Source organism: Lepus europaeus, chromosome 11 (assembly GCF_033115175.1).
Source record: "Lepus europaeus isolate LE1 chromosome 11, mLepTim1.pri, whole genome shotgun sequence".
Taxonomy (NCBI): domain Eukaryota; kingdom Metazoa; phylum Chordata; class Mammalia; order Lagomorpha; family Leporidae; genus Lepus; species Lepus europaeus.
In genome coordinates, this window is record NC_084837.1 from 117,218,103 (window position 1) to 117,285,412 (window position 67,310).

The window sequence follows — 67,310 nt, forward strand, 5'->3', positions numbered from 1 at the left end:
CCCATGTGGGTGCAGGGGCTTAAGGACTTGGGCCATCTTCTACTGCTTTCCCAGGCCATAGCAGAGAACTGAGTTGGAAGTGGAGCAGCCAGGACTCAAACTGGTGCCTATATGGGATGCCGGCACTGCACATTCCGGCTTTACCTGCTATGCCACAGTGCCGGCCCCTCAAATCATATTTTAGTAAATTTATTTTACAAAAATACATGTTGGCGAGGGGTAAAGATCCTGCATAGAGATTAAATCATGTTGCAGTGTTTTCAGAGATTTGTGATTGGGAGGTGAAATCCTGACACAATTTCAGAGAGGGGAAGATGTACAGCATGAGAGAGTATAATGAATACATCGGCACTTTGTAGTCCCGCGTTTGGGCCAGACCTCTACTATTTGAGATCAGCCACAATGGAGCCTAACAGCAACCCTTGATTGTATCTGTATGATTCTGAGACATTATGTGACAGATGAATCCCTAAATATCTAGTGCAGCTACTGTCAAGGATTGGAGACACTAACTATGGCATTTTTATTTGGGAAAGAATTTCATGTCTTTGGTTTGAGTTATAGAAAGATACTTCAAAGAGTCTATATAAAGTGAAGTGAAATGATAAGTTTATTTTAGTGTGAAAGATTTTGATATCCATGCCTATAAGGGATCTTCAAAAAGTTTATGCTAAATGCCTGTTATAAAAAAATCTGTGCATGGATTTTAAAATGTTGTGGCCCTACAATGAGATTACCTTTTACTGATATTCCCCATGAACTTTAATGAAGCGCCTTGTACTTCCTTTTAGGCCTCTAATACTTAAGTATTAGCGATACATTATAAGCAGAGATGAGACATCATAAAGGATATCTTGAGTTGTTAGATATTGTCATGACAGAGATAAGTAACAAAGGAAGAAATTGAATCAACTGAATTTAATACATGAGCGTTCCAAGACACTGTAGAGTAAAAGGAGAGAGGGGCTGGGGTTGTATCTTGGGCTTTCCCAATAATAATGACTGAGGGGACTTTTTGAAAAACCACTGGGAAGGCATAACTATATCAGTTTAATGTCAAGATTCTGAAATGTCAAAGTTGCCTTGGAAAGTAATACTCCCAAAAGGTGTTCATGGTTCAATTTTTCAACTTGTTTCAAGTAAAATAAATAGAAACAACCAATAGATTTAATTGTGAGGTCATAAATGATCTTACTAAATTTTATCATTCTGAAGATCAGCCATTTTATTAGAAAATCCAAACACATGGGGTATGTGTGGAAATTCTAACTGTTCTTTCAGTTTTGTTTTGAATGGAAAGAATGAAATCATACAGCAGCTTTAGAAGTTGTGGAGCTTTCATTTCAAGATACAAGATCCTTAATTAGTATACATGATATAAGTATGACAGGAGAAGTGATGGAGTGGTTATTGATAATGGAGATTTAATTTGTAATTGGTAATACAAATTTTGAGAAAGTTAAAGAGAAATATAAATTGTAAAAGAATCAAGAGGGGGGCCAGCACTTTGGCATAATAGGCTAAGCCTCCCTCTGCAGCATCGGCATCCCAAATGGGCACCTGTTTATATCCTGGCTGCTCCTCTTCCAATCTAACTCTCTGACATGGCCTGGGAAAGTAGTAGAAGATGGCCCAGGTGCTTGGGCCCCTGCTTCCACATGGGAGACCCAGAAGAAGCTCCTGGTTCTGGCTTTGGCTCGGCATAACTCTGGCTGTTGCAGTTGTTTGGGGAGTGAACCAATGGATGGAAGACCTCTCCCTCTGTCTCTGTCTCTGTCTCTGTCTCTCTCTAACTCTCAAATAAGTAAAAAAAAATTGTTAAAGAAGAATCAAAAAAGAAGTTATCTAGATAGATATAATCTTTCATATATAATAATGAGGAAGATTAACACATGAAAATCAATACATGGGGGTCTGTGCTGTGGCATAGTGGGTTAAAGCCCCAGTCTGCAGTGCCAGCATCACATATGTATGCCAACTCGAGTCCCGGCTGCTCCTCTTCTGATCCAGCTCTCTGCTATGGCCTGGGAAAGCAGTAGAAAATGGCCCAAGTCCTGGGGCCCCTGTACCTGCATGGGAGATCTGGAAGAAACTCCTGGCTTGTGATCTGCACAGCTCTGGCTGTTGTGGTCATTTGGGGAGTGAACCGATGGAATGGAAGACCTCTCTCTGGCTCTACCTCTCTCTGTAACTATGTCTTTCAAATGAATAAAATAAATCTTTAAAAAAAAAAAAAAGAGCAATTTCCCCGGCCCCCACTCTGTTGGGACCGGGGAACCTCGCCTGGGAGCGGAACCCCAATAAAAGCCTGTGAATTAATTGATTCGTCTGCCTGGGAAGATCTGTTACGCGCCGGACACCTTGCAGAGGGCATCGAAACCCGGAAGCTGAGGTTGGCGCCTCCCCTTTCTGGGTTCAAGGCCCCCTCGCTCCTTGAACCTGTCTGGTGCCCCAGGCTGACTACGGACCACACTCGACCAACTGTAAATAACTCCTCCCTTGCTCTCCCTCCCTCCTCTGGGTTGGCCCAGTCTCTGTGATCTCCAGCTAGCTCTCCGTCCGGACTGAGACCTCCAAATCGTGTGCACGTGGGCCCTGTTCTCCGCTGTGTAGCCTCCCAGCGGCTGTTGGAGAAGTCCGGCCACTGGCTTGGCCCAGTAGAGGACTGACCTCTAATCCATCTGCTGAAGTCCGGGACAGGGGATGCCTTGACCGAATTTCATTAGATCCGGGCTACCGGGGAGACCATGGGATCTGGCCAATCCTGAGGGTGGGATTCAAAATGCCCCCTGACCTGCCTGCTAAGGAACTTGAAGAAACTGGGACTGGCGCAGGACCAATGGAGTAAACGCCTAATCTTCTACTCCACCCAGGCATGGCCTAATTACCTTGAGAATTTCTGCCACAGGGAAAGAAAATGGTCCCATATATCCAGGCTTTCTGTGACCTCCGCTCCCGCCCTACTCCCTTCTCCCCTACTTTCCTCTCTGCCTGCTCCATGGCCCAGGTCTTGCTGGCCAAGATCGGGCCCCCAACTCCTAAGGGTGCCTCTTCTGTGTTACTGCCAAACTCTCCACCCTCTACCTTTTCGGACCCTCCTGAGTTCCTGGGGACCTCACAGCTAGCCAGGAACCTCCTGTCCCCATATGCTCATTCTTCTGCCCTGCCCCACCCCATGTCCTGCCTCTCCCCACTGCCATTGCTGGAAGCCAGATAGCCACATGGCCCAACCACCAGTGTCAAGCTCCCCACCCCCATCCTAATGGGATTCGCTGCTCCTGCTTCCCTGGCCACCCTCTGGCAAAGTTTTAAAAGGACCTGTTCCTTTGAAAATATTGCTTTGTAACTTGCTGAACTTATTTTGCAATTTATTTTAACAGGTTTCCTGGTAATCAGTACTCAATGAAACAACAATGAGTAATTAGTACTTGTTTTAGATGAATGCAATTTTAATTAAATTCAGATAACGATATTTAATGTCAGCATCTTAGGTCATTTAGGTGTAACTGCTAATTTAAATTGTGTAACATTCTATAAAAAATTTTTTGGGTTAGTTTATAAACTGTCTATGAAAAGAGTTCAATATTGCTTGGAGTAACTCAGGATGAAATTTGATGTGTTACCTTACTTAAAAATGTTTTACTTTTGAGATTTTTAACAGGTTATTTCAAAGCATAAATCAAGAAAATTGGCAGATGGAAAACATCACAATTACAGAAATGTGCATTTGGTAAGGAAGGTTAAAAGGAAAGAGTTATTTTGAATAAAGAAAGGACAAAGTTTGTAAGATTGACTTCATCCTGATGGCTAGTTTACTCTAGACGGGAATGGAAATGATGTTTCAAGTAAGTTGAAGAGGATGTGTGGAAGTCACAGAAGGTTATGAAAGAAACCTTGGATCTTAATGAGAAAGCCACAGAGCCAAAGAGTTAAATGTTCTGTAAAATCCTACAGATGCTTTCAAAAATGCTATGTGAAGTAAGCAAGTGCCTCTTGTTGAGTTTATAATAAGTTTATAATTTTAAACGTGGCAACTGAAAGTCTTTTGTCATCCACAGTTTTATATATCAGATTTGCTGCTCATAAAACTAAAGCATTGTTGGTTCTGTGTTTAGCTGTCCTCTTACAGGTTCTGATGGATTTTTTCCAGCCATTTCTATTGTATTCAGTACTTTGGGATGGTGCTGTAAACAGATGAAGCCAATAATGTATTATAGGTAACAACTGAGAGAAAGTATGGTTAGCTGAGGTTACTAAGAGCAGAAAGTAATTCAAATCAATTGGTAAATTAAAAAACAGTTGAAGAGTTTAAAAAGCTAGTATTGAAACTGCTATATTTGTTATCTAATGATTGAAACTGCTTTCTAAATTTTCATTTGATATTGCTATTGTCAGTAAGTGATCTGGGACTTGAGCACCCCCTTGACTTGCATCCTCTGGTCTGCTTTAACAAAAATCAGGAGGAAGAGAAAGCCAGGCATCAGCAATGTAAAGACGGGTGGCAGGCCTATTAAAGACTGCTCTGTTCAGTGATCTGCCATCAGGGAGACCCAACAGGCCAGTCCACTGCAGTGGCTTTCAGTGTGGTAAGCCTGGGCTTCAGCAGAAGTCAGCTTATGAAGAGCCCTGGCAGCTCTGCCAGCCAAGAGTTGGATCACTGAAAGTGGAACTGCTGTGGAGTTGAAGGACTTCAAGTCAGAGCCACGGATCTTATTGGCTCTAAACTGAAAAGCCCTTCACTCAGCCCAGCTTCCAAAGTGACCACCGCAGCTGAGGAGACGGCCAAGTAGGGTCAGCAACATTGCAGGCAGAACTGTGACTTTCCTGTTAGAGATGCCACCTGCCTTTACCTGGCCAGCTCTCCTCCCAGGCCAGCTAGGTAATGGAAGTCAACAGGGTGCCTTCCCCAAGGAGGTTTCACACCTCCCTTAAAATGTACCCCATGCGAAGAGATAGGTCTGGGCCTCTAAACTTACAAGGCCTAAAGCCCACCGGATTATTATCAAGTCCCTTCTGTCAGGTTTTATTTGTCTCTCAATCAGAAAACTTAGTTGACTCTACCCCCAACCTGTGTGTATTGATAGTCCTCTCCTCCACCTAATTTGTATAATTGTTCAGAATTTCTCTACATACAAACCCCTCTACCTGCAAGAGTTGAGTGGCCTTTCTCCTGGTCTTGGCTGGGATCAGATTTAAACCACGTCCATCAAACAATCCTCACAAGGGTCCAGAGACCCCCCTCATTTCCTCTCCTCTATGAAATCCTTTCATTACCTGATTAATGCCACTCTTAGGATCATTTGTTGCTATTCTCACCCTGACTTGTATACTACAGTGTATGTTTAAGTTTTTACAGCAGGTTATAATGGAATGAACCCCGGCCTTCAGCAACCAGGCAGTCAACCAGATGCTTCTCCATCCATACATGCCTGTCCCTGCGGAGCCCCAAAATACCCCCAGCAGGCCCCTGTAGACGACGTCCCCAGTCAGCAGGAAGTAGCCAGAGAGACTCATCATCACTCCCTTTCCTATCATCAAAAGGTGGGGATGGTAGCTTTGGGACCCGCAAGGAGGGAAGGCCTACACTTCCGGGAATGGAGAGGCTTACTTCTGGGGAAGAACGTCCTTATCAAGGTCCCTGCAGGTGCCTAAAGGTCAACCAATGAGGATCAGACCCACCTCAACCTTTAACTCCCATGCCCTGAATCTATAAAAGGAGCTCTCCCAATCTCTGACGCGCGACTTCCCCGGCCCCCGCTCTGTTGCTCTGTTGGGACCACGGAACCTCGCCCGGGAGCGGAACCCCAATAAAAGCCTGTGAATTAATAAAAAATAAATAAATAAATAAATAAAAGAGAGAATCAATACATGAACACTTGGAAATACTGTGATTCAAGCAGTGGTAATTTGTCAAATTAACTCTTTCACCTGTGTAGCAAAGTTGACTGGCAACATGAAAATTTATGAAATTATAAATGCAAGAATATTTGAAATATTAATGGAATATAGAAAAATAGTATAATTTTCTAGGTATAGTAATACTTTCATATATCTAGATACTTATTTAGGTATTTTATTTTATTTATTTTTTAAAGATTTATTTATTTTGCTTGAAAGTCAGAGCTACACAGAGAGAGGAGAGGCTGAGAGAGAGAGAGGTCTTCCATCCAATGGTTCACTCCCCATTTGGCTGCAATGGCTGGAACTGCGCCGATCGTAAGCCAGGAGCCAGGAGCCAGGAGCTTCTTCTGGGTCTCCCATGCAGGTGCAGGGGCACAAGCACTTGGGCCATCTTCTACTGCTGTCCCAGGCAATAGCAGAGAGCTGGATGGTAAATGGAGGCAGCCGAGACTTGAACCGGCGCCCATATGGGATGCTGGCGCTTCAGGCCAGGGCTTTAACCTACTGCGCCACAGTGCCGGCTCCTATTTAGGTATTTTAAATAATGATGTATTTAATTATACCATGAACCATGTATTATGACAGATGAAGCCACAATATAGGCAGATAACATGAGGTTCAGGTTCTTAATCAGCACATAATGGTGGATGAGATTGTGCAGGAATGGTTTAAGTGAATAAGTGTTTTGAAGTTGGCAGTCAAAATGAGAAGAGGTTGGGACTCATGAAATTTGATTCCATCCAGGAGGAGTGCCCTTGTGGTACTGCAGATGAGCCATATGGAAGAATAATATGAATAAGCTGCAAGATAACATTTCAGATAATACAGAGGTCTTCTGTGTGCCCTTGAAGAACAATGTGTTTAGGAATCCAAGCTTTGGAAAGAGGCACTTAGATTTAAATTCTAGTCATGTCATACTTTAGCCATGTAGTTTGTTTATATTATTAAAGCTTTTTAATCTGCATATTTCTCATTTAGAATTGGGGAACAAGTCCATAAATAGCCAATTTAGTTTCAGGATTAAATAAGCAAATATATGTAAACCACATGAACATACATGTTCTCAATCAAGTTTTCTTTTAGATTTATTTATTTGAAAGGCAGAGTTACAAAGAGGCAGAGAGAGAGAGAGCGAGCGAGCGAGCGAGCTTCCATCAGCTGGTTCACTCCCCAGATGGCTGCAATGGCCAGAGCTGTGCTGATCTGAAGCTAGGAGGCAGCAGGTTCCTCCAGGTCTCATGTACGTGCAGGTACCCAAAGACTTGGGCCATCTTCTACTGCTCTCCTAGGCCATAGCAGAGAGCTGGATCAGAAGCAGCCAGGACTCAAACTGGTGCCCATATGGGATGCTGGCACTGCAGGCAGTGGTTTTTACCCACCTGGCCACAGCTCCAGCCCCCTCAATTCAGTCTTTATTTTTTTCCTTTTAGGCAACTCAAGATCAAAAGTTGAATTGAAATTATACCTTGTGGTATGTAGTCATTATTCACCCAGGCAGTATATTTAGCTATTGCAGCTTATTTAGAAACATGGTTCTTTAATGCCTCACATAAACTAATTTAATTCAGGATGTTACTGTTCACAGTGATTATCAATGTAAGACATGATTTCACTTACTACTTCACTAGAGTATCAGATGTAGTGATTAAATTTGCCCTGATTCCTTCAGTCTATATTATATAATCATTGCTACCATTCAGGGGTCATGGAACATTTTAGTATTGTGACCCAAGTACACTTGATATTTTGTTGCAAAATATATTTTAATTAATTTGTTAGTTAATATTTTTTTGACACACAGAGTTAGACAGTGAGAGAAAGAGACAGAGAGAAAGGTCTTCCTTCCGTTGGTTTGCCTCCCAAATGGCCGCCATAGCCGGCGCTGCGTCGATCTGAAGCCAGGAGCCAGATGCTTCCTCCTGGTCTCCCATGTGAGTGCAGGGCCCAAGCACTTAGGCCATCCTCCACTGCCTTCCCGGGCCACAGAGAGCTGGACTGGAAGAGGAGCAACCGGGACAGAATCCAGCGCCCCAACCGGGACTAGAACCCGGGATGCTGGCACCGCAGGCGGAGGGTTAGCCTAGTGAGCCACGGCGCTGGCTGTTAGTTAATATTTTTGAAAGTCAGTGTTGGGGTGACATAGAGATCTTCCTCCATTGGTCCACTCTCTAAATACCTGTAAGTCACACCTGGCCCACACCAAATCCTGTAGGTTTGAGAGAAATTGATAAAATTCATTGTGTGGTATCTAGTTTCTTGGCTTTCCAATGAGCTAATTCGCTTTTAAAACAGGAAAACAAAAGTTTAGTGTTTGATGAATGTGTAAAAACTTGGTAAGGTCATGGTTATGCAGAGGTTAGCTACTGGAGGTTCTGGATGGAGGGGTTTTGGGAACAGGTGCTGAGCATTGTTGCAGCAATTGCTGCACACAAAGGAGAGCTATTTCTCTTCAAATCATGCAAGGAGCGTGTGCCATCTGAGTTACCGTACAGCTGAGCACACAAAGAGCCACTAACTCGTCTTTCCACAGTAACACATGCCTTAATGACAAACATACGAAGAAAACATATATAGCTTACTTTTTACCAGAGTAGCTAAGGAGTAATGCACAATGGGGTGGTAAGAGGAGAGACCCAGGGAAAGTAATAGACGCTGAGAATCACCTAGTGGAGTGTGTGTGTGTGTGTGTGTGAGAGAGAGAGAGAGAGAGAATTGAGGAGGGTACAGTTTAAGGCTTCAGGATGTTTGAGGTCAGGGGTCACATTGCTAGAACCCCAACTACCATCTCAAGTGGTCTTGGATGACAAATCATGGAGGGTGATGGAACTGTGGGATCTCTAGGCATACTGCAATCCTTCCCTGTGCACTGGATCTAAGTGTGTTTATGTGGATCCTCCTCCAAATTCTCAAAACTGCCTCTGTGCTCTTGCTACCCTCTGCCTCCTGCTATATCTGTCCCTCCCTATCATGCACCCCCACTCCCCTCCTCTTCCCTGAAGAAGTGGTGGCCTACTGAGAAACTGGTACTTTATCTTTGTACCCTCACCTCCTGAAATGTGGCTGGAGCAATTAGGCCAGTCAGAGAAAACTTTGGCCAGATGACTGCTGGACTAGAAGAGAGTTTTAGCACCAAAGCTGAGCCTTTTACAGTGGGGTAATAGGCACAACACTGCCCCCAGGTGTCTCTGGGTGTTTACATGTGGTCAGGGGAAGGAGTGGATAGGAGAGAAGCAGCAGCAGCTCTGGAGCAAATGGGATTCCTGCCACTGGAGCTTGTTGCAGAAATTGAAATGAATGCATGTTGTAAGCGAAATAGTTGAGGTGGTACCAGAAAATGGGGAATGAACATTTTACAGCTCACCAACATTTGACATGCCATTAAGAGAAGAGTTCAAAAACTTGGCTCCTTTGTGTCAACTTTGACCAGAATTAAGGGCTGTTCATTTGCCTCTCATCAGGCATTTAGGTGTCCAGTGGACTATAAGGGTGACAGTGCTGGGAAGAACTGGACTCTTTCTCCTTGGCACCCATGAGCTCAGATCTGTCCTGGACAGGGGCAGAACATGACTTTGCACAGGCAGTCTCTTCTTAAATCCTGGTCCTTTTGCTCCAGCATGTGTTAGCTGTGATGGCTTGGCTAGATTCATTGAAAATACGTGGATCTTTGCTGTACCACAACTGACATGAGTCCATAGTCCAGAGTGCTCCAGAAATAAACGCTGCCCCCAAGTGATAAAAACTGATCCATTGGCTTCTGCCTTGCATTTCAGTCTCTCTGTGTACTCTCCATCCTGCACACTGGCCTCATGGCCATGGGATCCCGGCTTGTTATTTTTCTTGCATTTGCCCCATACCCACCTTTTTCTAGCCCTATTCATGCAATAATCAGAACCACAAAACCAGGTGAATTGATCTAGTAGGAGGCATGGCCAAATGGGGTACCTGGTGGTCTTGGTGGGCATCAGAACCAGGGTGAGCAAGGCTCTCCATTGTACTCCAGGTCCCTGTAAAAAGGGCAGCTGGATGCCTCTCCAGGAGGAGCAGAGGCATCTGTGCAGTATGAAGCACTAGTGGCTGCTTGGAACTCAGAAGGGTTGTCTTGTGGGAGATGGGATGTCAGGTGAGCTCCGTGGAGGAGCAGAATCCTGAACTGGGGTTGGAAATTCCTCAGGTGGAAGAGTGCAAGGCACCAAGATGGAGAGAGCCATGAAGGATGACACACCTGGGCAAGGGACTTCAGGGCCTAAGGTACACAGCCACATTTATTAAGCAAAAGCCTATGGCACACATGGGGCTAAGTGAGCTGATTTTCTCACCAGAGAGGTTCTTTTTTTTTTTTTTTTTTAAGATTTATTTATTTATTTATTTGAGAGGTAGAGTTACAGACAGTGAGAGGGAGAGATAAAGGTCTTCTGTTGGTTCACTCCCCAAATGGCTGCAATGGCCAGAGCTGTGCAGATCCAAAGTCAGGATCCAGGAGCTTCTTCTGGGTCTCCCATGCGGATGCAGGGGCCCAAGGACTTGGGCCATCTTATACTGCTTTCCCAGGCCATAGTAGAGATCTGGATTGGAAGAGGAGCAGCCAGAACTAGAACTGGGATCCATATGGGATGCTGGCACTGCAGGTGGAAGATTAACCTACTATGTCACAGCACCGGCCCTCAGAGAGGGTCTTGACCCCCCTCTACCAGGAGGAAATGGGTTTGGGTGTTGGGTACTTGCTGGGCTCCTGAATGGAGAATAGGGGGAAGGAATTGGCCTCAGTAACTAGGGAAACTTGGGATACCCACATCCCATGGCGGAGTGCCAGCTCCCCTGCTTTAGATCCAGCTTTCTGCTAATGGGCATCATGGGAGACAGCAGGTAGTGTCTCATGTACTCATGGAGCTCCCGACTCCTGAATTTTGCCTGGCCCAGCCTCTGGCTATTATGGGAAGATGGAGAGTGAACCAGTAGATGCAATAAACCTTTCTCTTTGTGTTTTCCTTTTCCTTTCTCTTTCTCTCTGCCCTTCAAATACCATGAAAATAAAGAAAAAGAATAGAGATCAGGGGTTGAGCACCCTAGGTGGGAGGACACAACCCTAGGGCTCTAACAAAGGACAATGTGGGGGAGCTGGTGGCACCATCGGACCTCGCACAGGAGTGATTGAGCTGGGGAGAGTCTGGATTCATGACCACAGTTTCCAGGAGCATCCAGGGTGGCCTCCCCAACAGGGCAGCCATGGGTTCTGCCCTGAAGACATACTGGGGGGGATATGTGGGCACCACTACTGTATGTGTATGTGTATGTGTATGTGTATGTGTATGTGTATGTGTATGTGTGTATGTGTATGTGTGTGTATGTGTGAGAGAAAGAGAGAGAGAGAATTGAGGAAGGGGCAGCCACCATGCCCAGTAGCACTGAATGATTCAGAACATGGAGTGGGCTACGATAGTGGGCTCTCCAGTGATACCCCAGTCCTTCCCACGCACTGGATCTGTGCTAACTGAATCACAGTCACCATCCTTGGCCAAGAAGTGTATCGTGAGACTTCCCCCAAACTCTCAAAGCTGCCTCTGCACTCTTGTTACCCTCTGTCTTTCACTGTACCTTCCCCACCATAACCCACACTCCCCTGCCTCTTCACTCAGAAGGCAGTGGTTCCCTGGAAACTTGGGGCTTTACTTTTGTGCTCCCACATCACAAGGCAATAAGATCTCCCACTTCCAAGCAACTGCAGAGAGGTCAGAGGCTTAAGGGTGCCAGGATGGGGAGAAGGGGATACCTGTGTCTAGTGGCTTTTACCTTTAGAAGCAAGATTTTCTCATAAAGACAACGAGGCATGAAAGCCCTTCAGTGACTGAATGCTTGCTTCTCTCATCCCAGCCCGCTATGCTGGGGCCACCCTGCTTTTCCAAAGGCTGGGATGTCTCCAGGCTGACTGCTAGACACTGTGAGGGCCCCATACCCAGGGAGCAGGAAGCTCTCATGCTGACCTCTCTGTTCAGCACCTCTGCCATCTGCTACACTTTGTCTTTTCTGGCCAAACCCATGTGCTTCAAGACTAGCTGGGGATTCAGGTCCACATGGGCTGTCCAGGGCCCCTCCAGGCCATAGCCTCAGGCTACTGTCCAAGTCTCCCCCTGGAACACCACACCAGGAAGCCAGAGCAGCACATTCTTCAGTACTCTATTTACCATCAATCTGTTATTTCATGGACCAGGAGGAATGTTATTCCTGACCCTCTTGCCTCCCTTCCTCTGGGAGCATAGATTGGGTTTGCCCTCCTGATTCCTTTGTGAGAAGGAGCTGGTAGGTTAGGAAGTTATCAGCCTGGACTTTGGCAGGGAGGAAGGGTTGGAGGAACAGGGCAAGTGGAAAAGAAAGCCAGAATTTGATTAAATACATTTCCATCCCACAGCAAAGCCAGCTGTGTTTTTTCAACATCACCAATGATTGCTATTTAGCCTACCATGTCCAAGTGAGCTGTGAGGGGCTGCATGCGGAAGAGAAGAAATGTCTGCATTCAGAGCTTGGGACCCTCTGATTTGGCAAGCAATCGATTTAGCTTTATACTGGTGGACTCAAACAGTGGCCAGCTCTTCAAGCTAAACAAGGTCAAAGTCAGGGGCTCCAAGAATGACATTTGCATGCGTCATCTAGACTCCTTTTTTTTTTTTTTTTTTTTTGACAGGCAGAGTGGATAGTGAGAGAGACAGAGAGAAAGGTCTTCCTTTTTGCCGTTGGTTCACCCTCCAATGGCTGCTGCGGCCGGCTCATCGCGCTGATCCGAAGCCAGGAGCCAGGTGCTTCTCCTGGTTTCCCATGCGGATGCAGGGCCCAAGCACTTGGGTCATCCTCCACTGCCTTCCTGGGCCATAGCAGAGAGCTGGCCTGGAAGAGGGGCAATGGGGATAGAATCTGGCGCCCCAACCGGGACTAGAACCCGGTGTGCCGGCGCTGCAAGGTGGAGGATTAGCCTGTTAAGCCACGGCGCCGGCCGTGAAGGTGAAAGTGTATGAAAATCTCTGCTTACTTCACAGACCTGAGATGAATTCTGTGTTGTGGGTCTCATTCGATCACTTGGACACCTATATTTTGCTGTGTCTCTGTGCTCCCAGAATTGCCGGATATCAGTAGTCACCAGGCAGGAAGAGATAGGCCTGCCATCCTCTACAGTTTCTCTGCAGTGCCTGTTCCTGGCAGATAACTGCTTCAGTTTGGGGTTGTCTTGGCACATCCTATGACTGACCTGGGGACAGAATACTGGCAATCAAGTGGGACTCAGCCCTGCCATTTGTTCTCAGGCTCCTTTGCTGTTAAATGTTTGTCATTTTGAGCAGATCTTTATCGTTGATCTACGTTCTGAAAATCTTGGCCTGGTCTGAGGGCCACTAGCCTGTTCTCTTATTAAGGCAAGACTTCTGTACAAATCCTGCAAGGCCAACACCTGATGGTGTCAGAGATGATGGGAAGGAGCTAACTGCAGTGTATATGGCAGTATGCAGGTCATGTGAATGAGTGTGCCTGTCTGCCCTTGCACATGTTTGAGGAAAATGGAGTTCTATGCATGGGATCTGGGACTGTTGCCGGAGAGTGTGGAATCTCCACCATGCCCTTCTTCTCAGAACCATTCCCTTCCCATAACTGCCTCCAAGGACAACATTCTCAGTGAACTTCTCAGGACAGGTGCACCTAGGGAGCAACACATTCACTCAAGGGCATCTATTGAGACTTTAATGTCTCTCTTGAAGCTAAATTCTGCAGAGTACCACCTGGAGTAATGTGGACTTAACTAAGTGGGTAAAGAATGGGTTATGTCTGCTTCTATGGAAAAAATATTTTAGGTTACACTTGTTGTACACAGATCCAGTACACAGCCAGTCTTCTGGCTACTATTAGGGTAAGGTACTAAGTGTTCCATGTGGAGAAATGTCAGTAAACTCATTTCACTTAAATTGTGGTTGTAGAGAGCTTATCCTTTAATTTCTTTCCTTTCATTGCTGAGAGAGGTCTTCCATCTGCTGGTTCACTCCCCAGTTGGCTGCAATGGCTGGAACTGTGCCAACCTGAAGCCAGGAGCCAGGAGCTTCTTTCAGGTCTCCCACGTGGGTGCAGGGGCCCAAGGACTTTGGCCATCTTCTACTGCTTTCCCAGGCCATCCATAGCAGAGAGCTGGATTGGAAGTGGAGCAGCCGGGACTTGAACCGGCGCCCATATGGGATGCTAGCACTGCAGGCAGCGGCTTTACCCGCTACGCCACCGTGCTGGCCCTCCCTTCCCTCTTTTTAGATTAAAAAAAAAAAAGTTACTGAAGATCAACAAAAAGTAAAGGTATTGAAGCTCCTTCTTTCATCAGAAGCCTTTTGAGAGGCTCAGTGGTGAGACTGGTAACAGAGTAGTCAGATGCCTGTGTTTCAGGAAGACCCTGCAACTGTTTGAGAAATCCAACTGGGAGAGGAGAAGGAAGAGATCATCCCTCTTGAGTATTGTCAGAAGGATTTAAGGCTGAACTGTGGAATCATTAAACTTGAACTTTTCAAACTCAATACTAATAGCTTTTGGGATTCTCTTTTTATTATTAGTCATGGCACTGGAAGGAAAATCAGTCTTTTCAAATGACAGGAAATTACAGTCTTTTTTAATGTAGGCAGTGATGGTGGCTCATGTACAAGAGTCCCTGCTACTGAAGAGGGAAATCCCACACCAGAGTGCCTGATTTGAGTTCCAGCTCCTCTGCTTTTGATCCGGCTTCCTGATAATGTGAAACCTGAAAGGCAGCAGAAGATGATTCAGTATTGGTCCCTGCTGCCCATGTGGGAGACCTGGATTGAGTTCTGGGCTCCTGGTTTTAGTCTGGGACAGTAATGATTCTTGCAGGCATTTGGGGGGTGAGCCAATGGATAGAAAACCTCTTATCTTTCTCTTTACCTGTCTATCTGTGTCTCTCTGCCTTTCCAATAAAAAATAAAGAAGAGCAATGGGAATAATTACCATCACATTGCTATAAGTTTTCCTCTTATCATTTCTTGTTGTTCATCCCAAATGTATTATATGGTGTTTTCATTTTCATATGTTTCAAGAGATTTTTAAAATTGTGTATTTTTATTTCATTTGAAAGGCAGAAAGATAATCAGAGAGATCTTCTATCTGCTAGTTTACTCTCTAAATGCCTACAATGGCCAGGACTGGGTCAGGCTAAAGTTAGGAGTCTGGAACTCAGTCCCACTGTTCCACACTGATGCCAGGAATCTGGCCATTATCTGTTGACTCCCCTCGTTGAGCATTAGCAAGAAGATGGATCAGAAGTGAAGGGCCAGTACTGAAGCCAGGCACTCTGATGCGGGATGCAGGCTTCCCAATGGCCACTTAACTGCTATACTAAGCATTTGCCCTGAATCAAGGTCATTTTTAACTTTCCTTTTAAGTTCTTCTTTGGACTAATAGTTGTTTAGGATCATGTTGTTTATTTTCCTCCATATTTGTGAATTTTCCATGATTATATCTGTTAATTTCCATACCATTGTGATCTGAAAAGATATTTGATATGATTTCATTCTTCTTAAATTTGGTAAAACTAGTGCTGTGATATAATCTATGATCTGTCCTGGGGAATTTTCCATGTGTACTGAAGGTGAATTAGCATTTTGTGTCTCTTGAATTAAATGTTCTATACAGTTTGCTCTAACACACAGTTCAGCTCTTCTTCATTTTCAGTCTGGTTGATCTGTCTGTTGTTAAAATTGAGTTTTTAAAATCCTTCCACTAATTGCATACCAGTCTATGTTTCCTTTTAGTTCTCCTAATGTATGTCTTATGTATGTATTAGGATATTTGACACATGTATACATTAAATTTTATATTCTGTTGATGAATTGATAACTTTATCATTATGAAATGGCCTTTGTGGTTTGATGCTGTTCTGTAACCTTTTTACTGGGTTGTTTAAATATTCCTGAATGTTATTCCTGATATAGTCAAATTTCCTCTGCTTTTCTATTGCTCTTCAATGCCAGTTGCAATATAGAAGAAATTCTGACATCTAGAGATCTTATTCATATTCTGTTCCTTTGTTCTTAAGCTATCACTATAACGAGTGGTCTCATATGTTAGTCCCAAGTGGTGATAACTGCTCTTATTGTTATTATAAATTGAGCAGTTTCCTGGTTAATCTCAAAATATATGAGGCATCTTTAAAAAGTTTGTAGAAAATGTGTATTATGAAAAACTTCTTGGGGCCTGCGCTGTGGCGCAACTGGTTAAAGCCCTGGCCCGGAGTGCCGGCATCCCAAACGGGCCCCAGTTCTAGTCCTGGCTGCTCCTCTTCCGGTCCAGCTCTCTGCTATGGCCTAGGAAAGCAATGCAAGATGGTCCAAGTCCTTGAGCCCCTGCACTCATGTGGGAGACTCAGAAGAAGCTCCTGGCTCCTGGCTTTGGATCGGCGCAGCTCCGACAATTGCGGCCATCTGGGGAGTGAACCAGCGGATGGAAGACCTCTCTCTCTCCCTCTCTCTGTAACTCTTTCAAATAAATAAATAAATCTTAAAAAAAAAAAAAAAAGAAAGAAAAACTTCTTGTCATGAGCTGCCAAGGCTATGGAAACCTTTTGAGTCCACAAACTCCGTCATTATTTAGTCAGGGTCAAAAGAGTCTCAGGTGATCACTGACGTCATAAATAAGAGTGTCAATTGTTAAATCAACAACAGGAGTCACTGTGCACTTGCTCCGCATGTAGGACCTCTGTCCTTAATGAGTTGTACTATGAGAATTAATGGTAAAACTAGTCTTCAAGCAGTACTTATACTTTGTGTGTCTGTGGGTGCAAACTGTTAAAATCTTTACTTAGTATAGAGTTGATCTTCTGTATATAAAGATAATTAAAAATAATCTTAATGAAGAATGGGATGGGAGAGGGAGTAGGAGGTGAGACAGGAGTGGGGGTGGGAGGCCGGGTATGGGAGGAAGAACTGCTATATTCCAAAAGCTGTACCTATGAAATTTATAAAATTTAGTTTTTTTATTGCAATTTTTAGTTCAAAGGTAGAATGAAAGAGAAAGAGAGAGAGAGATTTTCTGTTTTCTTGTTCATTGCATAAATACTTGCAATAGCTGGAGCTGGACCAGGCCAAAGCTAGGAGCCAGAAATTCCACGTGTATCACCCATGTTAGTGACGGGAACCCAAGTACCTGAGCCATCATCAGCTGCTGCCCAGGGTATGTATTAATATCACTAATTAATGGGAAACTGGATTGGAAGTAAAGGAGGGATTTGATGCTTAAGAACTCTGATATGGGATATAGACATCCCAAGCTACAGTTCAGCCAATTTTATCACAATGCTTACTCATGTTTGCAATACAAAGAGACTGAGAAAGAGAGAGGGAGAAAAAGAGAGATCTTCTTTCAGCTGGTTCATTCCCCAAATACCTGCCATAGCATAGGCTGAACAAGACTGCATCTTGGAGCCTGGAACTTAATCTGGAACCCCTATGAGGGTGGCAGAGACCCAAGTACTTAAGCCATCACTACTGCCTCCCAGTGTGTGATATGCAAGAAGCTGTAATCAGAAGCAGAGCCAGGATGATGTGGGATGTGGGCAACCCACATCAACCCAAGTGATATCTTAACTGGTGCACCAAAACCCTGCCCCATAGTAAAATATTTTTATTACAGATATTTAATATTCCATTTGGCTGCTTCTGTTGACTTTTTAGCTCTATCTTATAGACAGAATTGTATTTCCTCCTAGACAAATATATGGGAATTCTGCACCCCAAGTGACTGTATACCCCAAGGACATTCAAATGGGTAAATAAGGTTAATTGAGGTCATATGGATGAGTCCTAATCCAAAATGATTTGTGTCTTTGTGGGAAAGGTACCAGGTGTGGGAGCACACACAGAGAAGGCTATGTGAAGATGTGATGAGAAGTTGGCCAATTTCAAACCAAAGAGAAAGACCTCAGGACAAACAAAGCCAAAGGGAGATTGTTCTAGGATGTTCAGTCTCCTGAACTATGACAGAATGAATTTCTGTTTAAGCCATGCAGTCTGTAGTACTTTGTTAGGATAGCCATAGCAAAAAGCAAGCAAAAACCCAAAAAGAAAAAAACAAAGCACTACATTATTTCATTAATTTTCTTTGGGTAACACATAAATTTTTATTGGTTTCTCTGTTCATTTACAATATAAATCTTCATTTTCTCACAATATGCTTGGTGTAGTATACTGCTTCACATAAATTGTAGGGACTTCTGGAAACAATAGTTCCCTTTATGATTGCTATGCTTTGTACTGTTTTATAGATGTCTTTAGACATTAAATCACTGCACAATAGGAGCCTCCCAGATGGTGTAATAATTTTTGCTTTAAATAGTCATTTCACTTTAAAAGAAATTAAGACTATAAAAAGGTATAAACTGATTTATGTCCACCTGTAGCTTTACGATTTATCATGATCCTAGTTCTTTCCTGCAACCCACGTTAGAATCTGACAGTTTTCTTGCAGCCCGGGGATTTTCCTTTAGCATTGTTGCAGTGATGTCTTGCTAGTGACAAATAATCCATTTTTTTAATCTGAAAATGTCTATTTTACCCTTACATTTAGAATACATTCACTGAATACAAGGTCATGGGTTGAGCTCTCATTGCCTCGTTTTATTTATTTTTGGGGGGCACACGGCTATAATCATGGTTCCCAGTTCTTATCCTCTCTTAGACCTAGGGCTAGGGCACTTGTTAACTTGCAAGGGCTGCCTTATATCCTGTTCCTGGAATCCTTGTGAGACTTTTCAAGCCTCCCAACAGCCAGCTGCATGCAAAAGTGTGTGAACATATTGTTGCTAAAGTTGTACTTATGAAATGCATGAAGTATGTATTCCTTAAATAAAAGGTTTCTGGGGGGAAAAAGTGCATGAGCATTGAAGGGTGTAACTCAGTGATTAAGAAGGACTCTCTCTCTTTTTTTGAAAGATATATTTATTTATTTGAAAGGCAGAATTACAGACAGGCAGAGGCAGAGAGAGAGAGAGAGAGAGAAAGAGAGAGAGAGAGAGTCTTCCTTCTGTTGGTTCACTCCCCAACTGGCCGCAGTGGCTGGCACTGCGCTGATCCAAAGCCAGGAGCCAGGAGCTTCTTCTGGGTCTCCCACATGGATGCAGGGGCCCAAGGACTTGGGCCATCCTCCACTGCTTTCCCAGGCTACAGAAGAGAGCTAGATTGGAAGTGGAGCAGCTAGGACTCGAACTGGTGCCCATATGGGATGCTGGCACTGCAGGTGGCAGCTTTACCTGCTATACCACAGCGCCGGCCCCAGAAGATGGACTCTTAAGCCAGGCTGCCTGCATTCAAATCCCAGCACTGCCAATTACTTTAGAAGGGAGGGAGATAGCCCAGAAAGGCGTTTACAGTTTTTTTGTACTCACAATTCCCTGGGAATGAAGAATAGGTCTGGGAAGCCATTCAGGGAAGCTCTGGGTTGTTCATGAAACAGAGATGGATGAGCTGTAGGCATGCACTTTATTATGGATTCAGGTTTAGGATTGGTAAACTTGAATGATTTCTGTGGTCTCTTTGGCATAGGGACTATGACTGGCCTTTCATGTACCTGGACATAGGGTGATAGGGTGGGAGTGTAAGGTAAGCAAGTCCCGTAAGGAAGATGGCTTTGGGTGGAGTCTTATATGGCTGCTCAAGAAGGGGAATGTACTCAAGAACATATTTTAGGAATTTTTTTTTTAATATTTCACAGGTAGAGTTATAGATAGTGAGAGAGAGACAGAGGGAAAGGTCTTCCTTCTGTTGGTTCACTCCCCAAATGGCCACCATGGCCGGCGCTGCACCGATCCGAAGCCGGGAGCCAGGTGTTTCCTCCTGGTCTCCCATGTGGGTGCAGGGCCCAAGCACTTAGGTCATCCTCCACTGCCTTCCCGGGCCACAGCAGAGAGCTGGACTGGAACAGGAGCAACTGGGACTAGAACCTGGCACCCATATGGGATGCCGGCGCTGCAAGGCAGAGGATTAACCAAGTGAGTCACGGCACTGGGCCCCTCAAGAACATATTTTAACATATTTTAAAACTCTGTTCCAATGTACCATCTGATGTCCTGACATTGATTTTTGACATTGCTTTTTTAACTTGATTATTTATGATATTTGAATAGTAGGGAAGAATTTCAGAGAATAGGAATTAAGTTGAGTAGGGATTAAATATAGTAGAAAAGTATTTTCTTATGAGGATGAATGGAAGAAAAGAAATAGAAGTCTTTGTAGGCCAGCCTATAACTAACTTTCCCATTTTTATAACATTAACCAAGAAAACAAATCTGAAGTTCCTGGGACTTATAACAATATCATGGTGGAGTTGTTAAGTGTGTTAAAAGTATGATTGGTGTATATGCCATGTCAAACTGCTAGGTCCAACAGTTGTTTTGTAGGGGATGAGCAGTTTCAGTTGTATCTAAGACTTCTGGGTTTTTTTTTTTTTTTTCTGAGAACCATCTATTTAATTAACTGCATAGTGAATTATTGTGATTATTTTCAGTTTCTTGGCAATCTTTCTTAGTATCCAATAGGTTTACTAATTTATTTTCCATTGTGCTTTTCAACACTTAACTAATTTTACCAACTTAATTGGCATGGGGATGATAACTACAGGAGTTAAAAGAGAAATTTTATAATGACACAGGTCATCTTAGCATCTACAAATCTTCCTGAGAACATAAATGATAACGTGACTGATTCACAGAATATCAAAGCTGACTGAGTTGAATTCTTTTGACTACCATTTTGTCATCACTCTGTGACATCATTTATGTCACACTATGCCATCATTATGTGTGGCAATTACATGCATCATTTACAAGTCCCTGTTAATGCAAGTATCAGAATTGCATGATCCCTAGAGAACACTTCTGACATGGCCATGAGAACATCTCTACATAACTACATTCAAAATTTTTTGGAAATTGGGGCCGGCGCTGTGGTGCAGTGGGTTAATACCTGAGCTTGCAATGCTGGTATCCCATGTGGGTGGCTGGTTCGAGTCCTGGCTGCTCCACTTCCAATCCAGCTCCCTGCTAATGTGCCTGGGAAAACAGCAGAAGATCACCCAAGTGCTTGGGTCCCTGCACCCACATGGGAGGCTCAGAAAAAGTTTCTGGCTCCTGGCTTTGGATTGGTCCAGCTCCGGCCATTGCAGCCATTTGAGGAGTGAACCAGCAGATTGAAGAGCTCTCTCGCTCTCTCTCTCTCTCTCTCTCTCCTTCTCTCTGCCTTTCAAATAAATAAAATAAATCTTTAAAAAAATTTTTTTGGAAATTATTTTAAAACAAAACAAAAAGCCAACTACTTATTCTCTGGCAATATTCCCAAGGACTTAAGCTAAAGAAATGCTTTTTTTTTTTTTTTAATGTTTGTTTGTTTTAAAGGCAGAGTTACAAACAGGGTGAGACAGAGTGAGACAGAGATATTCCATCCATTGGTTCATTGCCCAGATTGCCGCAGTGGCTGGGTCTGGGTCAGGCTGAAACCTGGAGCCTGAAACTCCATCTGGGTCTTCCACTTGGTGGTAGGGACTCAAGGATTTGGGCCATCTTTTGTTGCTTTCCCAGGAACATTAGCATGGAGCTGGATTGAAAAGGGAGCAGCTGGGACTCAAACTTGCACACATACGGGGTGTCAGTGGCAGCTGAGCAGCTTCACTGGTGACTCGACAATGCCAGCCCCATGAAGAAATATTTTCTGAAGAAACTCTACCAAGATTCAGTAAGAGAATGGAGACCTGGTGGTATTTCAATCCAGATTTTCTCCTTTCCTATCCCTTCTTCACTCAGTGAAATGGAGACTCCACTCCAGACTACTAGAGCCAATGAAGGAGTCTCTCTTCTGGCAGCTGCCATCTTGGAGGCAGGCAGGGTGATTTCCCGCATTTATTCTTTTGCCATCAGTTGCCTACTACCAACTTAAGTTCCAACTTAATGCAGCTGAGAGATAGAGCCCACACCTCACTTGTGCAGTGGATGCTACAGTTGGACACCATGCAGCTGAGAACACTTGTACCCCATCATCCATTATACGTAATGTTTGAAGTAGGCAAATCTGTAGAAACAGAGTAGATTTCTTTTTGATTAGAATTGGATTCATGGGGCATAGGGAGGAAATAGATAAAGGGTTGTGAGTTTCTTTTTGAGCTAATACAAATCTAAAAAATTGACAGTGGTGATTGTTTGTTGCATTGAATTGTACATTTTAATGAATTAATTGCCATGGTAAGTGATTTATATTTGTATCTCTATAAATCTATTTAATGAAGTTATGATTCCTGATTATTTTAAAGTATATATTGAATTATTTCTAATTTTGTATGCAACATTTTATATGGTAGGTATCCCAAGTTCAAATCCATATATAATGTAACTTCCTTTTTGTTTGATATAATCTGTATTTTTATGTAGATATGGACAGCAATGCATGAAACAGTAATTAACTCAGGAGGCGGGTCCTGAGGTGATTGTGAGGAAAGTGACATTAATCCTATCTGTATATCTTTTTTTTTTAAAAAAAATTTATTTATTTACTTATTTGAGAGATATAGCCATAAACAGAGAGGGAAAGACAGAGAAAGGTCTTCCATACACTGGTTCACTCCTCAAATGGCCCAACTGAAGCCAGGAGCCAGGAGCTTCCCCCAGGTCTCCCAGGTGGGTGCAATGGCCCAAGTATTTGGACCATCTTCTGTGGTGGAATGAGAAGGCCATGCCAAGATGGCCACTGGCAAGTGAGCATCAGTTACTCAGGAATGGCTTCGAAACCCACCTGGCAACGAAGCCTGCCTGGCAACAGGCTGTGATTGGATGGCTTCGGATACTGCCTGACAACAGGCTGTGATTGGTTAGGGCATAGACCGCCCCTTGACTGGATTGGCTGCCTTGGCTATTTAAGCTGCTGGAACAAACTGAAATAAACGAGTCTGTGGGCTGCTCGCTTCTGGTTCACTTTCACCCGACTCCTGGGGTCTGTGTGGTGACTCCGCACCTCTTGCCCCCACCATGCTCCTCTTTTAAGAATGAATCCACAGCAACAATCTTCCACTGCTTTCCCAAGGCCATAGGTAGAGAGCTGGATTGGAAGAGGAGCAGCTGGTTCATGGACTGGTGCCCATATGGGATGCTGGTGCTGCAGGTGGAGGCTTAGCCTTCTATGCCACAGCACTGGCCCCTGTAATATCTTTTTTTTTTTAAATAAATGTATTAATTAAATTAAAACACAACAAAGCATGATCTATATCACAGATGCATGACTTCAAATTTTCATTAGTGATGAGTAGAAAAATAACATGTTCCTAATCCTCCTGGGATTTGGAATTAGTCAATTCCAGTCTCTAGACATTAATCCCTTGTATTTATTCCTCTACATTCAGTACAAATTATGTACTTGAACTCATGTTCCTGGCCAGGTACTCAAAATTGCGAACTCCTATCATTACAGATAAGTATGGCTAAGAAGGAGTGGGAGGAAATGAGTTGCTTCTCATGCGACAATGGGTATGGTCTTTCCACATCGCCAGTGATATGAACAACTACTTACCGTAGTATGTGATCATCAGTAGAAGTCCAACCATTCCCTGGAACAGACCTGAAAACCCACCATTTTTCTTGATACCGATGTTTTCTTTGATTCCTACAAGTTTCTTTCTTTTTTTTTTTTTTTAAGATTTATTTATTTTTATTTTGAAAGTCAGAGTTACACAGAGAGAAGAGAGGCAGAGAGAGGTCCTCCATCCGCTGGTTCACTCCCCAATTGGCCGCAACGGCTGGAGCTGGGCCGATCTGAAGCCATGACCCTCCTCTGGATCTCCCATATGGGTGCAGGGGCCCAACCACTTGGGCCATCTTCTACTGTTTTCCCAGGCCATAGCAGAGAGCTAGATCGGAAGTGGAGCAGCCAGGATGTGAACTAGCGCCCACATAGGATGCCGGCACTGTAGGCAGCAGCCTTACCAGCTACACCATAGTGCCGGCACCGCAAGTTTATTTTCTATTTCAAGGAATATGACTCAGAGATCTACATATTCAAGGTACAATTGTTTCTATGGTCAGAGTTGGAGGTGCCTTTACTGGGATGCTTACGATTGAGGTCTTGAGGTTTGTTGAGTAAAGTCAATGAAAGACAATTGCAGGGCCAGAAAAGATACAGGAACCTGAACAGCCAAAATTATATCTTAAGCATAGAGAAAACTAGGCATTGGTCACAAGCCAAGAGTCAGTACTCCCGACATGCTGTCATGCAGCCCACTTCGACCCTGACAGGAGTCATGCCCATCTCCATTTGGATAGGAGTGGTGATTCATTGCCTCTTTTGTAGCAGAAACCTAAAAAGGGAAGATGAATTTCAAATTCAGCTTTCAGGAAATCAGTGAGAATTTGTTAAATAGGTAGATGGACAGATTTAAGGAGTTCCTTAGTAAGAAAATACTGGCAGCAGATTTTTTTTTTTTTTAAACTTACACGGTGAGTTTAGAGTGCACCCACACTTTACCCCAGCAGTTTTATTCTGAGGTAAACACTAGTGTTTCCAAATATGGAATATGATCCACTGATGTCTCACAAATTATTTTAGAAACGGGGGTTCAAGACTCTTTTTAAAGAATTAGAATTGAGTTCCATGGAAGTATTCGCTTCTTAAGTTTTTTAAAGTAACACCAGTCATTGTTATTTTCCCATGCTTTGGTAAGCATCTGTAATAAGCAGGCATGGATTGTATAACCACAGTTATCAGAACTAACAGAAAATAGCGATAGTTATCAAATGCTCCACCCTCAGTCAAATAGCACGTTTCTTTCAAACATGAACGTGTCAAAGCAATCAACAGTCAGCATTCCACGCAGATTTCACACGTCCAGGTGTTAGGAACCTGGTGCAGTTTTAGCCAAGTGACCTCATGGCCTAACCTCTGTTGTCAAGTTCCACCCCCATCCTAATGGGATTCGCTGCTCCTGCCCTGCCCGCCCGCCCTGGAGCAAAGTTTTAAAAGGGCCTGTTCCTGAACCCGTGCTCTCTTGGCTCTGTTCTCTGCTCTCTTGGCTCTCTTTCAGCTTCTCTCCTGCTCACTCTCTTTAGCCTTCTCTCCTCTCACTCCCCCTCTTCTCTTTCTCTCTTACTCTCCTTTTCCCTCTTCGCCCCTTCCCTCCCGCCTGCTGGGTGTTCCCCAATAAACCTTTTCCCTTACTCCGGTGTTCGGTGTGTTTTGTGACGGCTAACACCAGGCCATTTCGGAATACACGGAAAGTACCGGAATCAGTGAAAATCAGTGAAAAAGCACCGGAATCGGAAAGTCAGTGAGTAGGTAGGCTGAGAGGGCGCAGCGGCTTGTGGGAGTTGTAGTCTCGCTCCCCTCTGGCACCTCCCGCACAGGATCCAGGGGCTCTTCGTCCTTCTGCTCAAGTGCTGCCCCGCCCATTCTCGCCATCTTCCTCCTGCAAATTCTGCATCAGCTTTGCCGTCTCCCCTTGGCTCTGGAGGGTGTGGGGCTTGCCCGCATTCCTGATGGTCTGCGAGGGAGTGAAAGAGGGGTTCCGTGGGCCTCGGGGGAGCCTGTGAGCGGGACGGGTGCTCTTCTTGGGGAGAGCAGAAGTTTCGGTGACGGGACCGCATGCACTGGCGAGAGCAGGGGACCCGGGCAACTCTGAAAGTCGACACTGAGGTCGGAATTCTGAGGTCGTGCTGGGGAAGGGGCCTCTCGGGCTGTGTTACCAGTGGTAGCCTCGTCAGGAGAGCGTGCACAGCCAGACGGCCGGCGTGTGCCTCCACGTGTGCGGGAGCTGCGCCCAGGCGGGAGTGGTGAGCTGGAGAGGACTGTGAGATGTGCTGTGGGAGTGCACCCTTCCGCTCGAGCGCTGATGGAGCCCATCCCTGACCCGTGTGTAAAATGAGCGCATTAATACTGGTGCAAGATCCCCAGGTTCTCAGACATCAATGTGGAATGTGTGCAGAGCCAGTGCCACTAGGGAGCAGTTGCATGTGTGGTGTTTCCCGTGTTGCCTCTTCAAGCAGGGGATGCTGGTGGGCCCCTCCTGGGTTACCCGAACAGTGAATTCCACGAAGGAGGTTGTTGGAGTGGGTGGTGGTCCCGTTTCTTGTGGAATGAAGTTGTTCTTAAGCTGTCTGAAGAGATCTGTGAACAGCATTGCACTTGAGAGAGTCTCTCTCTGTCCTGAACCCTCTCTCTAGTGCTTCAGTGCAGAGCTACAAACTGCCAGAAAGGTGAGGCTCCTGGCTTTGCCTGGGCTAAGCAATTATTTATCCTACTTCTCAGAGTGAAGGAGATGTGAGTGGTGCTCTCTCAGCACATCCATAAGCTGCTGGAGACAGGGTGGTACTGAAAGATTTGCATGAGCTCTCAGCAGGGAGGTGTGAGTGGGCTGAGCAGAATATGCAGGAATCTGGAATGTGTTACTCAGGGGGTCTTGAAGCTACAGACTACAGTGGAGGGATAATCTGTCGTCTGTGAGAGCATATGTCTACTCTGCTCCCGTGCACACCCCCTTTACCTCTTTCTACTCATTGTTTCCCAGACCAGAGCTCTCTTAGCCCTAGTGTACCACCAGATTTAGTATTTAGAGATACACCGGTGCTCCTTCTGGCCTGACAGTTCTTCCCGGTAGCTCAGGAATGATTTTCCAGGGTCTTTTTACTTGAAAAGAAGCAAACTGAGCTTCAGGGAATAAATCAGTTGCCTGGGTTCACGTGATTTGTAGATATCAGGCATCCTGACTTTTGATGTTTTTAACATCAGTTTTAGTGACTGCAGTCAATGTAGAGCAAACACCATTTTAGAAGACTATACTGTAAATATGCCTATCATTTCCTCCCCAGGCACTTTCTGCAGATTTGTGAGCCAAAAGGTTTGAAATACATATTATATTCCCACTTAATATCAGTAGTCTTTTCTTGAATACTGTAAATGCTACAACAAATTATAGTGAACTCATTTCTAATTAGTGAAAATGGGAAAATTGAAGTAGGGGTTGTGGTACAGCAGATTAAGTTAGTGCATTGAATGCCTTCATCCCATATGGGAGTTCTGATGTGATTATTAGCATCTGAGCTTCTGGACCAGCTTCTTGTTAGTTTCTGGGAAGGCAGCTGATGCCAGTCCAAATAATTAAGTCCTTGCCACCCATATGTGAAACCCAAATGAAGTTTTGGGTGCTTGTCCTTGGTCTGGCCCATCCCCGGCTTTGGAAGTGAACTGGCATATGGAGGATCTCTGTCTCTCTGTCACTCTGCCTTTCAGATAAATAAACCTTTAAAAATAAAATGGAAAAGTTATAATGAATTATACCTTCCCTGCTAACAATTTTTTTTTTTGGACAGGCAGAGTTAGACAGTGAGAGAGACAGAGAGAAAGGTCTTCCTTCCATTGGTTCACCCCCCAAGTGGCCACTATGATCGGCACGCTGCACCGATCTGAAGCCAGGAGCCAGGTGCTTCCTCCTGGTCTCCCATGCACATGCAGGGGCCCAAGCACTTGGGCCATCCTCCACTGTCCTGGGCCACAGCGGAGAGCTGGCCTGGAAGAGGAGCAACCGGGACAGAATCCGGCGCCCCAACCAGGACTAGAAACCGGGGTACCGGCGCAGCTGGAGGATTAGCCTAGTGAGCTGCTACGCGGCCACAAATTTCTTATAACTAAGACATATGAAGGGCTGGTGTTGAGTTGGCTGGTTAAGGTGCCTCATATAATGCCAGCATCCCATGTGGGTACTGATTCAAGTCCCAACTATTCCACCTCTCCAGCTTCCTGCTAACGCAACTGGGATAGCAGCAAACAAGACCCAAGTGTTTGGGCACAAATGTGGTTGACCTGGATGAAGCTCTACACTCCTGGCTTCAGCCTGGCCCATCCCTGGCATTTTTTTTTTTAGATTTAGTTTATTTATTTGACAGAGTTACAGTGTAGAGACAGAGAGAGAGGTCTTCCATCTGCTGGTTCACTTCCCCAATGGCCGCAATGGCCGGAGCTGGGCCGATCTGAAGCCAGGAGCCAGGAGCTTCTTCTGGATCTCCTATATGGGTGCAGGGGCCCCAACCACTTGAGCCATCTTACTACTGCTTTCCCAGGCCATAGCAGGGAGCTGGATCGGAAGAGGAGCAGCCGGGACTTGAACCGGCACCCATATGAGATGCTGGTGCTTTAGGCCAGGGCTTTAATCTGCTGCACCACAGCGCCGGCCCCCATGCCTGTCTTTTGCAGCCACTGGAGTGTTAACTGGTGGATGGAAAATCTCCCTCTGTCTCTCCTCTCTGTGCAACTCTGCCTTTAAATAAATAAATGAATCTTAAACAAAACAAAACAAAACTACAGTGCCACATACAAGTAAAAATTTTAAAACATAGTCTTACGATCTCCGGTTTTTTTATGTAATTCACATAGCCTCTCAGAGTGCCAGCAGGAGACCCATCTGGTTTACATTTATAGGGTCTATGAAAACGACATTTGATATGAAGCTTTGTTGGGTCTCTGATGTGGGATGCAGGGATCCCAAGTGACGTCTTAACTGGTACACCACATGCCCATACTTATTTGTGATTCTGAGGTAGCATCTTGATGGGCTCAGCTGGGCAGTTACTGTGCCAGTGTTCATGGCAGAGGCACAGATCAGTCACCTGTTGACTGAGGCTGTTACTTGAGGATGACTTCACTCACGTAAGTATCTGGTGCATTATGCTAGCTGTTAGCTAGGCCCTGTGTCTTCAATAAGCTGCTAACTAAGATAACAGTACTTTTTAAAAAAAAAATTTATTTATTTGAAAGAGTTACACAGAGAGGAGAGGCAGAGAGAGAGGTCCTCCATCCACTGGTTCACTTCCCAATTGGCCGCAATGACCAGAGCTGTGCTGATCTGAAGCCAGGAGCCAGGGGCTTCTTCTGGGTTTCCCACAGGGTGCAGGAGCCCAAGGACTTGGGCCATCTTCTACTGCTTTCCCAGGCCATAGCAGAGAGCTGGATAGGAAGTGGAGCAGCTGGGACTTGAACCGGCATCCATATGGGATGCCAGAGCTTCAGGCCAGGGTGTTAACCTGCTGCGCCACAGTGCCGGCCTCAGATAACAGTACTTTAAGAAGGCAAAGTCCAGTAGACAAATACTTTTTAAAACTGTGTATCACATTTACTGATATTGCATTACTGATGTCTGGTTGCAAGTTAGGAGACAAAGCCAAGGGTCATTATGTGGAGGGACTACTCAGAGGTGGAGAATGTGTGGCCTGCGAAGTCACTTGGTCTGGCTCTGCTGAGGCAACTATAGACAGGACTTGAAAATCAGTAGTTCTACAGCACGTTAATTTTAAGTTGATTATTATGTATGCTCTGCACATGATGCTCTAAATATCAGCCCTTGGCAGAAAAAAAATGTTCCCCACCCCTGGACAGGGAGATGTGTCGTTTGGAATCATTACTAGAAGAGTATACTACAGTAAATATATATTATGTGTACCTTTTCTATGCACTTCTGAAAATGTGATGTTAACAGGATGCATGCTTTTTATGAAATTTAGGTATATTAAAGAAAGAGATATCTAGTGGGAATACTAATATGGAGTCTCATGTGGTACATCTACAGAAATAAGGAAATAGTTAATACCAGCCATGTATTTTTCTACAAGGTAAATTTTTTGTCAGTGTAATGATTTATCCTTTAATTTGAATAGCCATCCTTAAAATTTTAGATGATTTCTTAGTAAAATTAATTTTTACAAAAATCAATAGCAAATGTTTTCATGCAACTAATGATAATCAGGTGTTTGATTTCTACCAGTTAGTAGAATTCTGCATGCTCTTTAAATAAACTCTTTCTTGCGCTTTCTCATATGTAAAGTATTATTTCCCAACAGAGGGTGCTTTTTGTTGTTTTTTCCCCAGCTAATACATCCATTTTTACTTCTATCATCATCATGCTTTACACAATGGCATCTAGGAGCAAGCCAGGGCATTTCTTTCACAATCCCCTCCATTTATCTTCTTTTCCAGATAAAATTCTCGAGTCCTGTCCATGTTTTCAAAAACAAGAAAATGAATACATTTCCAGTAAGTCAGTATTTATTCCTCACCTTGTTTTATATTGTATTTTATATGCTCTATGAGTGTTCATTAATGAGAATGGAAAAGTAGAAATAAAATACTGCATCAGAGAAATACAAAGAAAGTTGAAATGGTTCTAAGCCTTAGGACCATCTCAATTGGGTACAGATTGGTCTCTGATCTTTCTGATAGTATGGGAAAAGACAAATTTGCTGTGTGATTCAAATTGACCCTAAAAAGAGAACATGATAAATTTTCTTGGGATATGAAGTATCCTTGTTGGTCACATAGATGGTGTAGTGGGCAGTGTTTTAGTGTCAACCTGGAAATAAACACTGCATCCTTCAGCGATAATGGTTACAAAGTGCTAAAACACAAGTAAGTTAATAAAGTTTCTATGAGCTTGCTAAAATGATTTGGTTTTGGATAGCTTTTGGATAGAATCAGTAAGGTATGGAGGAGAGAGTCTACTGAAGATCTTAACTTACTTTCCATACATTTCTCTCAGCTTCTCTGTGTATGCAGTTGGTCCCACAGATGGTAAAAAATTATATCTATCTCTCATGCAAATAGTTCCATTTGCCTGGGCAGTGTAGTCTTTTTTGTTTTTGACAGGCAGACTTAGACAGTGAGAGAGAGAGAAAGTCTTCCTTCCGTTGGTTCACCCCCAAATGACCGCTACAGCCAGCACTGTGCAGATCCGAAGCCAGGAGCCAGGTGCTTCCTCCTGGTATCCCATGTGGGTGGAGGGCCCAAGCACTTGGGCCATCCTCCACTGCCTTCCCAGGCCACAGCAGAGAGCTGGACTGGAAGAGGAGCAACCGGCACAGTGCCCCAACCGGGATTAGCCTAGTGAGCCGCAGCGCTGGCCTTGGGCAGTGTAGTCTTAATTCAGCTCTACAAAAGTTTACTGATAACTTCATTAGAATCCTCTAGCCTTTACACTACTTGAATCTTCTTCTATATTTGTAACTACTGTATATGAGTAGTTATGTATGGGAGTTCGAACCCTGATGATTTCTTTTCCATGAATTCCTCTGCATTTCCTCTCTTTAATACAGTTCCAGGCATTCCATCTGGTCCTCTGTTCATCCCACTCTGCAGTTCTCCTTGACTGATTGGGCCCTTTGGTTTGATGCATTCTAAGTACTGGCACAAATACAACGTGCAACGTGAGATGAAGTTGATTCAAAAGGTGAGGAAAATACACACAAACATGGGCATTGTTCAGGGAGAGTGGACCAGGATGGGAAAGAGAGAGAGAATTCCACACCCTGTTACTCTGGATCCACATGAAGAGAGAGAGAGAGTGCACGCTAGCACATGCATGTATACCCTGTCCTCTTTGCCAGACTTCTTATAAGCTTAGAAAGGATAGTGGTTACATGGTGTCACCCCCAGGTCCCAGGTATATCCTGGGGAAGGGCTCATTTGATTGTCAGGTGGGCAGATAGAATGAAATCGGAAGGGGAAGTGTGGCTTCCAGTTCCTGACCCTAGTCTGGCTGCTTGCCTTATCCTGTATTACATGTGTACTTGTTCCTTGGCTTCTAGATCACATGTTCAACACCCTGTTGAACCCAGTACTATGGGTTGTGAACACCTTATCAAGTCTCTTTGCTGCTGGTTTAAATACCTGTCCTGACACATTATTATTTTTTTTCAAAGGTTTTATTTATTCATTTAAGAGATAGAGCTACAGACAGAGAGGGGAAGAGATAGAGAGGTCTTCCATCTGCTGGTTCACTCCGCAAATGACCGCACCAGCCAGAGCTGAGCCAAACCGAAGCTAGGAGCCAGGAGCTTCCTTTAGGTCTCCCACACTGGTGCAGGGGCCCATGCACTTGGGGCATCTTCGGCTGTTTTCCCAGGCCAGAGGCAGTGTAGGGATTGGAGTCCCTATGCCGGTCTCTCTTCTGTACTCCGGCTGCTTGCTTGCCTGCTATGCTCCCTTGGAATTTATGACCTCCTGCCCCCCACCAGCTTCCCTGGGATTTATGGCCTGATGCTTCCCGCCAGTTCTTCCCCGTGCCATCTCCTTTGTGTGGCCTTCCCGCCACATAATGTATATAGTCTTTACATTTAAATGAACCAATGAACATGTTAGGTCCCAATACCTTGCCACGTAGAGAGTAAGAAGGGAACCTACATAGGAGATGACCTGCACCCTTGTAAGTGTGAGGCTATAAAAACCTCTCTTATGCAAACGAGAGGGCCTTTTGCCTGTGCACTGCTAAAGGGCTGTGTGAGGGTAGAGGGTCCCAGCCGGCTGGTAACAAATAAACCTCTGCTTTTGCATCCTCGACTGTGCCTTGTGCATTGTGCATTGATTGGGAAATTCGGACCCAACAGCAGAGAACTGGATTCCAAAGAAGAGCAGCCAGCTGGTTTTGCAGGTGGAGGTCTAGCCTACTATGTCACAGTGCTGGCCCTGTGACACATTATTTTAAACACATCATCTGTTTAAGTGTTTAAAAATATTTAGAGATAGCTTAGCCATGTTGTCTGCTACCTAAAACATATAGGTTAACTTGTTTTTTTTTTAATTTAGTGTTTTTTTTTTTCCTTTGAGTGTGAGTCATGTTCTCTTTTTACATATGCAATGGTTGTTAATTCTCTCCAGCATATTATAAATCGCATGTTGCACAGAGTGTGGCTGTTTGTTTTTTTTTCTCAGAAGGGTGATTTTGGTTCTAGAAGATAACAGGCTAGATTAAACTTTCAAACTGTATTCTGTTAGGCATTGCCTAAAATCTCCATTACAATATGGCGCCTGGCTGATGTTCGAGGTGCATGTTTGCGGAGGTGTGTGTTTGCGGCTGCCACGGTTAAGATCAGACCACTGGCAGGGATAGGTCTGCTTTAGTTCCGGACACATGGACAGTGCATGATCCCTATACTTTACTTAAGGTGCCCATGCCTGCGTGACCTTTTCTCTGATTGGCTCCCCTACTGTGCATGTCCTTCGTAAGCTTTAAAAGCCTGTACACTTCCTCAATAGAGCGGTTCCTGCTTCGACAGAACTCACTGGTGCTTGCTGTGGTGTGCTTGACCCATCGACCTTACCTTTCCCATTTGTCTTGTTGGGGAGTGTCTGTACTGGCCCCTGCTGGTTAGGGGCCAGCCTCGGACTTGAGACTCCCACAGTATTCCATGCAGTGATACTTGGTCAGTTTGTCACTTTGCAGCTTCCATTAGCTGCTTTTTCATTGGTCCCTCTGAGGTCTCCCACACCTGTAGTTTAGTAGTCACTTCAGGGTTTTGCTGGATTTCATATGCAGATTGAATCTCTTAGATTCTTTTGTTTTTCTCTTCTACACTTCTCCTCCAGTTTCTGTTGTTAGTTTATGCTCTGACAACTTGAGCCAGTAGAGATGCAGCTTTTACTTCTTTGATCTGTGTTCAAAATAGGGGATGTCCTCTGCTACAATGCCAAAAATTTGTGTTTTGCCTTTTATTCTGATTTCTTTCTAGGTTTTCAGATGGTGGTACTATAAATTTTGTTCATATTTCAAACATTTTTTTCTTTTAGAGGGTTCATCTGACCAAATACTTTGTCATTACCTTAGTATATTCAAGGTTATATTATAAAATTTTTCTTAATCTCTCATATTCTTATCCATAGTTTTTTGCCATGGAATATTACTTCACATTTCTTCAGTCTTATTTTTCAATCGTAAAAGTTAAGTTTTTCTTCTATAGGAGTTAAAACAGAAACAAGTAAATTATGGCTTGCATTCCAGATTTAAGTCACTTCCTGTTTTTGTGTGGCCTATCAGATTTTTTTGTTATTGTAACTTTTTAATGGTTGTTTTTTGGTTCCCAGTATTCATCTTTACTTATGATCTACCTTCAAGTAGTACTGTACCTATTCATGTAAAATAATAACTTAGTGGTAGTCTACTTCTATTTATCTATTTCCAACTTCTATACCATGATTGTCATACCTTTCAATATTGTTGCTGTCTGGATTCAAACACCCAGTGATTTTTTTTAAAGAGATTGAAAATAAGAGAAAAATAAGTTCACTCTCACAGTTATCCACTTCTGGTGTTTGTATGTACTTTACTCATATTTTCATTTGCTTGTTCTATTTTTTTTTTAGATTTAAATTTTTTTTTTAAAATTCTGTATTTTTTTTTTTTGCTATTTGATCATGGTATGCTTTGGTATAATTGTCTTTTTCTGCTACTTGAGGTTCAGATGTTCCAATTTAGATGTCTGCAAGTCATGATTCTTCTGATACTAGCAGCAAGTTTCGGTTCAGTAATTCCTGAGAGAATTAGCATAGAAAAGTCTTTGTATTCACAATTACAGTGTATTTCTGTGAAAGAATTCACGGAAATCAGCCTGGGGATGAGTTGCATAGGGCAGGACCTTTGAGTTATCCAGCACCAGCTTCCCGCTGTTGTAGTTCAGTGTAGTCCTGTTGACATTACCTGTTTGTCCCAACAATGTATGACAGTATCTACAGAATACTGACAGAGAATCTCATCTGAGCCTGATTTCAGAGCTTTTACTGGGGTCTGGCCAGACAGATATTGCTGACCATAATGTGAGTGCCTTAGTCTCCAGCACATGCAGTGATTATGTTAATACCACATGGCTTGGCCGTAGCCGCGGCTCAACAGGCTAATCCTCCGCCTGCGGCACTGGCACACCGGGTTCTAGTCCCGGTCGGGGCTCCGGATTCTGTCCTGGTTGCCCCTCTTCCAGTCCAGCTCTCTGCTATGGCCTGGGAGGGCAGTGGAGGATGGCCCAGGTCCTTGGGCCCTGCACCCACGTTGGAGACCAGAAGAAGCACCTGGCTCCTGGCTTCAGATCAGCGTGGTGTGCTGGCCGCAGTGGCCACTTGGGGGGTGAACCAATAGTAAAGGAAGACCTTTCTCTGTCTCTCTCTCACTGTCCACTCTGCCTGTCAAAAAAAAAAAAAAAAATACCACATAGCTGAAGACCTCCACTGTAAATCACATTGGAAGCATAGACTCTCCAGGTGATCCAAAATGTTAAGATCAAAAAAACACATTCCTGCTAGCTGAGACATTGCAAGTGTTAAGAGATAAACACTCCCCACCCACACAAGTTGTAGAAAAGGCTAAACCTTTCTTAGAAAATATTATCCTTTAGTATACAGCTTTTGATCTGTAGTCTGGATTTCTTGAATATATGGGTTGATGGTGTTTTTTGGATTTGAAAAATGCTTAAGTTTTTACTTTTTAAAATGTTTCTGGAGTCCACCCCTTCTGAAGTATGTAGTTGCATGAATATTATACCACTTGCTATCATCCTACATGTCACAGAATCTCCAGTACTTTTTTTTTTAAGTTTTATTTATTTGAAAGAGATATAGAGTGAGGAGAGAGTGAGTGACAGAGAGAGATAGATCTTCCATCCACTGATTCATTCCCCAAATGGCTGCAATGACCAGGACTGGGCCAGGCCCAAGCTGGGAGCCTGGAGCTTCTTCCACATCTGCCACAGGGTGCAAGGGCCCAAGTGCTTGGGCCATCTTCTGCTGCTTTCCCAGGCACGTTAACAGGAAGCTGGATTTCAAATGGAGCAGTGGGGACTTTAACTGATGCCCATATGGGATGCTAGTGCTTGTAGACAGTGGCTTAACTGGCTGTGCCACAGCTCTGGTCCTGATCTCCAGTAGTTTTAACTAACATCCCATGTTAATGAGGCCCTTTGTCCTGGTGGGTCTTAATATTCTTCGTAAGAAAAGAATGAATGGAATCCTATTCTACTGATCTTTTTTTTTTTAACTTTTATTTAATGAATATAAATTTCCAAAGTACAGCTTATGGATTACAATGGCTTCCCCCCCATAACTTCCCTCCCACCCACAACCCTCCCCTTTCCCGCTCCCTCTCCCCTTCCATTCACATCAAGATTCATTTTCAATTCTCTTTATATACAGAAGATCAGTTCAGTATATATTAGGTAAAGATTTCAACAGTTTGCCCCCACATAGCAACACAAAGTGAAAAATACTGTTGGAGTACTAGTTATAGCATTAAATAAGAGTGTACAGCACATTAAAGACAGAGATCCTACATGATATTTTTTAAAAATTAATTAATTTTCTATGCCATTTCCAATTTAACACCAGGTTTTTTTTTTTTTCATTTCCAATTATCTTTATATAGAGAAGATCGATTCAGTATATACTAAGTAAAGATCTCATCAGTTTGTACCCACACAGAAACACAAAGTGTAAAAATACTGTTTTAGTACTAGTTATAGCATCACTTCACATTAGGCAACACATTAAGGACAGATCCCACATGGGATGTAAGTACACAGTGACTCCTGTTGCTGACTTAACAATTTGACACTCCTATTCATGGCGTCAGTAATCTCCCTAGGCTCTAGTCATGAGTTGCCAAGGCTATGGAAGCCTTTAGGGTTCGCTGACTTTGATCTTATTCTGATAGGGTCATAGTCAAAGTGGAAGTTCTCTCCTCCCTTCAGAGAAAGGTACCTCCTTCTTTGATGGCCCCGTTCTTTCCACTGGGATCTCACTCTTTTTTGAGTTTGTATTTAACCTCTAAACTGCAAATCTTCAGAATTCGACAGATGTCATAAAGTGAAAAGGGTCTGTTAAATCAAGTTGTCAGTTTTGTCTTTCCATCTCCATTTAACCTCCAGAAACTGCAGTGTAGTTTGTTTTTTGAAGGTACACGGTTAGCATGTGTGTTTGTGTGTGCACACATGTGTCTGTGTTCGTGTCTCTTTTGGGAGACACGGAGAGCAAGAGAGAGTTCCCATCTGCTGGTTCACTCTCCAAATGCCCTCAACAAGCTGGACTGGAACTGGTTAATGCCATGAACTGGGAATTGAATCCAAGTCTCCCCTGTGGATAGCAGGGACCCAAGTGCTTGCGCTAGCACCTGTTACCAAACAGGTTGCACATTAGCTGGAAGGTGGAATCAAACATTCTGATACAGGATGTGGGCATTCCCCACTGGTATCTTAACCAGTAGGCCAAATGCTTGCTCCAACCTGGATGAGTTTTTGTATTTGAGGTATCTCCCATGGAAAGTTCCTGAAACAGGGAATTCATTTAAGAAACTGGTAGAATCAGAAAGGTGACAGTTTAGGTGATATTTTAATGAGAGAGCCAGTAAGAAGGTCATGTTTGCGGAGTCTTGTGGAATTTTCTGACCTTTCAAATCTATTACATGAAACGATGTATAGCAGGATAATTTTTTTGTTTCTCATTTTTTGACATTTTGAAAATTTTTTTCATGCTTTTAAAGGTGGATGTTTGGCAAGCCCTATTTTCCCCTTAGGATACTGGTTATTTTCATAATTTTTTCTTAGGATTACTAATTCCTATTAGCTAATTGTTCTAAATGTAAACTTTTTGTGATGTGACATGTGATTTTCTTTTGACTTTGCTTTGTGTTTGTTTATGGCATAAGAAGCTTTTAGTTATGTATTCAGGCTTTTTCATATTATGAACTTTTTTTATTTAAAGTATGCAAATTTCATGTATTTCACATATACACATTTAGGAATACTTCCTACCCTCCCCTCCCTCCTGCCATGCTCCCACCCTTCTTCCTCCTCCCTCTCCTATTCCGACTCTTAATTTTTACAAATATCTATTTTCAGTTTACTTTGTGCTCATAAGATCAACCCTACCCCAAGAGTTCAACAAACAGTATGAAGAAAATCACTCTTCCTCAACAGTAGGGACAAGGACTGAACAATCATCAAATCTCAAAATGTCAATTTCATTCCAATACATTACATTTTAGATTCTTTTCTTAGTTGCCACAGATCAGGGAAAACACATGGTATTTGTGTTTTTGGGACTGGCTTATTTCACTAAGTATAGTGGTTTCCAGTTGAATCCATTTTGTTGCAAAAGAACAAATTTCATTTTTTTTTTAACCACTGAGTAGTATTCCATAGTGTGTAGGTAACCGTAATTTCTTTATCCAGTCATCAGTTGATGGACATCTGGGTTGATTCCATATCTTAGCTATTGTGAATTGAGCTGCAATGAACATGAGGTATGAATAACTTTCATGTGCTGATTTCATTTCCCTTGGATAAATTCCCAGGAGTGGGATGGCTGGGTCATATGGTAGACCGAGTTTCATCTTTCTGAGTTATCTCCTGAGTGGCTGCACCACTTCTGGGTATCGAATGGTGTTAAAATGGTGTTTCCTAACGTTAAAGTATAACCAAACCACTCCATGTAGCTTTCCAATTATTATGTACTTTGTCTATATTATGAATTTAATATTAACTTTATTCTGCCTGTCTAGTTTTTCAGTACATTTATGGAAAAGTCCATGGATCCACCCTAGAGACTTGTAATTCTTTCTTACTACTAAGATCATCTTCTCTTATTAATGTTCCTTTTCTGTATTTCTCAGGGTATGTGAGGTTGTGAGTGAGAATGTACTTTAGTAACAAACTCGAACCTCTATGGGCCATCAAATGTACCTGATCTCAGGCTGATGGAATGGCCTTTGCTAGAACATTGCTGGTTATTGTGACTGCAGTAAAAAGAGGGTATGAGCCAAATGTGAGCCCTTCTTTGAAGTGACACAGATCACTACTGTGGACATTTGGCTAGTCATCTGTCTTGCCCAAGATTTTCTGGGATTAGTGGGGATATGTGATTCTCTCACAAGAAATAGCACTGAAAGTGAGTGGGCAGTGGTTTCATAGTGGAATTCCCCTCCTCCCACGTGTATCTCAAGTTGATCCCACACTGCATATCTTAAGGTCCCCTCTATTCATCTATTGCTTCTCTTGATTTAAGGCTAGTGAGCTAAGATGACAAGTTATTCACCTTTTCTGTATGCAGTGTGTAATGTAGTAGGATAGGGCATAAGTAGGACAATCACAGTAAGCCTTCTATTTGAAAAATGATGCAGCGGGTGGGGCCAGGTGCATCATGTCATGACAGTGGTGTGATCTTGAAATCCTGGGTGTATAGGTTGTCTGTGACCTCTAACTTTAGGATGAGTCACAAGTTCTTTGATGTGGCCTTGATTCTGCATCCTGGTTTCCCCTTAATGGTTTGCTTTCTAAGGCAGTGTCCTCTGCCCTCTGAAATAATATCCTCACTTTCCCGTCGTTCACACTGGACTCATTGGCAAAGACCTGCTCTTTGAGGCATGCTTCTTTTTTTTTTTGACAGGCAGAGTGGATACTGAGAGAGAGACAGAAAGGTCTTCCTTTTTGCCGTTGGTTCACCCTCCAATGGCCGCTGCGGCCGGCGCATCGCGCCGATCCGAAGCCAGGAGCCAGGTGCTTCTCCTGGTCTCCCATGCGAGTGCAGGGCCCAAGGACTTGGGCCATCCTCCACTGCCTTCCAGGCCATAGCAGAGAGCTGGCCTGGAAGAGGGGCAACCGGGATAGAATCCGGCGCCCCAACCGGGACTAGAACCCGGTGTGCCGGCGCCGCGAGGCGGAGGATTAGTCTGTTAAGCCACGGCGCCAGCCTGAGGCATGCTTCTTATCCATATTTTTAAACAGCAGCTGCATATTAAACTATCAGTCCTTTTTAGGTCTGTTTTGGTGCCTTGGTAGTGTGACTCTGAAAAATCTTCTTAGAGTTGTGTTTTTTGAGAACATCTTCCAAATACTGGTTCACCCCCAGATGCTCACAACAACTGAGGCTCAGCCAGAACTCAATCTCAGTCTCCCACATGAGTGTCAAGGGCACTAATAGTGGAGCCATAATCGCTGCCTGGCATGGTATGCATTATCAGGAAACTGGAATTGTAAGCAGAGCTGGGATTTGAATCCAGGCACTGCAGTTTGGGATTTGTTCATCTCAAGTGCCACCTTAACCACTGCACCAAGTACCCACCCCAGAGTTACATCTTTATGATTCCAGCTTGCTCTAGGTTTTTTGTCACATGACTTTTATCTGTTTTTCCCTTTATGCTAAAGTACTTTTTTCAGATCATGTGTTTTGTTTAAGAATACCTCATCTTTATCTTTCCTGTAGGTCATTTTGAGCAATTGAAATAAGTTATTGTGGGACAAATTAATCCATACACAGGTATTAACAGTGGTTTTCATCATCATAACCTTAATTTGTTAGTTATTTTGGGGTTGAATGTTAACTGCTTTTGTTTCCCAAAGTATTTCCCATTGTGTTTTTTTTTTTCTGTAAGAACTAGAGGATAACAACTCTGTCATCTTTAAGCAGTGAAAGATAAAGCAAGAAATACTTTGAGATTTCTAACTGTACTTCACCCTAAATTTCTCTTATCTCCCAATTCTGTGTCCCTCTTTTTTTCTTTTTTCAAATTCATTTGAAAGACAGCTCTTATCTGCTGGGTCACATTCCAGATGACCACACAACTAGGGTTGGGCTAGGGAGAAAGCCAGGAGTGATACTCAATCCAGATCTTCTGGATTGGTCACAGGGACCCAGCTACTTGAAGCATCACTGTTCCCCTCAGGCTCTAAGTTAGCAAGAAGCTGGAGTCAGGAGCCAGAGGTGGGAATTGGCACTCCCATGTCTTAATTACTAAGATGAATACCTGTTCCTCTTCCCCCTTTTTGTTTGTAAACTGGCTTTCTTTTTCATTAGTTCAGCATGCTTTATCAAATTCAGTGAATAATAACCAAGATACATTACTGTCATTTTTTTCCAGCCTCTTTTTCTTTTCTTTTCTTTTCTTTATTTTTTTAAAGATTTATTTATTATTTATTTGAAAGTAAGAGTTACACAGAGAGTGGAGAGGCAGAGATAGAGAGAGGTCTTCCATCCGATGGTTGACTCCCCAGTTGGCTGCAGTGGCCGGAGCTGCGCCTATCTAAAGGCAGGAGCCAGGAGCTCCTTCCACGTGGGTGCAGGGGCCCAAGCACTTGGGCCATCTTCTACTGCTTTCCCAAGCCATAGCAGAGAGCTGGATCAGAAGAGGAGCAGCTGGGACTCGAACCAGCACCCATATGGGGTGATACCACTGCAGACTGGGACTTTAACCCGCTGCGCTACAGCGCCGGCCCCATCCAGCCTCTTTTTCTAAAGCTTTAAGTGCAAGAGATGACCATTATTTGACTTAATAAGTAATATTTGGCTTACATAGTTACATTTCCCGTAGTCAGTTATCATTATTTGCATGCCAGAGGGTTTCAAAGGTTCCTGGAGTGGCAGGCATTTGGCCAAGTGTTTAAGATACCCGTACTCCATATCAGAGTACCTGAATTGGAGTCCAACTCTACTCTATGTTCTTGTGACCTACTGCTGATGTGTTGAATTGGAATATGTTGTCACAGGTATTGTTGTCATTTGAGGATGTGGCTGTGTACTTCACCTGGGAGGAGTGGCAGAAACTGGATAATACTCAGAGGACCCTGTACAGGGATGTGATGCTGGAGATCTATAGCAACCTGCTGTCTTTGGGTGAGCAAAACTCCCCAGTAACTCTCAATTGGGACAGTTTATTTTTTGACAAAGGAATGAACCTTTTTTTAAATTACTTTTATTTATTTATTTGAAAGACTGAGTAACAGAGAGGGAGAGACAGAAACACCGGGAGAGCGAGAGAGAGATGCTTCATCCACTGGTTTACTCTGTGAATGGCTGCAGTAGCCAGGGCTGGGCCAGGCTGCATCCAGAAGCCAGGAGCTCCATCCAGGACTCCCACGTGGGTAGAGAGGCCCAAGGACTTGAGCCATCTTCAGTTGCTTTCCTATGTGCATTACCAGGGAGTGGGATCATAAGTGGAGCAACCAGGACTCAAACTGGCGCTCATGTGATGTCAGCACTGCAGACATCAGCTTTTTTTTTTTTTTTTTTTTTGACAGGCAGAGTGGACAGTGAGAGACAGAGAGAAAGGTCTTCCTTTTGCTGTTGGTTCACCCTCCAATGGCCGCCGCGGTAGGCGCGCTGCTGCCGGCGCACCACGCTGATCCAATGGCAGGAGCCAGGTGCTTCTCCTGGTCTCCCATGGGGTGCAGGGCCCAAGAACTTGGGCCATCCTCCACTGCACTCCCTGGCCACAGCAGAGAGCTGGCTTGGAAGAGGGGCAACCGGGACAGGATCGGTGCCCCGACCGGGCGGAGGATTAGCCTACTGAGCCGCGGCGCCAGCCCAGACATCAGCTTTACCCACTACACCACAGCGCCGGCCCCAGGAATGAACATTTTATAAGGTTTACTGCTCTTGGGGATAGCACTGTGGCATATTAGGTAAAGCCACTGTCTGCGGTGCCGGCATCCCATATGGGTACCGGTTCGAGTACTAGCTGCTCCACTTCCAATCTAGCTCTCTGCTAATGGCTTGGGAAAGCAGTAGAAGGTGGCTCAAGTCCTTGGGCCTCTGCACCTGTGTGGGAGACCCAGAAGAATCTCCTGGCTTCAGATTGGCACAGCTCCAGCCATCTGGGGAGTGAACCAGCGGATGGAAGACCTCTTTCTACCCTGCCCCCCCTCTGCCTCTGCCTCTCTGTAACTCTGCTTTTCAAATAAATAAATAAATATATTTTTTTTAAAAAAAAAAAACAAGGTTACTGCTCTCTACATGTTGATTCCAGGCTGTGAAGAATACAACTATAAATACCTCCGTAAAAGATTCATACAACCTCTTTCATTGTACTGCTCCTGAAACCAAACTGTTGTCATTCTTCAAAAGACTTTAGCAAAGTCTGACATTTTTTCCCATTAACAGGGTACTACCTTACCAAACCTGAGGTGATCTCTAAGTTGGAGCAAGGAGCTGAGCCATGGAACATAGAAGAATCCCCAAACCAGAGCCTCCCAGGTCAGTTAGTGCAACACTGGGCAGGGGATGAGGGGATGTGGGACAAGGCAAATTTTGGCCATGTGGAGCTGTTTTCACTCAAGCTCTGGCCCTGAGAGCAGCTGGTGTCAGACATCACACACATGCTCTGCAGTCTCCAGAGAGAGCTGCGATTTGTTCATCCGTCTTTGTCTTCTGTTTGGTTGCTGATGAATATTTTTAGCCTCACCAAAAATCCAATGCATAAACTTTTTTTCTTTGGTAGATTCATTATCTAACTTAGTTGTCCTTTTCTCCGTGTGTGTACCTTGTTCCCCTTCAGGTTTTTATTCATGCTTGCATTCTTTTACTGCTTGTTAACGGGTCAGCTGATGGGCAGTGCTCGTTTTATTGATAGGGAAGGCTGTAGTAATGAAATGAAATATGTTGTCTTTTACAGAACTTTTATTCTCTTTAAAGCAAAAACCTAAACAGGTGTATGTTGTCATGAGAAATGAGGTAAGAACCATGAAGGATGTTTTTCTAGAATGAGAAAATGAACAAAATGGGGTCTGTTCTAAGATTGTTCCTCAGGAAAGGCAGCTTTATAGGGAGATGCTACTTATTTTGGGTTACTTGCATTTTTTGATGACAGGTTTCCAAACTTGCCATGTAATACATATGAGGTATAAGTGCTAGAATAGACAATGTACATCCACTTTGAAATAAAATTTGCAGATTATTACTTGAAGTTTGTATTTAAAGTAATACAGAGAAAGTTTCCTCGGAAATGGGTGAGCAAATGAAAAAAGAGGGTCAGGATCAAGCCTTGTTTACCATGACATCAGAAATTGTGGGGCCAGTCAAGACCCAGCGTAAGAACACTGAAAGGACTCTTCCTGGAGTTGGCAGGGAAAACACGAGATGCTGGATCGCAAGGCCTGATGAACCAAACATTTCCTTTTGAAGGGTTCATCCTTGGTTTTGGTGGAGTTTGAAGTCAGCATTATCTGTTTCTCTTTTTAAAATCCTTCAAAAACTAAGATACAAGAAATGTATTTTGAGACATGATTCTCTGTGAGAGGAGAGAACTGAAACTCCAATGGAGTAAACAGTGTCCTGCAGCAGTGAATTATAAATAAGGGATGTATGTATCAGGAAATGAAGGGGAAATGCCAGAGGTTTTGATCTTCGAAGTAGCCAGAAAACCATGGTTCAAAGATGTTTTGCCCTGCCTCATGGCAGAACCAAATCCTTTAGAACAGAATAGAGTTGGAGCCCAGAATAGCTGATAAAAGCTTTTTCTGTGCCCATTAAGGTTCTGAGAAGCAAAAAAAAAAAAAAAAAAAAGTTAGGAACATGGAAGAAGCTGTCTTCATCTAGTTTGGGGAAGAAGAGATTATATATTTGAAAAACCTCACAGCTTCCCATAGTCATTCCATTGGGAGGACTCTTAACTTGACCAACACAGGTACAAATTTTGGTTTTAAACCATGTTCCCGCTTGGACAGATAAGTGAGCCTGTCCTGTAGGTGCATGTACAGCTCCAAGACAGCTTTGCCACCTTCAAGAATAAAAAAACAATGTAGAAACAAAAAAAAATATATACACACAGTTATTATAAGAAAAGAGAACAGGAAAAACAAAAGATGAAAGAACATCTCTCAGCTTAATACTATGCCTAGACAGTAGGTAAATATTTTAACTGAACCCTTACTTTGTAGTAAAAGAAACCCTTAGATATAGCATTGAAAAGAATTATGATATAACAGTATAAAATCTGTTACTGTAATTAATTATTTTCATTCACTGCAGAGAAAATTATGTATTTATGACTTTTTAAAATATTTTTAAATATTATGTCATCAGTAAGAGAAGAAACACTTAGAAGAAATGCTTAGTTGTGATTTGTGGTTATTTTTTTCTCATTTCAGTTGTCCAAAGAATGGATGACCTGCCTGGATTGAGCAAGCAAAGTCAAGACAGACATTTGTGGCAAGGTGTAGTCACAAACAGCAATTCAGCAATGAAGGAGGGATTTGAATTAAGAAAAATATTTAATTTAAGCTCAAATCATATTTCAAAACCTATAAAGTTCAGAAAATATTCAGGAATGAGGTCTGAGGCATTAAAGGTATATCAGAAGGTGCTTTTCCCTGGCAAGCCTGATGAGCTGCATATTTCAGAGAAACTTGAAGCCCAAGATTTAACTGAGAAATCTTTACTCAGATGCTGTGAGAACCTTAGTCAACATCACAAGGATCAAACTTTGCAGCAGACTTTGGAATATAATGGGCAGTGGAAAGCCTTCAACAGGGATGCACTGTTTACACAAAAGAGGGTGCATATGAGAGAGACCCCATGTAAGCATAAATATGGGAAAGCCTGTGACAAGTCACCTCTCATTGTTGGAGAAACAACTCCGATAGCAAAGAACATTCTCAGCAGAAATTCTAACCTTGCTAACCATCAGCAAATGTGCATAGGTGAGAAACCGTATGAATGTAAAGGATGCCAGAAAACTTTCTCCTGTAAGTCATACCTCATTCAACATCAGAATTCTCACACGGGTGAGAAAGCATTTGAATGTAAAAGGTGTACAAAGTCCTACTACTACAAGTGTCAACTTGCTCTGCACCAGAAAATTCACATGGTAGAAAAGCCTTATGAGTGTAATGAATGTGGCAAAGCCTATTTTCAGAAGGCAGCCCTCAGCGTACATTTGATAACTCACACAGGAGAACGACCCTTTGAATGTAGTTTTTGTGGGAATACCTTCTCCAGGCAGTCAAGCCTGAGGAAACATGAAAAACTTCATACAGGGGAAAAACCTCATACATGTGGAAAGACTTTGTGCATGAATGGAGACCTCACATCCCAGCAGAGAACTCTCACAAGAGAACGTCCCTATAAATGTAATGAATGTGGAAAAGCTTTCTCCAAGAAGGGGGGCCTCACTTTCCATCAGAGAACACACACAGGGGAACAGCCTTATAAATGTGATGAATGTGGGAAAACCTTCTCCAGAAAGGGAGACCTCAGTTTGCATAAGAGAACTCACACAGGGGAAAAAGCTCATGTGTGTAGTTCCTGTAAAAAGCCCTTTTACCGGAAGTCCCACCTCATAATACATCAGCGAACTCATACAGGGGAAAGACCTTATGCATGTAGCACATGTGGATTAGCCTTTTACCGGAAGACAGACCTCATTAAGCATCAAAGATTCCAAAAGGGGGGAAATCATTATGAATGTAATGAATGTGGCAAAGTCTTTTGCAAGAGAATACATTTCAGGACACATCAGAGAACTCACGCAGGGGAGAAAACATAGAATGGAAAGAATGGAAGCATCTTTTGTGGCCAGTCACACCTCAGCAGGCAATGTATTGACAGAAGAAAAATGTTATGAAGATGATGCGGGAATATCATAAATCAGACCTTGCCAGATGTCAGTGAAATAGAGGAGACACCTTGGAAGTGTAGTGTGAATAAAAACTTGCCAAAATTCACACATCTTCAAATGTAGAGGAAATGACAGAAGGGAGTAACTATTCACAGACTGGCTGTGTAGTCTTGAAATCCCCTCTTTTGGACAGTTTGTGTTCATAGCCTCACCTTACTGAGCTCTACTTTCACATTTCACTTTTGGGAATAAACAAACCTTCAGTCCACAACAGCCACCTAGAAAATATCATCTTCATAATTTGCTAAGTTATTTGGAATGACTGAGTTTTGTTTGTTTATTTTTGTCTCTTCATGATTCTTTGTCACATTATTCTGGTACAGACCAGCTGTGTGACCACAGGGGCATCACATGATTCATATGTCAGGCATATGCTATACATCCAGCCCAGTATGATGAGTGCTTCGTCAGGGTAGAGGATCATGTCCATTGACCTCTGAGGCCGTGATAACCAGAGTCTTGTTTGCACATGAGACTGGGACTGCCTGTATCATCAGAAGTCTGTGTTTGTAGGGTGAGGTGTGGCTGTGGCAGTGTCCCCAGTTCTCATCCAGCTTCCTGGGCTTGGTAGGCGTTCCCTTCTCTGCTTTTCTTGCTGGCTACCGCCCTGGGCATCCCCAGATGCCAGTACCTTCAATATGAAGGCCAGATCTATTGCTATTCCCTTGACTGATAACCATCTTGTCATTCATCCTCCCCGTCCCATTTTACCCATCTGGTTTCCACTTGCTGGTGTACTCGCCAGATCCTGACCTCCTGGCTTTTATTGTCCTGGCCATTAGTACCTGGTGTGAATCATTCTCACATGGGCTCTGGCCGTCCCCATCTGGAAAGACCTGCATGGTCGTGCGTTGCTGTGCAGAAGACTCATTGTCCTGAGCCTCACGGCTGTGCACTTCTCCAGTTTACCTTCTCTTGACTGCTTTACCTGCCGGGCTCAGCCTTCCTCCCACAGCATCCAGATGCACCATCTGGGACTGCCCTCTGCAGCGCCTGTCCCCTGACCACACCCATGTCTTCCACTGAGTGCTGGAAGAAGTCCAGGACAGTTTCTCAGTGGCCTTGATACAATAATCTGTGACCACCTGGCTTGCAGCCAAAGCCACTGACCCTTGCTAACCTCTGGCTTTTATCTGAGGTAGCATCCTGGGCTGACAATTTGGAACCTGGCTTTTTCTGTGGAATAGTGCAGAGGAGTGTGTGCAGGTGAGCATACTTTGGTTACTGTTACCCTCAGGGATATGTGTGAACCCCCACACCTGCCTCCCAGCCCACTGCCTGAGGATAGTTGCAATCCCTAGCTGACCTTGCGACCTTTAAGGCTAACGTGCTTTATATAGGGAGCAGGGGCTTTCAGAAGTGCACCTTTGAGGCTTGCTCTTGGCATGGGGTCTGTGCAGAGACTTGTGCCCTAAGAGTCCGACACTGAGCTATCCTGGAGAGTTGGGGGAGGGTAGATTCTGGTCATGGGCCTCGTTGGCATGCTGGCTTGTGAATTCATTCTCTCTGTGTTAAACCCTTGGGCTCTTCCACTAACTCTCTTGTGAACAGTTTGTTCTCTCCTAAAAATTCCATTATTAGTGATGTATGTTTCAGTCAGGAGTGGTTCCAGAGTATCTGTGCTGTTGAGCCCACTGGCGTCACCCCAGTGTCAGGTCTGAGCATCCCTGCAGCTGCTGCCATCCTTTTGTCCTCCCCTGTGGCTACTTTGCAGAGTCGCTGAGCAGCCTGGTTTGTGAGCAGGCTTGGAGGTAGATGTGGGTGCCATGTTAGTCGTTGCTGTTTGTTCCCCGCAGGCCTCTATGGGCACATGAGTCTGTTAGCAGTAAGTGAAGCTGCAGTGTACCGCCATGGGATTCATCTCCCACAAGCTGCCATCCTTGACTTTTCTCCTGTACGTGGTGAGCACTGCTGAGTACCCCATGGCGGACAAGTGATGGGGATGAATAAGAAATGTGTAAAACTCTGGGTTCAAACATAGTTCCTCCTTGAGGAGTGCACTTTCCCCATGCATTCCTGTTCACCGCCTGCACTGGAACTTCCCTGTGGAGTACTGATTGTGCTAACCTCTCAGATTCACTAAGCCATGTGAGCACCACAGAAGGGAAGCAGGTATCCAGAGTGGGAGTGGACAAGGTGAGAAGCTAGTCGTAGGACAAATCACGCTCTGTGATGCTAAGGCCAGTGATTTTCTGCAGCCAAACATAATCTGGGAACCAGGGCTCCAGGAATGTCAGCATCAACTGGAAGCTTGTTTTTTTTTAATTTTTTTTTGTTTTTGTTTTTTGACAGGCAGAATGGACAGTGAGAGAGAGACAGAGACAAAGGTCTTCCTTTGCTGTTGGTTCACCCTCCAATGGCCACCGCAGCTGGCATGCTGTGCCGGTGCTGCAGGCGCTGCAGGCGGAGGATTAGCCTATTGAGCTGCTTGTTTATTTGCAAACTCTCCATGCCACCCCAGACCAACAACAGCAGAGTCTGCAATGGCAGGACTCCCAGGTGACCTGTATGTGGTGTGAAGTTTTCAGAAGCCACTGTTCTAGAACATATGTGGAGCTGTTTCGGGTCTGTGGATAAAGATAGATTTTTCCTTGGCCTAAACTTCCTCACATAGGAATAGTCTCCCAGGGTACCTGTTTTAGAGTAAATTTTTATCTGAGGACTGACAAGTGGTTTGTAAGTTTCACGGCAGCAAATATTTATGAAGCATCCAATGTCCGAGACTGTGAGGCTGGAGGGGTGGTTGTTGGATTGTTCATGATGGAACCCATTTTCCAGAATATAGAATAAAGCTGTTGTGTTGAAGCCGTTTTTAAACTTCCTTAAACCAGAATGTGGTTCACGAAATTTCTTTCCAGTCTTTGACCCTAATCGATGTCGTTCTCCTGAGCTTAGAGGTGGATGGGCAGCTGAATCAGAACAGATCAAACACTCTTCCTGGTGTTTCTGGCTTGGAATATTTCTGCTGCTTTGCGAAGAAACCTGGTTCTTATCATTAGAAACATCAGAATATCAGGCATGTTTTAAATAGCAGATTTTAGTTCACTCAGAAATGATAAAATCTGCTTCTAGCTGTTTAAAAAAAGAGGGATGCTTTCAACCCTAGCATTAAATAAATAAATAAATACTTGTGAGTCAGTGTAAGAAAATACTTTTAGTTGGGCAACCCCGACTTTATGCTGCAGAGAAAAATCATCATCTAAACTTTTGAGTTACAGCAGGTTCAGCCATAGCTTTGATTGCCTTCATCCAGTATCTTAGTGCTGATAAAGGCTAATGAGCACATGTACAGTTGCTTGTCAGGCTTCCTAGTAATTAAATTAGAATGGCCATGGCTGTGCTTCCTGGGTAATCTGATGCAGCACGGTGTCAGGAAACTCGGGGGAGGACCACCCAGAACAACAGGGAAGTAGCCTCTGTCATGCAAGTGATCATTTTGCAAAGGTTGGATTTTACACCTTTCCTAGGGGCTGGTTAGTACAATACAGAGAACAAAGAGGAAACATACAACATGGCACTTACCACCAATGCCAGTGCTCATCTCATTATGGCTATAACCAAGGATATTAATAATTTTTGTGTTACTTGCTTTTCTCTAGCACCAAACCAAAGCCATTAATTTGATTTGAGGTATATACACAATACATACACAAAATACTTTTCATAAGTAATGTTGTATTTTAAAATATTGGAAACCTAGTACAAACTACCTAGTTTGTAGTTTGACTTAGTGGGACAAGAAAATAACAACATTCAGCAAGTGAGGGTTATACTGATACTAAAGCTCTTAGAAGTTCAAAATGCATTCCTCTCCATTTATACTTACCTCCAGCCACACGACATCCTGAGGGCATTTATTATGAGAAAAATGTCAATCACAGCTTTCATAAATTCCTTTGGAAGGAATAATGAGAAAGTAAATTGGAAGGTGAGACTGCATCTTTGTTTTCAAGCAAGTGGTCTGAATTTTTCTTCTTATAGAAAAAGTTTAAATCAGTTTATTATAAATATATCTAAACCATTAAATTTTGCAGCTTTCAGGTAAAGTCCAGCACACTGTTCACACAAAGTCTATAAGAAGAGGTCAGTAGAGATCATCTAATCTTAAATCGTAACATCATCCATTCGAGTCCTTGACATAATCCCTCTCCAGTAAGAGCACAGCAGGCCTGGATATGCCACTGGTGATCTTTGATAGAAGTCAGCTTCAAAAACTGACTTCTCCAAGTGATCAATTTCTGTTCACAATTGATCATAATGATAGGACTAAGAGCCAAAGGAATCACATAAACAAGACTAGTGGCTGCAAATACTAACGGATAGAATAAAAAAGGGAGAGAACGATCCAACATGGGAAGCGAGATACACAGCAGACTCATAGAATGGCAGATGTCCTAAACAGCACTCTGGCCTCAGAATCAGCCCTTAAGGCATGCGGATCCGGCTGAAAAGCCCATGAGAGTATTTCAGGCATGGAAAGCCAAGACACTCTGGCAAAAAAAAAAAAAAAAAAAGAAAGAAAGAAAGAAAGAAAGAAACCTAAATGAAAGATCTCTGCAAGAGAGATCCCAGTGGAAAGAACAGGTCATCAAAGAAGGAGGTACCTTTCTCTGAAGGGAGGAGAGAACTTCCACTTTGACTATGACCTTGTCTAAATATGATCAGAGTTGGTGAACTCAAAAGGCTTCCATAGCCTTGGCAACTCGTGATAAGAGCCTAGGGTGATTACTGATACCATAAACAAGATTGTCAACTTGTTAAGTCAACATAAGGAGTCACTGTGCACTTACTCCTCATGTAAGATCTCTGTCCTTAATGTGCTGTGCATTGTGATTTAATGCTATAACTAGTACTCAAACAGTATTTTTCACTTTGTGTTTCTATGTGGGTGCAAACTGTTGAAATTTTTTTTTCTCTCTCTTTTTTTTTTTTTTTTTTGACAGAGTGGATAGTGAGAGAGAGAGACAGACAGAGAGAAAGGTCTTCCTTTTTGCCATTGGTTCATCCTCCAATGGCCACTGCGGACGGCACATCTCGCTGATCCAAAGCCAGGAGCCAAGTGCTTCTCCTGGTCTCCCATGCGGGTGCAGGGCCCAATCACTTGGGCCATCCTCCACTGCCTTCCCGGGCCATAGCAGAGAGCTGGCCTGGAAGAGGGACAACCGGGATAGAATCCGGCGCCCCAACCAGGACTAGAACCTGGTGTGCCGGCGCCGCAAGGCGGAGGATTAGCCTGTTAAGCCATGGCGCCGGCCTGAAATCTTTACTTAATATATGCTAAACTGATCTTCTTTATATAAAGAGAATTGAAAATGAATCGTGATGTGAGTGGAAGGGGAGAGGGAGCGGGAAAGGGGAGGGTTGTGGGTGGGAGGGAAGTTATGGGGGAGAGCCCATTGTAATTCATAAGCTGCACTTTGGAAATTTATATTAATTAAGTAAAAGTTAAAAAAAAATAAAAACTGACTTCTGCTACAGCCATGCATTCTTTAACATCCTGTTTATTAGCAAAAATCAGCAATCCCCCTTTCCTTAAGTCCTCATGTGCTAACATTTTATAGAGTACTTCTCTAATTACAGAATTCCTCTCTGTACTGTCCACAACAACCATTACAAATTCTGTTAGTATAGTAAGTGTTGCAGGAAAAACGAAGAGATTCCTGGCCACCAATATCCCACTTCAGGAAACATGTATTATTAATCACTATCTCTTCTACATTACTTCCTGTTGTAGGGGATGCATGTACAACTTCATTCATAGAAAATTGGTAAAGGATGGTAGTTTTCCCTGCATTATCCAGCCCAACAATTATAACTGTGCTCCTGGTGACTGAACAGTCTCCATATCCTGGTGAAGAGAATTCCCATTCTCGGGCAGCGGGCCCCCTCCCTGGGCTCAGGCGGAGGGGCAGAGAGACGCGCTGGAGCCTCTGCCGCTGCTGCCGCTGCTGCCGCTGCTGCTCCCACGCTGGTCGCCCGTCTGCCTCCAGGGAACAGAAGGGAGGCTGAAGTCCAGGCCATCCTGCGGTGCGCGAGGCCCTGCCGCTGCCACCGTGGCACTCGCCTGGCTCGCGGACATCGCCGCTGCGTTGTCTGCAAGGAGCCTCGCGGGCCGCGTCCTCCCCCAGTGCCTCTCTACATCGAGCATAGATTAACAGCTGTTATAAAGAGGAGGGAGTGGAAGGGATAAAGGGGGACCAAAGTGAAAGGCAGAATATGGCTGGAGCATGAGCGTTTGAGCCAGGTGTTCAAATATGCAAGAAGCAAACGAGATTTCATATTTTAGAAGGTAGAGTAGGACTAGATACATAGTCCTAAAACATCTCTCTATATGCCACAAGGCAACCACAGAGATATTTTCATGTCCTCTAACCTGAGAGGATAAAGCAGAGGCCCCAGCAGGGTGAAAGGTTTCTAGCATCCCTCCGACCCCTCTTGACTCTGAATTTTTTCTTGACAGCTGGAACCATATGTTTACCAGGTGTCAGAGAGAGGCTGAATGGGAGCTGCTACTTCTTCAGATCAACCACAGCTTGACTTGAGAGGATCCCAGTGATCACTGTTCTCTAGACCACAATACCATGCTACACACCTTCATTTCAGGCCAGTGGGCTTTGTGGCTACAGGAAAATGAACACACAAGGAAGAAATATTTGCTGATTGTGGTGATAAGCATTCAGCCATTCTCAAGATTTAGAAAGCTCAGGGAGATTTCAGATTCCATTCTACCTGTGACTTTTGGAGTATGAAAGCTGAACCCTTCATTTGTCAATTCACTAAAAAACGTACACTTTGATTTATTGTAGTATGCACCTGGCTTTGCAAAGGCTTTGCTGTTTTGTCTGTGTTAACTTCTTTTCATCTGGTCGCTCAGAACAAAACACTTGATGATTTAACAAAAATAATAAGATATGAGAACTGTGCAGGTTTTAAAAAGGATTCCAGTGGTCACTTTGGAAGCTGGGCTGAGTGAAGGGCTTTTCAGCTTAGAGCCAATAAGATCTGTGGCTCTGACCTGGGCATCCTTCGACTCCAGGGCAGGTCCATTTCCAGTGATCCAACTCTTGGCAGAGCTGCCAGGGCTCTTCACAAGCTGACTTCTGCTGAAGCCCAGGCTTACCACATTGAAAGCCACTGCAGTGGACTGGCCTGTTGGGTCTGCTTGAGGGCAGATCACTGTACAGATCAGCCATTAATAGGCCTGCCACCCATTGCTTCTGATGCCGAGCTTTCTTTTCCTCCTGGTTTGTGTTAAAGCAGACCAGAGGATGCAAGTCAAGGGAGTGCCCAAGTCCCATCTCTAATCTTCTGTGGCCTGAACTACAAGTCTATAGTCACAGGCATGTGCTGTAGTAGTTTTTCTAAGGTAGACAATGCACATGAGGAAAATTATATTCTCACTTTAAAACTTTCTTTCCCTTTGGTCTGAAAGGCAGGTTTTTTTCTAGCTATGAGATTATTATTTAAGCTCGTATTTTGGCTATGCTATTACAGAAAAATGTTAGCCATCTCTTTTATAAGGTTTAAAGATTAAATTGTGCATCCTACAGATTCCTTCATAATAGAATAGAGAGATGAAAGAACAAGTTGGGCTTAGGATAGAGAAATGAGGGAGCAAGTCCTAGATAGCTTGCTGACAATAGCAATATCACATGAATACTTAGCAAACAGTTTCAACCATTAGATAACAACTTAAGAAAACATTTACCAGAAGGTCCAATGCCTTCTATAAATTTTAAGAATCATATATTTGGAAACACCTCTTAAATATCTAACATGGAGTAGTTTGTTAAACTTAAGCACAAACGTATAAAATGTTTTTAGTTTCTTTCTACCAACAAGTTTAAAACATATGATACACAGCTTCAGGTCACACAAATAAAAATGTATCTTTGATTGATTTTAGCAGCTTAAATTTATGGACAATCTTATCTATAAGCCAATTAAAATAAAAATCTTAATAATATTTCCCCATGTGGACATACAATATGTACACACATATAACATAACATAATAGACCAATATAGCAATTTTAATAATAGCTTTTAAAATCTTTAACTCTTTTTGTAGATTGCCAATTGATTTGAATTGCTTTTTGTTTTTAGTAACCTCAGTTAACCATACTTTCTCTCAGTTGGTACTGTTAATACATTATTGGCTTCATCTGAATACAGAGCCATCCCAAAGTACTGAATACAATAGAAGTGGCTGGAAAAAGTCCATAGGAACCTAGAGGAGGACAGCTAAACACAGAACCAACAACGCTTTAGTTTTATGAGCAGGAAATCATATATAACTGTGGATGACAAAAGACTTTAAGTCGCCATGTTTAAAATTATAAACTCATCAACCAACAAGAGGCACTTGCTTACTTCACAATAGTTTTGAAAGCACCTGTAGGATTTTACAAATATTTAACCCTTTAGGCCTCTGGGGCTTTCTACTTAAGATAACTATCATGTCTAGTAACACAAGATCATTAGACTTTTTAATTCTCAAACATTTGTATTAATAGCATTTTCCATTATAGAAACTTAAAATTTGGTACCACGTCACATCTTGACAGTACTTCTAATATAATCCAAATAGCCTGATTAGTTGGTGTCTCTATAAGATGAGAGACATAGGTCCTTCGATTTTTTCAGTTGGGCCCAAACTGGAAAAACCAAAGTCCAAGATTTACTGGAAATTTTAGAGTCCAGATTGTTTGAAACTTTGATTTTTTGAATGCCTGTCAAGAATGCCAAGAAGGCTCAAAATCCAAAATATCAGCTAGAAATAAGATTCCTTAAAATCATGACATAACATAGACCAAATTTGATCATTGTTACAAGGTGATTATTCAGATCTTTGAAAATAAGTACATATTTAAATAACCCATAGCTCTTAATAAAAATTCAGCTGTTTTTGAACAATTAGAATTTAACAAACATCAAGAGAACATAATAGATTACTTTAACACATTGCTTTAACAGGGAATCAGATTTTAACTCTATGTCAAAGAGAAATTGAGCTTCCTGTGATCTTTTGCTGTGAGGTTTCCTTCCTTCACCTTCTTTCATATTGATGACCATGTTTCTGTGTTTCTGTGTGTAACACATCTTTAAGCATCTTTTGCAGGGCTGGACGAGTGGCAACATATTCTTTCAATTTCTGTTTGCTATGAAAAGTCTTAATTTCACCTTCATTCACAAATGAGAGCTTTGCAGGATATAATATTCTGGGCTGGCAGTTTTTCTCTCTTAGTACCCGGGCTATGTCTCGCCATTCCCTTCTAGCTTGTAGGATTTCTGATGAGAAGTCTGCTGTGAGTCTAATTGGGGATCCTCTGAGAGTAATCTGACATTTCTCTCTTGCACATTTTAGAATCTTTTCTTTATGTTTCACTGTGGTGAGTTTGATTACGACGTGTCGTGGTGAGGATCTCTTTTGGTCATGTTTATTAGGGGTTCTATAAGCTTCCTGTACTAAGATGTCTCTGTCCTTCTCCAAACCTGGGAAATTTTCTGCTAGTAATTTATGGGGCAGTAGAACTATCAACTCTTATTATATTGTCAACCTTGTTTTCTAAAAGCTTCTTATGGAACCTTGATGCTATCACACTGCAGTTCTTTGCTTCCTGGGCCCAATTCCATACATAGGAGAAACAATATCACTGAAGAAACTGTAGAGCCCCATGTACTGTTCTTCACAGCCACTTTTCTCCTTAGCCCTCACCATCTTGTCCCACACCCAGGTAGACATTTTGTCCTGAGCAGCTCTCTCTAATCTGGGCAGGGAGCTGATGTATATCAGTTCTCTGTGCTCTCTACATGGTTCCTGCCTTTGAGCTCCTCATGCCTGACAACTTTTCCCAGGACTTTTGCCTCTGCTTGCATCCACTACATTTTTCACACTTTCACTTTCTGTAGTTCACATCACTGTTATTTAATGCTATAACTAGTACTCCAACAGTATTTTTTTCACTTTGTGTTGCTATATGGGGGCAAACTGTTGAAATCTTTACCTAATATATACTAAACTGATCTTCTGTATACAAAGAGAATTGAAAATGAATCTTGATGTGAATGGAAGGGGAGAAGGAGCGGGAAAGGGGAGGGTTGCGGGTGGGAGGGAAGTTATGGGAGAGGGGAAGCCATTGCAATCCATAAGCTGTACTTTGGAAATTTATATTCATTAAATAAAAGTTTAATAAATGAAAAAAAATCACATCTCCAAATAAAACAATGCATACTTTTTTTTAAAATTTTTTTTTGAAAAGCAGAGTTAGAAAGGGAGAAGAGGGAAAGAGATAGATAGATAGATAGATAGATAGATATCTTCAGTCTACTGGTTCACACCCTAGATGGCCACAATGACTGGAATTGGGCCTAGCCAAAGCTAGGAGCCAGGAGTTTCATTCAGGTCTCCCATGTGGGTAGCAGAGAAATACTTAGTCCATCTTCCACTGTTTTTCCAGATGCATAAACAGTGAGCTGGATCTAAAGTGTAGAAGCCAGGTTTTAAACTAGCACTCATATTGGATATTGGCATTACAGTCTGTGGCCCAATTCACTGTATCACAACACTGAACCCACATTTTTACTTTTTAAAAAAATAAATGTTCATAATTTTATCATATCATTATTTTTAATTTTTAACACAGCTCACCATTCAGTATTTAACTCTGAAAGTTATCAGGATCTCTCATGAATGTGCCTGGTTGTATATTTTGAACACATCACAGCAAAATGGCATATGGTGAATGCAGTGGGCAGGGTATGTGTAACTTTGTTACATATTGTTTCAAATTGAGTAAAAATTTAATGTGTTATTGACTTGATATATTTACAAATGTGAATATTACAAGTTTTATTTAGGTGAGGAAGATGTGTGTGATTTGATTCTGGAGCAGCTTTATATGTTGATAGCATGTTCTTGAGTTATATTGTTGTTATTTGTGTGTATGTGTGTGTGTTATCTTGAACAAGTGTCTCTGTATGTACTGTGTCTAAAGTCCATCACTTTTTTGTAAAAGATCCATCTATTTTGTTTGAAGGCAGAGTTACAGAGAGAGACCCTCCATCCACTAGATACTCCCCCAATGGCTGCAACAGCGAGAACTGAGCTGTTCTGGCCAGCCACGTGGGTGCAGGAACCAGCACCCAAGCAATCCTCCACCATCTTCCCAGACACACCAGCAGGGAGCTGAATCAGAAGTGAAGCAGCCAGAAACTGAACTAGTGCCCACATGGAAGGCTGGAATTGCAGAAGGTGGCTTCACCTGCCATGCCACAATTCTTGCCCCTAAAGTCTGTCTCTTGAGGGTACCACTACTCTGGGCCTGTTTTAAGTTCTTAGTGCTTTCATAGCTTACTGACAATCTTATATCCTGTCTCCTGGCTCACACTGAGATACTTCCCCTGTGCACCTCTGTTGATACTATCATCCCCTTATTCCCTTGCCCACTCTTTTCTTCAACAAAGCTCAGTTGTCCACTGATATATTTGTGCTTCCTTCAGTTTTTGTAGGTATTTTTACCTTATAATTCATTGTTTAACTGCTACTCATAGCACTGCAGTGGTTTGAGTATCATTTTATTTTCTTCTCTAATCAAAGGAAAAATATTAATAGAAAACTTATAACAGCATCATTTGCTTCTCTGATACTTTCATCAAGAAGCCAAATAAAATAAATTGCTACATTTTTGACAAAAATTTGTGTGTACCAAGCAAACATTGTATCTGTGACTGAGTAACCCAACAGAGTAAGCCCTAAACTGCACAGATAATCACTCAGGTAGTCTGCACTTTTCCTTTTCACTCATTGACCTGGGTCCTCAGGAAGACCCAGGTACACGCACATAGCTCTACCCCCTCCCTCCTTCCTTCACTCAAGCTCTTTGCCCCTCTTTCCTTTTCTCTTTTCCTCTCCTCCACTACAACTAAGACTTCTTCCTTTTTAGAAGCCAATTCCTGATAACCCTATGCCCAGAGAATATGCTAAGACATAGCCATTGACATTTTTGCAGCTTGTGGGGAGTATATGCATTCTAGATGTTTTGTTTTTGTTTTTCCAATTCAGGGTTCAACCTTTGCAGAGTTGCTCAACTCTGGCACCTTTATCCTCCCAATTCTGTTCTCAGGGAGTTAATCATGACAAAGAATTAAATTTGAACACTTAAGAACAAATTTCATGAGAGAATCTCTCTTCCTAATCAGTGCCCTGCCTAGCACTCAGTACAGCATCAAGACTGTTATGTTACAAATCATCAGTAAGGCCCCAGCGGCATTCTATGATCTATTGATGACATCACTGCATCCCAGGGCTCAGTAAACAGTTGAAGGATTACAGGATTTCCACAACCTAGGGGGATTTATTTCATCCAATGGAAACTCTATCATGGACATTAATTTTTTGATGTCTTGCATTTAATAGCAAAATTAGAAGATGGATGACACAGAATAAACTAAATAAAGTATTGTATGCATCTTGGGTTACTGTATTACTAAAGCTCCCCAATGACGAGGATTTGGCAAGAAGATTATGTTTGGACATACTTGTATCATAGAAAATGATAAATGTTAGTAATACTGTTTAACTTATGTACAGACAGAAGTACAATGTTTGGAAAGATAAATAGGCTTACCATGGTTGAACATTATTTAATGTATAATATATACTGAAACATCACTTACTGTGCATGAATATGTAGAATTTTTGTCTTTTAACTTTTTTAGAGAACAGATTTCAAGTAGTTCATAGATACAACTCTAAGAATATAATGATACTACCCTCCCTCCCTTCTCCTCCTTTCTGTTTTTCTTTTTTAATAACATTTTTAACTTACTTTACAGACTTACTACTCCACCAAGAAAAGAGCTCAACAAGTAAAAAGTACAAAGACCACTACAAAGACAAGGGTTTTAAGCAATAATTAAATTGCAAGATGTTGGCCGGAGCTGCGGCTCAATAGGCTAATCCTCCGCCTGCGGCGCTGGCACCCCGGGTTCTAGTCCCGGTCGGGGTGCCAGATTCTGTCCCGGTTGCCCCTCTTCCAGTCCAGCTCTCTGCTGTGGCCCAGGAGGGCAGTGGAGGATGACCCAAGTGCTTGGGCCCTGCACCCGCATGGGAGACCAGGAGAAACATGTGGCTCCTGGCTTAGGATCAGCGCGGTACGCCAGCTACAGTGGCCATTGGGGGGTGAACCAACGGCAAAGGAAGACCTTTCTCTCTGTCTCTCTCTCTCTCTCACTGTCCACTCTGCCTGTCAAAAAAAAAAGCAAGATGTCAATTTCATGCATATAAAGTTTTTGTTTTTACTCTATATATTAGCTGCCACAAATCAAAGAAAATAAATGACACCTGCATAATTGTACCATGTTGCATCCATTTTATTTCAAAAGATTGAGTAGTACTACATCATGAATATATACATTTCTTTTTAAAAAATCTTATTTATTTATTTATTCCTTATTTATTTATTTATTTCAGAGGTACAGTTAGAGGGAGAGACAGAGAGAAAGATCTTCCATCTGCTGGTTCACTCCCCAAATGACCTTAATAGTGAAGCTAAGCCAGGAGCCAGGAGATTCTTCTGGATCTCCTGCATGAGTTCAGTGGCCTAAGCACTTGGGCCATCTTCTATCACTTTCCTAGACCACTAGCAGAGAGCTAGATTGAAAGAGGAGCAGCCACGACATGAACTGGTACCCATATGGAATGCCAGCATCTCAGGCAGAGGCTTTGCCTACTATGCCACAGCAACCAACTCTGTACCACATTTCTTTATCTAGTCATCAGTTGATGAACCTCTGAGTTGATTCCATATCTTAGCTATTATGAATTGAGCTGCAATAAGCTTGAGGGTACAGTTAACTCTTTCATATGCTGATTTCATTTCCTGTTGGCATACCCCCAGGTATGGAGTGCTAGATCATATGGTAGATCTATTTTTAGATTTCTTTTTTTTTTTTTTTTGACAGGCAGAGTGGACAGTGAGAGAGAGAGACAGAGAGAAAGGTCTTCTTTTTTGCCGTTGGTTCACCCTCCAATGGCCGCCACGGCTGGTGCGCTACGGCCTGCGCACCACGCTGATCCGATGGCAGGAGCCAGGTGCTTCTCTTGGTCTCCCGTGGGGTGCAGGGCCCAAGGACTTGGGCCATCCTCCTCTGCACTCCCTGGCCACAGCAGAGAGCTGGCCTGGAAGAGGGGCAAATTGGACAGAATCCGGTGCCCCGACCGGGACTAGAACCCAGTGTGCCGGCGCCGCAAGGCGGAGGATTAGCCTAGTGAGCCGCGGCGCTGGCCTATTTTTAGATTTCTGATGAATATCCACACTGTCTTTCATAATAGTTGTACCAGTTTATATGCCCACCAACAATGTATTAGGGTATCTTTTTTCCCACATCCTTGCCTCATTTGTTATTTTTGATTTTTGGAAGATAGCCATTCTAACTGGTGTGAAGTGAAATCTCTAAGTACTTTTATTCGCATTTCCCTGATGTCTAGCTATCCTGAACATTTTCTCATGTGTCTCTTGGCCCTTTCTATTTCATCCTTTGAAAAATGCCCATTCATGTCTTAGCCCATTTCTTAATTGGATCACTTGCTTTGTTGTTGAGTTTCTTACAAGTTCCGTATATTTTCTGGATATTTATCTTTTATCAGATCCATAGTTGGCAAATATTTTCTCCCAGTCTTTTGATTGTTTCCTCATTTTGTTGAGTGTTTCCTTTGCTAAACAGAAACTTCTTAGCTTTATATAATCCCATTTGTCTATTTTTTCTTCTTTTGCCCGTGTTCCTAGGATCTTATCCAAGGAGTCTTTACATAGCTTAACTTGCTGCACCACAATACCAACTTCCCCTCCTATTTTTTCTTTGTTTTTTTCCCCTCCTATTTTTTCTTATGAGCTTTCTTGGCGCTTATACATTTTCATGAAAGTAATTCCTGCATAAGTACTTTGCTTCGGGAGAAATGTCATGTAAAACATGTGTGGTTTGATCTCCTTTTTATTTGGAAGACAGCTTTCTATAAAACAACCTTATGGAAACTTCCTTACCCATAAGCCAGTATTTCTGTAGTGGCAGAAGGAGTCAGAGAAGAATGTCTTACAAACTTTGTTCTAGCATTCTTAATGTAATGAGAAGTTTATTTTCATACTTAAGTGTATCGGTAAAACTTACCTGCACAAATGCCGTGCCTGTTCACAAACTCTTAAAATATAAATTACAAAAAAATGAATATATATTCAAAATCTAGTATTCTAATTTGTTGTGTTATAAATATCTGCTGTGTACAGTCTTGCTACACAATAACAAGAGGTATAAATTTCCTTATTTCAGGGCATACATTCCTTGTAGTCATTGCATTTGTGCACAATAGTATATTTTTTATTTTTGATAATCTGAAAGGAGACTGTGTCCACATTTAAAGTGAAATTCTGTGTGACCCTTTCAAGTCAGTGTCTATCAACTGACTTTTAGACCAGAAAGTCATTGTAGATATGTTTTCTTTTTTTTTATTTGACAGATAGAGTTAGACAGACAGAAAAGTTTTCCTTCTGTTGGTTCACCCCCTAAAATGGCCACCATGGCCGGTGTGCTGCACTGATCTGAAGCCAGGAGTCAAGTGCTTCTTCTTGGTCTCCCATCAGGTGCAGGGGCCCAAGCACTTGGGCCATCCTCCACTGCCTTCCCAGGCCACAGCAGAGAGCTGGACTGGAAGAGGAGCAACCAGGACTAGAACCTGGCGCCCATATAGGATGCTGGCGCCGCAGGCAGAGGATTAACCAAGTGAGCCATGGCGCCAGCTCCTGCAGATATGTTTTCATGAAGGAGATAATTACTGGCTGGTGCCGTGGCTTAACAGGCTAATCCTCTGCATTGAGGCGCTGGCACACTGGGTTCTAGTCCTGGTTGGGGCGCCGGATTCTGTCCCGGTTGCCCCTCTTCCAGGCCAGCTCTCTGCTATGGCCCGGGAAGGCAGTGGAGGATGGCCCAAGTCCTTGGGCCCTGCACCCGCATGGGAGACCAGGAGAAGCACCTGGCTCCTGGCTTTGGATCAGCGAGATGCGCCGTACGCAGCAGCCATTGGAGGGTGAACCAATGGCAAAAAGGAAGACCTTTCTCTCTGTCTCTCTCTCTCTCACTAGCCTGTCAAAAAAAAAAAAAAAAGGAGATAATTACTGCAGACCAGATGCAAAAACTGGCATTGGGATGAATGTTCCACATCAAATAACCTTCACAGGAAGAAAAGGAATGCTGGCACACCATCTGCCAGCCAAGAGGCAGAGTACAAGACAATAAGAGGATTTGTCTAAATGGTAGTCATACATTTGCAGACCCTGTACTGTCACTAATTCATTACAATTTAGATAATTCAATGTCATTTTGGAAACTTAAAGAGAAATAGAGAGCATAAACCCATTCATGATGAGAATTGATGATGATAACAGGAAATAAGTTAAATTTGCCATATAAAAAGTAAACTACTATTGTAAATACCAGCAAAGAACAATTTGAATTTGATGCACACTACAAAAGGGAAGGAGAAAGAGGGAGTTGAGGGAAGGGAAGAATGAGAAAGACAAGAAAGAAGGAGAAGAAAGGAGAAGGAGAAAGAGAAGGAGGAAGATGAGAAAAATGGAAGAGGATGGGAAAGAGGGATGAGAAGAAGGAGAAAGAGAAAGGTAAGGATTAGGGTCAGGGTCAGAGTTAGAGGTCAAGGTCAGGGTTAGAGATCACTGTCAGGGTCAGGGTGAAGGTTAGGGTGAAAGTGAGGGTTAGAGTTAGGGTTAGGGTTTAGGTTATGGTTTTATGGTTATGGTTATGGTTAGGGCTAGAGCTAGGGATAGGGCTAAGGTTAAGGTTAGGGTTAAGGTTAGGGTTATGGTTAGGGTTAGGGTTAAGGTTATGGTTATGGTTATGGTTAGGGTTTGGGTTTGGGTTAGGGTTAGGGCTAGGGTTAGAGGTTAGAATTAGGGTTAGGGTTAGGATTAGGGCTAGGGCTAGGGTTAGGTTTAGGGCTAGGGCTAGGGTTAGAGCTAGGGCTAGAGTTATGGGTTAGTATTAGGGCTAGGTTTAGGGTTAAAGTTAGGGTGTGGAGAGTTAGAAACACAGGGGAAGCAGCTGGAGGTCCTTCTGACTGGCGATGACTCACGACCAGGGGTGCCTGTAGTCAGGATGAAGCCCTCAGAGGATCAGGGAATGGTGGCAATTTGCTTGGTTCAGGTTTTCTCTCTCTCTCTCTCTCTCTCTCTCTCTCTCAGGGAATGGTGGCAATTTGCTCGGTTCAGGTTTTCTCTCTCTCTCTCTCTCTCTCAGAGAATGGTGGCAATTTGCTCGGTTCAGGTTCTCTCTCTCTCTCTCTCTCTCTCTTACACACACACACACACACACAAGCGGACACCCAAAGATGCACACACAAACACTTATCTCCATATCGCCCTCAACCTCTTTTTCCGCCCTAGTCCCCAGCCTCTTTCCCAGAGCTGTGGCTGAAAGCCTGCAAGCCCAGGTCAAGGTTTGGGTTGCCAGCTTCACTGCAAGCTGAGGCATTGTGTTTTGGGGCCACCTAGTGGCCACCTGCAAAATTCTGAAGCTGGCCACAGGAGTGAGGTTGGAGCTCAGCTCACTACAGGGAATCCCCAGTGCTCAGCTTCTGCCTTCCACCGGAAGATGGACCTTGGTCCACAGTCTCCACCACCCTCCAGGGACCTGGTTCTTCCCCCAGTGCCCGGGTGTCCTGACCCCAGCTCCAACACACTCCTTCTTTGAACTCACAAGAGAAATGCCCTGTCCCTCGGGGACCAACACTCAAGACACCACTGGCTCCTGCTTCTCACCCCCACCTCCCCATCCCACATGAAAGCCTCCTTCCCCCAAACACACCCCAGGGCAAGATTGCTGCTCTGCGGCTCAAAATGTCACCCATGATACAAGGTGGCAGCCTTACCGGTCCCCACACTGGCCATAAGCCATAGTTCTTTAAGCCTATGTGGTGGAAGCAAGTACAAGAATCCTGGCGCCCCACTCCCTCAGCCTGCCTCATCCCTTCCCAGTGGCTGAAACCGACTCCACCACCTGTGTTGGCCAAGGTGACTGTTTGGCTCCGGGGAGGTTGTGTGACACACAGGCGGCCCCCTTCACACCAATCAGTTCTTCCCATGTCCCTCAAGATGATGCCCACAGTTCTGCAGGCTTTGCCCAAGGATGCCTTCCCACCCAACCACACAGGTCTTCCTAGCCAACCCTCCCACCTGCCACCCCACTGTTGGTCCTTGTGCTTGCACTCCCCCTGCTTTTCTCCCATGCCCCAGCAGTGACCTTGGAGGTTGCTGTGCTGGGCTCTGGATCCCACAATACCACACCAGTCCATCCCATCCCAATTCCACCCCCCCCCCGTCTCCTCCCACATACCAGCTGTGCAGCAGCCCAATGATCAGGGCAAGCTGGGGTGGCATCCCGCAGCCAGCCTGAACCACGGGGAAGTAGGAGGGGGGCAGAAGGACAGGGAGATGAGATCAGACCAGACCCGAGGGACTGCCCCTCTCCCAGCAGGGTCAGTGGGCCCTACTATGGAATGAGCATGCCTGAATGTGATGTGGTGCTAGGCAGCATTTCCTGGGGCCATTGAATCCATGAGGACTCCAGGATGTCCCTTCAGGGGATTGGGAAGTAGTGGAAAAGCTGGGCAGGTGATAAATATTCATGAAGAGGGTGGGCCGAGCGTTGGTATTTAAGAGGCTGGTGGGCAAGCCAGGCCAGCACTGAGCAGCCCACAGCGTTCAGAGCTGGAGCCGGTGGAAGTCCTGACAGCATGGATAACCAGCATGGCACAGCCCCAGTGTCCTCCTACTTGGAACCTCGAAGACCCAGGACCATTTTGACTGTGGGTTAAATGGACAGCCTGTGTGCCTCCTTTGACCTTCATCCTTTATCCCACCCTCAGGTTCAGAGAAGAGCTGGCCCGAGAAATCCAGGTACAGGCATGGTTTTAAATGAGAGAAAGCACCTATAGAGTGCACAAGGCCCGCTAGACTTGGGGCCCTCTGTGGGGGAGAGTTGGTGGGACTGGGGACCGGCAGAAGTACACATCCATTTTGGGGCCACAGGCCGAGATCCTCCTGTGAGCCTTAAAGCGGAATCACTTCCCAGGCAAGGCTATCAGGGAAGAACTGGCCAGATGAACGGGCCTTCCCAAAGGCCGAATCCAGATATGGTTCCAGAACCGCAGAGCCCGCCACCCGCAGCAGTAGAGATCGAGCTCAGAGAGAGCCTTGCCTTCTCCTGAATGAGGCCTAGGGGCTGGTCCAGTCCCAGGCTGAGGCCCCTTCAGCCACAGTGGGGTGATGCCACCAGCCCCTGCCACACCCCGGGGGTCTCCCTTTTGGCTGTGGGAGCCTGGCACCCTGCCTGAGAGCACCATGACCAGCCTGGCTGTGCCAAGGTGGCAGCCCTCGGCTCCTCCTCTGAGCTTCCTGGGTCATGGGGAGCCACGCGCACTGGAGTGGCAGGGCTCTCCCGCATGCATGCACCTTGGGGGACCAGCGGAAGTGCATGTCTATCTCGGGGCCACAGGCCAAGATCCAAGGCCAGGATATTGCCTCTTGGCATCACATAGCCACCACCCGTACTGTTCTGAACCCTGCCACAGGGGTCAGCCTCACCCTCACAGGCCCTAGTTTTCCTGGGCAACAGCAGGCACTGCTGCAGACCTGCCCTGGTCACCTTATATAGGAGAGGCCGGGCGATGTGGTGCTGGACACAGGGAGCCTCCTGAACGAAATGTTTCAGAAACTGTGTGGATGGGGGGGGGGTGTCTGCCAGAAGGGGTGGGGGTAGGGGAGGAGTGTTGGGGCGAGGAATGGGAGATTGAGATGGCACAGGGGCTTCCAGGAGTCTGGGGCTTGAGGACCCAAAGACCATGGACACAGTGAGATCTAGGATGTTCTGAGCCTAGGGAAAGTACACGACCAGCCGTGGCTGCACTCAAGACCCAGGACCCGGCAGGCACAAAGCATAGCGCAGTGTCTCCTGGAATGCCTGTGGGAATTCACACCTCCTGGGCCCAGGAGGCCCCTGTGAAGGAAGCTGGGAAAACCCGGTGCTGGGGGCAGTCAGAGTGTGAAGAGTTGTCATTGAAGGGGCAAGCAGCTGGAGGGCGCTCGGACTGGTGTCGTCCCACAGCCAGGAGTGTCTAGCCAGGAGGAAGCCCTCAGAGGACCGTGGAAGGGTGGCAATTTGCTCAGGATTGGGCTTTCTCTCTCTCACCCCTCCTTTCCCCTCCTCTCTCTCCCTCTCTCTCTCTCTATCTCTCCCCCCCCTCTCTCTATCTCTCTATCTCTATCTCTCCTCTCTCTCTCTCTCTCTCTCTCTCTCTCTCTCACACACACACACACACACACACACAAACATGGATCTCCACATAGCCCTCAACCCTTTCCGGCTCCCATCCCATGCCTCCTTCCCAGAGTAGTAGCTGGAAGCCTGCAGGCCCAGGTCAATGCTTGGGCAGTCAGTTTCTGGGCAGCCTGTGGCACTGTTCTTCACCAGGTGCCCTGGTTGTTGGGCCCTGGCACTGCCACACATGATTTTCTGAGATCACAGAAAAAATACTCCATCCCTTGGGAACCAACACACAAACCACCAGGGGATCCTGTGTCTCCTCCCACATCCCCAACACACACCAATGCATCTTGTCTGCCACCCCAGGACAGGATATCTGTTCTCTTGTGTATCCTGTTGCCCACAATATAAGGATGTAGCCTTCCCAGATTTGCACTGGTCATGATGCCAAGTCCTTTAAGCATATATGGTGGAAGCGGATATAGGCATCCTGGTGCCCCACTCACATGGCCTGTATCATCCCTTCCCAGTGGCTGAATTCTCTCTCTTTCTCTCTCTCTCTTTCTCTCTCTCTCTCTCTCTCCCTAAGCACTTGGGCCATCTTCTACTGCTTTCCCATGCCATAGCAGAGAGCTGGATCAGAAGAGGAGCAGCCGGGGCTAGAACTGACGCCCATATGAGATGCCAGCACTTCAGGCTAGGGCGTTAACCCACTGTGGCACAGCACTGGCCCCAAGGGTAATTTCTTGATACCACAAACTATAAAAAGGAAATAAAAAATGTATTGAAAGGCAGAGATACCTGAATTAAATATTGGGTTGTTTAAAAGATCATTTAAAAGGTCTATCA

General features: G+C 43.9%; 1 protein-coding gene and 1 pseudogene across 1 annotated transcript; one reads left to right on the forward strand and one right to left on the reverse strand.

Moving 5' to 3' along the window:
- Positions 1 to 31,058: 31,058 nt before the first annotated feature.
- Positions 31,059 to 46,328, forward strand: LOC133769697 (zinc finger protein 717-like). Its single transcript, XM_062204890.1, has 4 exons — positions 31,059 to 31,158; positions 41,225 to 41,351; positions 42,618 to 42,710; positions 44,603 to 46,328. The coding sequence occupies exons 1-4, from the start codon at positions 31,099 to 31,101 to the stop codon at positions 45,997 to 45,999; spliced, it is 1,677 nt and encodes a 558-aa protein (XP_062060874.1). The 5' UTR covers positions 31,059 to 31,098; the 3' UTR covers positions 46,000 to 46,328.
- Positions 46,329 to 50,225: 3,897 nt separating this feature from the next.
- LOC133769698 (ADP-ribosylation factor-like protein 5A) lies at positions 50,226 to 51,999 on the reverse strand (annotated as a pseudogene).
- Positions 52,000 to 67,310: the final 15,311 nt, after the last annotated feature.

What these genes read in the sequence shown, in the direction of transcription:
- LOC133769697 (XM_062204890.1), top strand. Translation starts at nt 31,099, where the DNA reads ATGCATTCTAAGTACTGGCACAAATACAACGTGCAACGTGAGATGAAG. An exon ending in AGATGAAGTTGATTCAAAAG is followed by an intron (nt 31,159 to 41,224) that starts GTGAGGAAAATA and finishes ATGTTGTCACAG; the next exon opens with GTATTGTTGTCATTTGAGGA. An exon ending in TAGCAACCTGCTGTCTTTGG is followed by an intron (nt 41,352 to 42,617) that starts GTGAGCAAAACT and finishes TCCCATTAACAG; the next exon opens with GGTACTACCTTACCAAACCT.